Source organism: Tenrec ecaudatus, chromosome 5, assembly GCF_050624435.1.
Source record: "Tenrec ecaudatus isolate mTenEca1 chromosome 5, mTenEca1.hap1, whole genome shotgun sequence".
Classification (NCBI taxonomy): Eukaryota; Metazoa; Chordata; class Mammalia; order Afrosoricida; family Tenrecidae; genus Tenrec; species Tenrec ecaudatus.
This window is the reverse complement of record NC_134534.1, coordinates 68,170,120-68,242,208: the sequence shown is the minus strand read 5'-3', so window position 1 is coordinate 68,242,208 and position 72,089 is coordinate 68,170,120. Positions and strand designations below refer to the sequence as shown.

The 72,089-nt window shown below is 43.9% G+C and overlaps 1 protein-coding gene across 2 annotated transcripts; it reads right to left on the bottom strand.

Annotated features, from left to right (window-relative positions):
• Positions 1 to 44,528: 44,528 nt before the first annotated feature.
• Positions 44,529 to 70,369, bottom strand: TRAM1 (translocation associated membrane protein 1). 2 transcript variants are annotated; one of them, XM_075549586.1, is made up of 11 exons: positions 70,065 to 70,369; positions 64,013 to 64,076; positions 60,207 to 60,328; positions 59,975 to 60,091; positions 59,340 to 59,398; positions 57,490 to 57,574; positions 53,955 to 54,025; positions 53,755 to 53,859; positions 52,820 to 52,963; positions 51,782 to 51,942; positions 44,529 to 46,114 (listed from the first exon to the last, which is right to left on the bottom strand). In XM_075549586.1, exons 1-11 carry the CDS (start codon positions 70,185 to 70,187, stop codon positions 46,041 to 46,043), a joined length of 1,125 nt encoding a protein of 374 aa, XP_075405701.1. In that variant the 5' UTR covers positions 70,188 to 70,369; the 3' UTR covers positions 44,529 to 46,040. The 2 variants fall into 2 exon arrangements, with proteins under 2 accessions (XP_075405701.1, XP_075405702.1); XM_075549587.1 differs by having other exon boundaries at positions 60,207 to 60,325.
• Positions 70,370 to 72,089: the final 1,720 nt, after the last annotated feature.

The window sequence follows — 72,089 nt, the reverse complement described above, 5'->3', positions numbered from 1 at the left end:
TCCTCAGGAGAAGGTCATGCCCAAACACAGGCCTCATTGGTATGACCTGATTGATAGGCTAGACTCTACCCCAGGGGTCCTCAAACTTTTAAAACAGGGGGCCAGTTCACTGTCCCTCAGACCTATTGGAGGGCCGGATTATAGTTTAAAAAAAAACAACAAAAAACTATGAACAAATTCCTATGCACACTGCACATTACCTATTTTGAAGTAAAAAAAACAAAACAGGGCAAAAACACCCAGCGGCCATAATCTCCTCGGCGGGCCGCATTTGGCCCACAGGCCATAGTTTGAGGATGCCTGCTCCACCCCTTCGCAAGTTGACAGGAAGTTATATAACTTCCACAAGCCCCTAACAAAATGATTAAAAATAATAACAAGTTAGAAACAACCTACCTACATGTGCCCTCTATACTGTTGCAATCTGCATTCCATTCTATGTGCTATTAATCCGGACCAGCAAGCAAGCCGTCCACCACTACCGACAGGCAAACTTATCAAGACGCTGTCCCATATCTTGCTTTGACCTAAGTATCTCATATTTGCATTTGTATCACTAGTCAGAATGCCATTCCTTCCAAAGACATCTCAGGTCTATCTATTTCTGGAAGCTATTTCTTTGAATTAATTTAGGGTTGATTGCACTATTCTGACCAATATCCATTAATAGCCACTTAAAAGCCCTATTGATCTCTACTGCATTGCACTTATTAAAGAGCTTTCATAAAATATCTAGAATAAGCAAATGTAAAGAAACCAAAGTTTATTGGTGGCTGCCATTAGTGGTGGGTCGGCGAGGGGAATGAGGAGCTGCATAGAAGGTATTGACTGTCTGATAAGGGTGATGAGGAAACTAGAGAGGACTAATGATGATGGTGTACAACACGGTGAAGGTAATTCATGTCACTGAATTATACACATAAAATATGGCACATATTGAAATAGAAAATGTTTTGTTATATGAACTTTACCACAATGAAGTTCTAGGCTAGAGAGGAAGAGAGAGAGAGAGACTTGCAAAATAAGCTTCCACAAGGTGAACAAGCAGCCATCTAGCTCAGAAGCAACAAAGCCCACATGGAAGAAGCACACCCGCCTGTGCGACAAGGTGTCGAAGGAATCAGGTATAAAGCATCATCAAAAAAAAAAATCTTACCATAGTGAATGAAGGGGAAGTGCAGAGTGGAGATCCAAAGCCCATTTGTCAGCCACTGAAGACCCCCTCACAGAGGGGTCTAGGGGAAATGAGTCAGTCAGGGTGTGATGTAGCACCGATGAAGAATAGAGCTTTCCTCCAGTTCCTGAATGCTTCCTTCCCACCCACCCACCAACTACATGCTCCGAATTCTACCTTGCAAGTCTGGATACAGCAGAGAATGCACACTGGTGCAGATAGGAGCTGGAGGCACAGAGAATCCAGGGTGGGTGATACCTTCAGGACCAGGGCTGTGAGTGGCGATACTGGGAGGGTAGAGGATGAGTGGGTTGGAAAGAGGGAACCGATTACAAGGATCTACATGTGACCTCCTCCCTGGGAGACGGACAACAGAGAAGGGGGTGAGGGGAGATGCCAGATAGGGCAAGATATAACAAAATAATAATTTATAAATTATCAAGGGCTCATCAGGGAGAGGGGAGCAGGGAGGGAGGAGAAAAAGGAGGACTTGATGCAAAGGACTTAAGTGGAGAGCAAATGCTTTGCAAATGAGTAGGGCAAAGAATGTACAGATGCGCTTTATACAATTGATGTATGTACATGTACGGATTGTGATAAGAGTTGTATGAGTCCCTAATAAAATGTTTTAAAAAATAAGCTTCCACAATTGATTACTTTTTAAAAATCACCTTAATGGGAATAGTCTGTTCCAGTTAGATTGGGACATATTGTTACTTTGGTAATGACACAAAACTATCAAATGCTATATGGAATTCACTGTGAACAGTATTTCTCTGTGAGTTCTTTTTCCAGTGTCAGAATAATTAAAAAGGATTTTTTCTTGAAGAACACATTATGAATGACTTCTCTGTGTTTCTCCATATTTCTGAGGAAAATCAGTCTTTAAAAATTGATTCAGGATGGGGGAGGTTCCGCATGCCTTTTTGCTGACGTGTCAAGTCTCAAAATAGTGATCTGCACAGGAGGGAACCCCACGAAGCTGACGGCGGGATTAGAATGGCAAGAATTTTCCGAAAACAATTTCTTTTTCTAATATATAAACTCAGGTTTTTCAATATTTTAAAACAGAGGTATAATTTCCATTAAGAGACTGTGTTGCCTTAGTAAATGTACTGTTAAAAATACATAATATTGCTTTCCAAGTGCATATGAAGCTTAGATTTTCTTAATGCAATCTGGAAGTGTTTATGAAAGAATAAACATTTGAAAAACAACGGGACCGACAGTTCCGGGGGGACTTGGGGTGGGGGGGTAAGAAGTGGTGTTAACAAACCCAGGGACAAGGGAAAAACATGGGACCCCAAATGGTAGAGAAGGGGGAGTGGCAGGCCTGGTGGGAAATGATCAAGGGTAAGGTTGCTTAGAGAAGAGGTATACTCTAGCCCACGTGGCGATGAAGCATGGTAGTAGGGCAGGAGGAAGGTCAAGGGAGATGGAGGAAAGAGCTAGGAGTCAAAGGGCATTCATGGAGGTCTAGACAAAGACATGTACATGCAAATATATATAGGAGGATGGGGAAATAGATCTATGTGTCTATATTTATAGGTCAAGTATTAAGGTGGCGGAAGGACCTTGGGCCTCTACTCAAACACTCCCTCAATGCATGAATACCTTCTTTATTAAATTGGAACTCTATGATGCTCACTCTCCCGACACAACGGCTGGAGCCAAAGTGGGTGAACAAGTAAATGTGGTGAAGAAAGCTGATGGTGCCCAGCTATCAAAAGAGATAGTGACTGGGGTCTTAAAGGCTTGAAGATAAACAAGCGGCCATCTAGCTCAGAAGCAACAAAGTCCACATGGAAGAACACACCAGCCTGTGTGATCGAGTGGTCCCAAAGGGATCAGTTACCAGGCATCAAAGAACAAAAAACCATATCATTGACTGCACACCTCCATGATAGGATCGCTGAAGACAAATGGGTGCATAAGCAAATGTGGTGAAGAAAGCTGATGGTGCCCGCCTATCAAAAGAGATAGTGTCTGGGGTCTTAAAGGCTTGAAGGTGAACAAGCGGCCATCTAGCTCAGAAGCAAATAAGCCCACATGGAAGAAGCACACCGGCCAGTGCGATCACGAGGTGTCCAAGGGACCAGGTATAAGGCATCATGCAAAAAAAAAAAAGATATAAATGTGTGTATGTATGTGTATATATGTGTATATGTATATATATATGTATGTATATATATGTATATATATATCATATTAAATGAAGGGGGAAGTGCAGAATGGAGACCCAAGGCCCAAGTGTCGGCCAATGGAGATCCCCTCATAGAGGGGTTTAGGAGAGGAGATGGGTTAATTAGGGTGTGAGGTAGTATCGATGAAGAACACAGCTTTCCCCCAGATCCTGGATGCTTCCTCCCCCCAACTACCATGACCCGAATTCTACCTTGCAGGGCTGGATAGGACAGAGGCTGTACACTGGTGCATATGAGGGTTGGAGGTACAGGGAATCCAGGGTGGATGATACCTTCAGGACCAAGGGTGTGAGGGACGATGCTGGGAGAGTGGAGGGTGAGTGGGTTGGAAAGGGGGAACTGATTACAAGGATCCACATGTGACCTCTTCCCTGGGAGAGGGACAGCAGAGAAGGGGGGAAGGGAGACTCCGGATAGGGCAAGATATGACAAAATAACGATGTATAAATTACCAAGGGCATATGAGGGAGGGGGGAATGGGGAGGGAGGGGGAAAAAAAAAAGAGGACCTGATGCAAGGGGCTTAAGTGGAGAGCAAATGCCTTGAGAATGATTGGGGCAGGGAATGTATGGATGTGCTTTATACAATTGATGTATGTATATGTATGGATTGTGGTAAGAGTTGTATGAGTCCCTAATAAAATGTAAAAGAAGAAAAGAGAAAAAAAATGATTAGGGCAAAGACTGTACAGTGTGCTTTATACAATTGATGTATGTATATGTATGAACTGTGAAAAGAATTGTATGAGCCCCAATAAATTGTTAAAATAAATTTAAAAAAAAAGAAAGAATAAACATTCTATTAAAATACTCAAAGTTCTTCTATGTATTGCCGTATTTTGCGGGTCTTACCACGTGAGGTAAATCTGTAATGATGTGATCATTGCACTATTGCAGTTAATGCATTTGTGTTTCCTAAATTTCATGAAAATGAAACTTTCATTTTAGGGAAGAATGAGTCCAGAAGGAACATTTTTAAAATTTTTAAATTAATTTTTAATTAATATTTTTATTGAGGGTTTCTTACAAATATTTTAACAATCCATCATTCAATTGTATTAAGCACACTTGTACATATATGTTGCCATCAACATTTCCAAAACACTTTTTCTATTTGTATATGTGAAATACATTCCAATAAAGCTCTTTTTTAAAATCATTTTATTGGGGCTCATACAACTCTTATTACAATCCATACATACATCAGTTGTATATTCGTTACCCTCATTTGTACATTCATTGCCTTCATCATTCTCAAAACATTTGCTCTCCACTTAAGCCCCTGGCATCAGCTCCTCATTTCCCCCTCCCTCACAAACCCTTGATAATTTATAAATTATTATTTTGTCATATCTTGGCCTGTCCGATGTCTCCCTTCACCCACTTTTCTCAATAAAACTCTTAAAATAGTTATATTTATATTTTTAGTCACTTACTCTGTTCAATACATGGTACTAGGTACTTACAGAATCACCTGATTCACAAAGGATTGAGGAAGCTAATATTATTCGTGAAAATTAAATTCAATTGTGAGTAGCAGAAACCTAAAATTAAAGTTATCTTTTAGCTGAAGATTTTCACAGCAAATTAAGTTCCCAGTTAACAAACTCTATGTAAATTGTCCCATGACATTGGTTATAAATGTCACAATGTGTGTGTGTCCTCATGATTTCCCTCTGTTTGTTCTGTTCCCCTTGCTCTAAATTCTGCGCCCATCTCTACTGTCCCAGCTTTGCTCTTGGGTAAATGCTGACCTTTGGGTCTCATACGGCTCATTCACTGCTGATGGGTAATCCTGCTGATTTGATAGGCCCATCTGGTATTTGGCTGAATGATGACTTCAGGAGTGGCTTCAGGTCCCAGTTTAAAAGGTGTCTGAAGGTGATGGTCTTGAGCCGCTGTTCTCAATCTGGGGTCGCCCGAGTCATCACAGGAGCAAAATGACCGTGATGAAGTAGCCACAAAAATAATTTTGTGGTTGGGGGTCACCACAACATGAGGAACTGTATTAAAGGCTCGTGGCTGGTCTCAAGGGTTGCCCTAGTCTCAATCAGCCCAAAAAATCTGGACTTTTTAGGAATTTACATTTTGTTCTTTATTTTTCCCCCATTCTCTCTGGAACCTTGTACTGTGTTCTTCATCAGAACAGTCAGTACTGGTAGCCGGACATCATTTAGTACTTCTTCCTTCTTTTTTTAAAAATGATTTTAAAATTTATTTTGAAATCCATTTCAAAATTGACTTCTGAGTTACGTTTTGTTTAAAACTAAGTGAGACATTTAAAAGTATCAACACCACAACTCATCTGGTTAGGAACATTTTGCATGTGTGGTTGGAGAAACACACTCATTACATTGATTAGTCACCGTGCTCTGGCCAAACACACCAGGAATCAGGGCAGGCTGTGTACTCGGGCAACAGGCGAAGTCAGAACAGGAGTCACAGTTCAGCTGTGCACACGCTCTTCCTGCCACCCTTCCAAAAGCTGCCAGAAAGTCTTAAACCAACATATAAACACGTTGCATATAGCCTAGTTTAAAAACAAAACAAAGAACTCTGCCTGCTTTCTAAACTGCATGGCTAAGGTGAGTCAGATGAATATACATTGGACCCTCACTCTCATTTGTGGTCTTAATATCGATGTCACTGGACCATAGGATAAGTGAGGCAGAATTATGAGATGGCCCTGGTGGTTTCAGAAATCTGGTCTGGGAGGGGGTACATGAGCATATGATTTCACATTTTTGCAAGGGTCTTGGATTGGGGGCCGTGAATATGAATCACAGTAGAAAATTCTTCTCCTGGAAAAGCAACAGGGGCAACGCTTGAAGAACACATATACTACTTTTGAATGCAGATATAAAATGTTAATTGCATAGGAACTCAAACATCAGGCCAAGAAGGACATGAAGTAAAAAGAAGGTCATAGAAAGGGCACCATGGTGTCAAAAGGGAGGACCGCGATCAGCCTAAACGGGTGTCGTTATCAACTGCAGTATGTTGTTCTAACGAGCAGTGAATGTCAACTGTCCCATTCACTCCAACTTGGAAACCACTGTTGTGGCGGCGGTGGCGTGTTGTAGAGTCCATTCTGACTCATAGTCACCCTCTGTTACAGGGGAGAGGTGCCCCAGGGGTTCCCAGGCTGCAATCTTCACAGAAACAAGACTGCTACACTTTCTTCCATCATCTAGTACTTCTAATCTCCGCCTCGAAGAGCCTGTGGTCCATGCGGGTTATTCGTCCGGTGGACTAGGTTTGTTTGTCTCTTTCCCCTTTGAGTCTTTGGTTTCCTTTATTCTTTTTATTTTATTTCAGATGAGTACAGACCAGTAGTTGTATCTTACAAGGCATATCAGAAGCTTTTAATGCCCTACCTGCTACTCACCAAACGGGGCTCTCGAACAGCATCTTTATGAACTGCGTTCGGCCAATTGACTGAGGTTATCCCACAAGACTGTGTCCTAGGCCTTTGAACCCAGGAAACCAATCCGGCAAGGTGTTCGGCTATGTCTAGGAAGGCTCCTTAACTGTGCCCCCTAGATGTTTTAGTATATATATGAATCCATATGCAGCACACACAAATATGTAAAGACATAGACCTACAAATATATCTATGCATCTATATATATACACACACACCTTGCTACACACACATATGCACGCTTACCTACTTAGGCAAACACAGGGATCTTTTTTTTATTGCTATATTGTTGTAAAACTGTTTATGTTACAGTGTTTACTGAGATTATCCCTTACTTTTATATATTGCTTAACACCTTCATTTACCTTGGCCAAGCTGTGTAGACATCTCTCATTTGGGGTATTGCCTTGACCATCACTGAAAACAGTAAGTGTGTACTATCTAGAAAGCCATTCTCCTTCTACCCCTTCCTGTCCCTGCTAATCATAAAAGAAAGTTTCCGTCTCTGTGTGTACCTCGTCTTGGCTTCTTGTAAAAGCGAGACCATACAATATTTGTCCCCTTGGGACCGACTTGTTTCACTCAGCATAGCACCCTCCACATTCATCCACATGATCAGATCTTTATCAGACCTCCTGATTATTCTTTACTGTTGCAGAGTATTCCCTTACATCTATGCACCATGACTTGTTATCCATTTATCTAGTGATGATCCCTTAGATGGTTTACATTTTCTCTATTATAAAAAAGGAAAGAATTTTAGTTTTTCTGGCAAACATCCCAGGGACGAGCAGTCTCGGCGAGTTGAACAGTGCTTCCCAAGGTCCTGAAGCACCAGGCTCCTTCTCTCTTCCCACTGGTCGGCACCTGCAGCCCCGCAGGCAGGAGCGAGCTGTGAGAGCTTCCCTAAAAGGGCTTCTAATCCATAAGACTTCCCTTAGAGCGCGTTTATTTCTCAGAACTTAGCTGGGGCCATGCGGCCTACTAGAAAATTGGGGTTCTAACACATGAAAAATGAGATAACATACTTGGAGAATCTAGAGGCCCTCTGTGCTATAATGTCACCAAGTCTCTTTTATCCACAAGGAACGTCAGCCTTCCCCAAACTAAAGATCCCATTGTCTTTGAATCAAGGCCAACTCGAAGCAACTCTACACGACAGAGCAGAGCTGCCTCATTGGTCTGCCAAGGCTGTAAATCTTAACAGAAACCGGCTGCTCCATCTTTGTGGAGTGGCTGGTGGGTTTGAACCATCAGCTTTTGGTCAGCAACTGGGATAGTTAAGGTTTATTGTGTTAACCTGGCCAATAAACACATGTGGAGTTCATTGAAGGGTGGAGAGATAAATGGTTGGGTGAGCCTTGCCTTTCTCTTGCTCTCTGATGCTTGACCAGGGTTCAGCTGCCTTAGCCAGTTCCCTGCTTCAGCTGGCAAGGCTCACTTCTTGTGAGATATCCCTGAGAAGCCACATGGAACTACCCTGATGCAGCCCTGGGTGCTGGAGCAGCTGCGTGGAGACCCCTGCCAGCACTGAGATGTTTACACGCTCACAGATCCGGCTTTCCTCCTGCAGTTGGCATCATTGCGTGTGCTCTGTGGGATTGAGGAGGACTTTGAAGATCAATGTCAGACATATGGGCTTGGACAGCACTGGGTTGGGATGCTTTCTTAATGTACACTTATTCTTTATATATTCTGTGGATTTGTTTCTCTAATGTACCCAGACGTAACCAACAGGGCTCCTTCACTTTTCAACTCTTGATTAACGTAACCAAAGTCAGCAAGTTAATAAATGTTTGAGAGAGGATTTAAAACTAAACATGTCTTTCCAAAGGATCTGTATTTGGAGACAGGATCAACAAGGGTGGAAGTAATTTTAGAAGCCAAGTTCACTGTCTTGGAGTTGCTGGGTGGTGCAAATGGTTAATGTCAAATGTCAAAGGTTCAAGTCCTCCCAGATATGCCTCGAAGCAAAGCCTCCCTTTCTTCTGAAAGATCAGCCATTGAAACCCTAATGGGTCTCTACTCGGACACACTTAGGATCACCATTGGTTGAAATCCACTCCGGGACAATTGCCTTAAACATTAGATCAGTTATTTCCATTAACAAACCAACCAAAAGTTTTAAAAGCTTCCTTTATTTTGTTCAAGAATCCTAGATTTGGAAGCAGATTCCCCTGATATCTGCTTGGGAGTTGGCTAGAGCTTGGTTGGTCAGGAATGGCCTCAACCGGGACAACACAACACTGTTCCACATGGACTCTCCTCTGCAGCAGACGACCTTGGGTTTGTTCTTGTGGCATGGCTGAGGTCTGCGAGCACACAGAGGCAGGGAAGTTTCTTGCGGCATATGTTCATAGTGGGTGCGACTTTCACAGCATTCTCTTGGTCAAAGTAAATAAGAAGACCAGTCCAGATTCAAAGGACAGAGAAACAGACTTCATTTCTTGACGCACTGTAACGTCACATTGAAAAGCATATAAGTACATGAAGACCACTAACGGAAGCCATCAATAACTTAATTTTCCATCAGGCTTTTTAAAAAAATGTTGATTTGAATTGAAACTAGTAAAGGTGACTGTCAACAAAGCAACCAATGTATGGTTTTATTTAGCCTGCAATCATGTTTTCTCTTTGAGGGGCTCCAGTCCCACAGGAGGCCTATGCCACAGTTGCAGACCCGTCCATGCAGTGCGCCGTAGAAGGCATCCCTTGGGTTTAGAGGAAGTTCTTCTTCTACGTTACCTCTGGCTTCAGTGTAGGGAGGGATACGAGCAGAGAGAATCTGTGCTTCAAGAATTCTTAGTTTTTGTATGAAAAGTTTTTTTTCTAGATTCTATTTTTTTTTCCTGAAATAGAATCAGTCTTTCAGCTAAGTGTTGTGTGGACACTTCAGGCTTGTTCAGGGAAAACAGATAGGAATGTAGTAGCCTTCTCTTTATCGTCTAGACTGGCTTCTTCATTCGTTCCCAGAACGTGAATTCACAGTCTCTACCGTCTGCCAAGCACCATGCTAGATCTTGAGATATGATGAGTAATAAAAACAGACATGGTCCCTTCCCTCCTGAGCTTTATAGAAGGGATGATGGAGGGAAGAGACAGGAGCTAATCACAAAAATAAATGCATCATGAGATAATGTAAAAAGTGATGGCAAAGAAAGGTACATGGTGATATGAGAGTTTCCTAAATAGGCCTGCAGCATCGGGGAAGATTTCCTGAAGAAGCCCTGTTGAAGCTGAGATGGGAATGAAAGGGTCGAGGACAGGCAGGCCATAGCATTTTCAAAGACCCCGAAGGGCAGGGAGCCCACCCCTTAGGAAGGACTGACAAACAATCGCTGCAGCTGGAATAAAATAATAAGTAATGTGGTCTGAAATGAGGCAGAAGGGTCAAATAGCCACTGACCCTTGTCTTAATTCACAGAGCAAAAAAGGATGAAGGGAAAAGACATGAGTCAATGAGCACATGGGGGTGAGGTCCGAGTTTAGATAAATAGAAACCTGTGAGAAAGCTATTACAGGGTCTAGCTAAGATATTGTAGCTCAGACTGTTGAAGAATATGATTCAGGAGATTTCAGTTGCAAGTTCACTGCGGTCAAGTCAATGCCAATTCATAGTGACCCTACAGGAAAGGGTGAGTTTCCGAGACTGTAACTCCTCAGGAGTAGAAAGTCCCATCTTTCTCTCTCAGAGCAATTGGTGGTTTCGGACTAATGACCTTGCAGTTGGCAGCCCAGTGCACAACCACTATGCCACCCAGGCTTCTCTGCCAAAGCAATAGGCCCACATAATGAACAGGTTATGGGGAGAAGTGGCAAAGAAGATATGGCGTATTGAATCCTTCCCACACCCAGCATCTACACCATCAAGGCATCATCAAGGATAGACTCTGGACTTGACTGTCCATGCAGTGATATCAACAGAAATGTTCGGGTGTCTTTCCAAGACTCGGCCTGAAACATGTGGAACAGACTCATCCCCAAGCCCGACAAAACGAAGGTGGCCCGTGCAGCCCACAGCAGGGGTGCTCCAGAGAGCTCTGCCTGCATCAGCCAAAGCAAGTCTAGCGTACAAAGCCATCTTGAAGCAATGCACGTTTATAGTAAAGCATAGGACTATCAGGCATTCGACCACTCAGCTCACAGGTTCTACTGTTCTTTTTATGAGATGGGGCTGTGACAAGGGCCACACCCAGCAGGACCATCCCTCTCCATCCAAAGTCCAACTTGTCTTTGAGGATAGGATGAAACACAATTGAGGTCCAAGTTCACATTGCCTCCCCTCATTTCCTTTCCCTAGGGAGAAGCTTCAAATCGAAGCAGACACAGGTGAACTTCAACAAGCTTGTTACCTGGGCTTTGTTTTCCTTTTCAGTGCTGCGGAGATGCACCACACTGGGTTTAGAGGGAAAAGATGGGGAGGTCACTTTATGAATCTCTTTGTGAGTATCAAAAAAGAGAGAGCGAGATTGCCTAGGATCAACACACAGTGTTGTTAAGGGTCTTGGAGTCTGTTTTAACTCATATCAACCACACGTACAACGGAATGAGACACTGCCCAGTCCCATGCCATCTCACAATTGCTATCTTGTTTGAGCTCACTGTTGCCACCATGCTGTCAATCCATCTGCTTGAGGGGCCTCAGCAGGAAGAGGTCAAAAATCCATGTGCTGACTTTCCCCCCTTCATGTTTATCTTATCTTTGTAGAAAATATGCACAGCAGAGTACACATCCATCAGCGATTTCTGTATGTGCTGCTCCACATAGGTGACGTTCTGCATGCTACCTGGCCATTCTCACTAATACCTGCTGCCTTTTTAAATGAGATTTACACCTATGCTTGTGTGACGATGACATGCGAAGAATACCGTTGGCACATGTCGCTAGCCTTTGTTGCCTATGAGCTCCACAGCATTAAGCAGCCAGCGGTGGCCCAGGGGCAGGATCACTGCCTTCTGAATCGGAGAGCTAAGTTTGATTTTGGGCCCGTTCACCTCATGGACAGCCACCACATGTCGGCCTGTGGCGGCTTTCCTATTTCTGTGCTGCTGAATAGGCTGTAGCAGAGTTTCCAGACTAAGGCAGACGAGGGCAAAAAGAAGCAGTGATCACAACTGGACCAATAGGTAACATCATGATAAATGGAGAGAGCATCGAAGGTTTCATCTTACTTCGATTCCCAATCAATGCTCATGGAAGCAGCAATGAAGAGATCAAAGGATGCCTTGCATAGGGTGGATCTGCTGCCAAGAGCTCTTTAAATACTTTGAGGACTGAGGTGGGCCTGAATCAAGACATGGTTTCACACGCATGTGACAATTGGACATTGAATAAGGAAGACTGAGGAAGAGTCGTGCGTTTGAATTGGGTGCTGGCAAACAGCACTGAACGTGCCAGGGACTGCTGAAAGGACAAACAGAGCTGACTTGGCAAGAGTGTGCTCAGAATGCTCCTTCCAGACACGGAGGGTGAGACATGTCATCACGAGAGACCAGTCACCATCGCACTGGGTGAAGAAGAGGGGCAGCAAACCAGAGAAAGACTTCCAACACATGGCTGCAGAGAACGATTGTGAGGATGGCATGGGACTGGGCAGTGTTTCATTCTGCTGTACGTCATAGGGGTGCTATGCATCCGAACCAAGTCAGTGGCACCGAACAAGAACAGCCACAACAACTTCTGGGAATCCGTTCATGAGAACTCTGTGGATCACAACCACGCAGTCTGTTGCATACATGGTTCCCAATGGTTGGAGGGGTCACGGTTACATAATCTCTTGTCAACTTGTGAGAGGGTGTAGTCTAGCCTGTCAATCAGGTCACAGCCTGATGACCTCATTCGGAGGTGCAATGGAGATAAACAGCTCCCTGGAGGTGAGACAGACCCAATCCCTGTGAGCCATGAGAAGCTATGCTGATAGAGCCAGAGTCCTGGAGCTGGAGGAGCCACATGCAGACCCACCCCAGCTCTGAGATGCTTCCACCACTGGATCCACAAGAATTTCCACCCACTGGCCTGTGACTCTTGCTGCATTCAGTATCGTTGCATGTGTTGTGTGAGTCTGAAGAGGAGTTTATGGACTAGTAGCAGCATATGGACTAATATTGGAATTATGGACTTGATCTGGACTGGGCTGGGATGTTTTCTTAATGTCCAATTGCTCTTTGATGTAAAGTTCTCTCTCACACACATATGAGTGTCACTGGATTTGTTCCTCTAGTCTACCCAGCCTAACACAGAGAGCTAACTCAATGTCAGCTAACAACTGTTGGAAAACTGCATCTTCGTCACATTTTGTGAAATTGCTGTGAGCGGAAGCTGAGGTCAAGTTGAATGGGGGCAGAGGCAGGGAGAGATTGAGACACAACTGAGGAGAGCAGGCAGAGAGCTATGGTGGGGAGTTCCTTGCATAGCTGAGCTGCTGGCGACTCTGGTTTTCGTTTACCGGGGCTTTAGCAGACATTTGACTCTGCTGCCTCTCGAGAATAAGCTCTTTTATAATTTCCTCCCTTCTCCCTGCGTGATTTCTGTCCATCACTGGGTAAAGCGGAATTATTCCTAATGGGTTTTTGATTTGTTCTGTGGAGTCACACTTCAGTCAGCACACAAAACCCCATTCATTCCCATTGCTACCTCACACTAAACGTTCTTTGTTAAGTTAAATTCTACAGGCGGCGCAGCATAAACATTCAAGAAAAAAAAAATCATTGTACCGCCGGTTCTGAGAATCTGGCACCAAACATTTCTCTCGTGTTTGTTTAAACAAGAAATGTATGGAAGAGAGATTGCTTTTAACGGTGATGATGGCTTTGGCCACAGAACCATGTGCTGGAGTCCTGGTCAGTGCAGGCAGCAAGGAGAAGCCAGGCAGGAGCCCAGGGGATTTCTTCACTCTGAACTTTCTGCATCTATTTGTTTCCCTAAGGTCACACTCGGTTATTTTCCAGGTTTGTTGCTGCTAGTTGCCCTTATGAATTAAATTGTGTCATTACACACACACACACACCACCAAATATGTGTTGTAAATCCTATCCTCTAAACAGGAGTCCTGGTGAGGGTGACAGTTAAGCATTGGGCTGCTAACTGAAAAGTCGATGGTTCAAACACACCAGATGCTCAGAGGGAGGAAGATGAGGCTGTCTGCCAAATAAAGATTTGTAGTCTTGAATCCCCTGTATAGATAGGATGAATGTGAAGAGTCGATGACAGTTAGTTTGAGTTTTGGGGTTACATCTATGACAATAATCCCACTGAGGATCCCTGCGGGAGTAACGGTTACACATTGGCCTGCTAGCCAGAAGACTGACAGTTCAAAACCACCAGCTACTCCTCAGGAGTAAGATGAGGCTGTCTACTCCTGTAGACAAAAAAGTTACAGTCTCAGAAACACACTGGGGCAGTCCTACCCTACCCTGCAGGGTATGCGTTGGAATGACTTGGTGGCAGTGAATTATAATGCTGTTTGGGAACGGGTTTTCTTTGGGCTACTGATTAGGCAGTATTTGTGGTGGGCGTGTCTTAAGTCAATCTGGTTGGAGATATAAAAGCACAGCAATCAACGAAGCACCGTTGTAGGAAGAGAGAGACAGTGCTGTGTAAGCGCTCCAAGAAACAGAAACTGACAGGGCACAGGGACCTTCCTCTGGAGTCGACGGAGCAAGAGAACCATTTCTGAGAGCTGGTGCCTCAAATTCAGATGTCCAGCCTCCTGAGCTTTGAGGAGCTAATGTTCTGTTTCAGCAGACTCACAGACCAAACTCACTGCCATGGGTCCAGGCCACCTCATGGCGACCCTATAGGCCAGAGGGGACTGCCCTTCTGGGTTTCTGAGGCTGTACCTCTTTATGGGATTAGAAGCCTCATCTTTCTCCCTCGAGTAGCTGGTGAATTTGAAATGCTGACCTTGTAGTTAGTGCAACACATAACCACTTTGTCACCAGGGCTCCTGGCTAACTGAGACAGCCACCCACAAAGTGCCCTCCCATTCACGGGAGTCTTTGGCACAGTGAAATGAAATACAGCCCACTTGCAGATGAAACCCTTGTGAGCCACAGGGATTCTGTTGGTGGGTTTTCAAAGAAAGATTTCCAGGCCTTTCTTCTTAGCCTGGAAATGAGATGCACCCTGGAAACCTGTTGAGCTCCGTAGCAAACTACAAACCCCCAGCGGTAGATGGGAGGTGCCTATACTTGAGGTATACTGGCTGGGAATTGAACCTGAAGTTCTTGCTTGGAAGACCCCAGCAGTTTCCGTGCCACGGTGAGCTGGGAAGCCTTGTGCTGAGAGGGTTCACATCACCCAGGGTAAACTAAGGATCAGCGTTCCTCTGTTGACCAGTCCAGGAAACATCGTATGACTCCAAAATTAAAAAAAAAAATGAGTGGGTTCAGCCACTGAGATTAGGAATGATCAATTTACAATAGCATTATGTATCACAATCCGAGGTGTGCACTAATGAATTCAAACTGCATGCAAGTAGTTAACCACACAATTCCTAAGGCATTGAAAATGGGGAAGACCCCTTCTTAGGCAAGAGTGGTTCTAGGAAGCAATTCGGGCCCAGTGGACTAAGGGGACATTCACCGGATGGAGTTCAGTAGAAAACAATTCAGGGCTATGAGCCTGGAGCTGAAACATGACCATGTTCGAAGGCAAGGTGCCAGGCGCTCAAAGGCAGTTGGCTGGAAAATGGAAAGTATAGCTTTCGTGGATCGCCAGCTGATCGGGAGGAACAGTCACAAGCCTGTCGTTCTGTTGATTGAAAAAAATGCAAGCAGAGAACTGGGGCAACTGAGAAGCATGTCTGCACCATGAAGTCATCGCTCCACTGCGCCCAGCGTAGACCAGGCTGTCCCTGAGCCGGGCCGGCGCTGGCCTCCCCGGCTCACTGGGATTTAGAGACTGTGGAAAGAGTTCAGAGCAAAAGCAAAAGCGTCCTTCAATGGCCAGTGAAGAACTAAGGGCCTGGGCTTAGTTAGCCTAGAGAAGAGGCCCCTTGGGGGCACCTACGGAGGTGTCAGCACTGGGAATGAACTTGATTCCCGCTGCAAGCCAGAGGACGAATGCTTTCTTCCCTCTGTTGCCAAGGGTGTGTGGGGGGGGGGGGCGGGAATGAACAGGCTTATTAAAGTTAAACAAAGGGATGAACTTCTTGGTCCCTAAGGTTGTTGGGGCACAGCGGTGACTGGGTGGCAGACTTCTCACCTCCCTGTGCCTGTGCCTGTGTGCAGACACCGCCGCCTGTCAGTGAGGCCTGGGCATCGTTAGGAGGCTGAGCTGGTTGCAGTGACGCTTCCGAACTAAGATGGTCTAGGAAGAGTCTGATGGCTCAGCATCAGCCAGTGAAAACCCTGGGGCCACAAAGCCCCATTCACAATGGGTCATGGGAAGGGCAAGGAGCCTGGCAGCGTGGACCTGTGTTGTCCATAGGGTGACTCGAGTTGGGCGCTGCGTGAGGCCGGCTTCTCTAGACAAAGAAATCCAGTGACATTCATCTCGGTATAAGAAAGAGCTTTACAGCAAGACGTGTTTTTGTATCAAGAAGGATTTACATATCAAGAAGACCAAGCCCGACTCCAGTCTATAAGTCTAATATGCAAGTCCATAAACCCCTCCCCAGACTCATGTGGCAAAGGGAAGCAGGAAGCAGGAGATCACAGTCTGGTCGGTGCCGAGTGGCGCGGATCCCAAGTTGGTGGAAGCGTGGCAGGGCGCTGACAGCTCTCAGGATCAGCCGCAGAGTTCCGGAAAACTGGAAGGTGAAGTCACAGGGAGGGAGAGAGAGAAAGAGAGAGAGGGAGAGAGAGAGAGAGATCGTATCGGCTTGTCTTGATCTTCTATAAAAGACCAAGGAGGTAACAGCAGGCTGCCACTGACTTGATGGACAGGTGTGACTCCACACCTAGGCCAGAAGGTCTCATCGACATAATCCATAACTACCATAGGAGCAGGTTCAACGGCAAATGGCAAGAAGATTGTTCGACACCAAATAGAGTTGCACTGTCTCTTGCTGGAAGACTTTCCGGCATGAATGTCCCTCTGACTGTAATGGATGCTGGGTGGTGTCCGTGGTGGACACACTCCTGTAGGTGTTGCTAACACTTTGCAAAAACTCTCAGAGTTCTGCTGTCAGCTGCATTCTTCCTGCTCAAGACAGCGTATCAGGAAGCAACTGTACCAAGGGAACAAGGTTTTTATCTGGATCATCTCAAATCTCCTTTGAATAAAAGGCAAATGTTTTGTAAATGTCATTATTTTAACAATTGCCTGTACAAAATAACTTGTGGTACAATCGTGCTACATTTATTCCATAAATAATTACCGAGGGAGGGGCGTTGGGAGTATCTAAGGATAAGCCAGCGAGCTGTTACCATTCCTAGGATAATGCTCTCGTTGGAAATGTGATATCATGGAAGATGTGGAGAGGGTTGCTTGGCCCCTACTTTAAGGTTTGGGAAAGGCCTCCCAAGTGAAGGCTTCAACTAGCGGAGATGGAGAGAGAGAAGGAGCGGGAGAGAGGGCTCCGCAGAAAAGCAGCAGGAGGGCAGGTGAGATACCTGCATGAGGACCTGGCGGTAAGGACCAAGAAGCGATGCTGTTGCCAGTTGCCAACAAGCTGGTTCGGGCTCGTGATGACCCATGTACCACGGCACGAAACACTGGCCTGCCCCATGGGCACTAATGTTGGTACGAGCAAGTCCATCGCTGCAGCCACTGTGCTTTCTGAGTGTCTGCTAACTTGGCGGGCTCTCCTCACACCGAAGCGAGCCCCGTCTTCCTGTGATCCCTAGTGGCTTCATTGCTCGTTTCAGACGTAGATCCCCAGGTCATTCTTTAGAGTTTGGTTCCACTGGAAGCTCTGCTACAGGACATTCTGCTGGCATTTGAGACACGAGTGGCCTCGCCTTCAGCGTCATAACACCACACACAACGGACGAACTGGTGGAAGGTTGGTGGCCTTAAGGGACTAGAAAAATGGAAAGATACCTTATTACCTGTGGCCAGGGCCCATGGTGGGAATGGCAAGAGAGCAGGGTTGATGCACAGGGGGCAGAGCACCAAGGTGCCACGGACCATGTTCCTAAGGATGGATTTCATCCCAGGAACATAACAGGCTGTGGAGCTGTCTTATGCATGAGAAGGACATGATTCGATTTGTATTTCAGAAAGCTCATCCAGCTACAGAGGGGCTTTGACACAAAACTGACCTGGATTTGAATGAATGATCCATAAAATTAGTTGTAAGAGTTTGTACAAATTAGTTATTCTTGCCACATCTCAGTTTTGTCAACTTATGTAAATGTATCCTCATACTCTTTGAGAAAGCTGCAGTGAGATCAAAGAGTGACTATGAGAATCAACTTACATAAATTGACACAAAACCTTAACTTTCACGACATGTGAAGAGTCCACAGAGGATCTGATAGTCTGATATAGGGACTCAACAGAATAGACTCCCTGCTTTACACATTCACAGTAAATCAGCTTGATAGAGTACGTAACCAAATGCCCCCTTTCCCTTTATGTTGAGATGAATGATTACATGGGCACTCCTACAATCTTCTTTGAACTCTAGTGACGAAATGGGGGTTTCTTTGGCCCTTTAATCACATGTTGGTTCTTTGGAGAACACGCTCTAATTTTTCAAAATCCTACCTAAATGGAGGAGATGACAGCTAATTTGGTCACCATAGAGAGTTCATCATTAGCTCAAGCCTGTACAGTCACTCGGGCTGCTGGCTCTTCCATGTAAATCCCATCAGCTGGTCCCCCTGGACAAATAGGTTGTGTTCCAAGAGTTCATTAGTAAGTTAGTTGTTTGGAACACAGAAAGCTTTTCCCCATAGAAACAGAATTATAGATGGTGGCTTGTTTTCCAGACCAGCGCACAAAAATCTATTTAATGCACATGCAGCTGAACCAGGGCCTGTCAATGACAGTCCCTGAAGTCCTTTGCTTCCAGAAGCCTTAATGTAGCTCTGAGTCACGCAGTCATAAGGACCTCTGAATCACACATGTCCAATTCCAAGATGTCTCAGAGAATGGAGGAGTGGACTGGCAGCTTTTGAGTGTGGACCGTTAGTAGCAGAATGATGATGAACACGTCATTGAAATACCCTTTATTTCCTGGACACTTTCTCTAACTCTACCCAAGTTCTATTTAGTCTTAGCAACAATCCCATCTGGACAATATTCACATTCTTCCTGTTTTGCCAGTGTCCCGCGGAGATGGTGTGTGGCCGAGATGGTGGGTAGCCATGGGACACTCAGGTGGAGGTGGTGAGCTGCCCTGCGAGCCCAAGCTTAACGGTATCCATGATTGAGGTCTTTTCACTGCACAACACTGCCTCCCAGTGGAATGTGCATAACACACACTCTACCATCACAAAACCCGTGAAGTATGCCTCCCAGGGAGTAACAAGTCATTCATTCATCCATTCAACAAAGAATCTTTGAATGCTTCCAATGAACTAAGCCTTGGGAACATAAAATCAAATTAGACTTGGTACTCTCATGAGTAGTTGGGAAACGAAACAAATAAACCAATGGCTGAAATTACAGAGAAAAGAATATGATCAAGTTCAAACAAAATGGATCGCAAAGATGCCATAGCTAGCATCTTGATCAGACTCAAGCGGTAGGAGAAGCGCACAGGAGGGCTTCCAGGAGGAGGTGAGATTCAATAACGTTCTAAGGATAAGCTAGAATATAAACTAGAGTTGGGTTAAAAAAAATACCCTAAATGACAAAGGATCAAATGACATTGTACAGAATAGACACATCCTCCAGAATCTCACTGCCATTGATTCAGTTCTGGCTCACAGTGCCCTGTGTAGTTTCCAAGGTTGTCAGTCTTTACAGCGGCAGACAGTCTCATCTTTCTTCAGAGAAGCGACCGGTGGGCTCAAACTGCTCATCTTTCAGTTAACGACCCAACACTTACCCCACAGGGTAAAAGAAAGAGTATGTTTAAGTGAATAGGGATATGAAACACACTAAAAATATGTTAAGCAATTCTTTGTTCCACCTTCTATCATGATGGGTCATACCATCTTAAAAGAGGGACTTGATCATCACAGGTACGGTAGGTGCAATTATACAGCGATAATAAGTAAAGATCATAGTAAAGTTATAGAGAGCATGAGAGATAGAAGAGAAATATTGAAATAAATGGAGTCAAACACATTTCACAGTAGCATGCTCACCTCAGTCCTGCTTGGTGGTCCTCGAGGGGGTCACCCAGCCACGAGAGCAGGAGAGAGCCTCCGGGTCTGAGAGCAGGAAAGAACCTTCAACTTTATTGCTAACCAAGGGTTAAATCTCCTTGGGGGGGGGGCATGATTACAGGTAACCACACATTACAGGAAGGGGCAGTACAATAGGCATACACATCATAGGAAGGGGATGTATGATAGGCATAGGTGTGATGGGAAGGGGATGAGCTAGGGGTGTACACATGAGAATGGGAAGGTCTAGGGGTATACATGTGACAAGATGGGCGGACCCTAGATTCATGATGGCAGCCTAACCTTGGTCATCCTAGGACATGTTTGACCTCTCTGGGGTCTCCTACAAGGAAACAGACAACTACTATCCTTATCAGAAGGGAGTGGGCCCTATTTATTGTGGGATAAACAGTGGTGTCTGCTTATCTAGATGGCTGATAACCCTTAGGGAGAATAACTCTGACCTACTCCTGATGACCTCCACGTGTGTAGTCATTTGCAAGCAGCTAAGTTTGGCATATATTTGGGGGAGACAACTTGGGAGAAATCCCTGTTTCCCACTGTCCTCCTCCATCTCACAAAATGGACACTATGATATCGACTGAAGGAGGAAAGCCAAGTCAGTGAATGTGTAAGCATCTCAGCGCTGGCAGGGGTCTCCACACGGCTGCTCCAGCACCAGGGCTGCATCGGGGTAGGTCCATGCGGCTTCTCCTCAGGGATGTCTTGCAGGAAGTGAGCCTTGCCAGCTGAAGCAGGGAACTGGCTAAGGCAGCTGCACCCTGGTCCGATCATCAGAAAGCAAGAGACTGGAGAATTAGAAAGGCGAGGTTCACTGAGTCATTTATCCCTCTGCCATTCAATTAACTCCACATGTGTTTATTGGCCAGGTTGGCACAATAAAGTAACTGCCTCAAGGCCAAATGAGTGGAAATACTTCAGCACAGTTTTAATTGACATTTCTTTAATAGTTATGTTTTGAAATTTATTTATATACTTTCAGAAGACTGTTTTTTCTTCTGTGAACTACATGTCTATTTTTGATTTTTCAACTGGGTGTTTGTCCCTTAAAATTTAATTAGTTATATCTCATAATCCAATATAGGATTATTTAACTTTTGAGTTTGTATGTTCTTTGCCAGAACAAAGAATAAAGTTTTATATAGTTTAAAAACAATCTTCCCCCAATAAAAGTATTAAAAAAAAAACAAACCCCAGGATTGATGTTGCTGTAGGGATAGGGAGGAGAATAAAGGTTTCTGGGGGGTCCAGTGGTGGTGGTGGGCAGTAAAAGGGAGCTGATGTCAAGGAGTTCAGGAAGGAAAAGGATGTTTTTTAAATGATTGTGATAACAGTTCTACAATACTGCTTGATGTGATTGAACTATGGAATGATATGGTATCTGTATTAACTCCCAGTAAAATGGTTTTGAGGAAAAACAAAAACAAAAAACAATCTTCCACAACATAAAGGTTATAAATAAAAATCAAAGTCCCTTGTTAGGTTTCAGACTTTGATTGGTTGGAATTTATTTCAATTTTTTATATTATTGTGTGCATTTCCCAGCCTGCCTTGTCACCTCCCATCCTCATAATTGGGAGCCAAAGTCAAGATTCACTGGGTGACACTGGAGCAGAGATGGGGCACCGCAAACTGTGAAAGGAATCTAAAAAGCTGGGACTACACGGATGTCCATTGCAGCACGATTTACTGCAGCTGAAAGGTAGAGACAAGCCAACTGTCTGTTGCTAGGGGAGTGGATAGACAAAAGGTTGTATATGCATATTATGTATATGTATATATGTATATTACTAAGAATAAAAAAAAAGAAGTCCTGATTCAAGTCACAACATGAATGGATTGTGAAAACAGTATGCTAAGTGAAATACGTTAATCACAAAGGAACATACATTACACTCATATGAAATACCTAGAAAAGGCCCATGCGCACAGACGAAGGTGTGGTTACCAAGGACGAGTCGCTGTTCTTAGGTGATAGCATGTCAATTGTGAGTCATAGTGACGTTCTCACTTACATTCAAAATTACAGTTTGTTGAGTCCAGTAGAACTTTTATAATCAGTACTTCTTAAACGAGAAACCAAAGTCATTGCCATCGAATCAATTCCCACTGATAGCGACCGGATAACAAGCAAAACTGCCCCCTGTGAATTTCCCAGACTCTGAACTCCTCACAGGAGTAGGAAGTCTCTGTCTCCGTAGAGCAGCTGGGGGCTTCCAGCTGCTGATCTTGCAGTTAGCAGTCCAGCGCTCAACCACCGCGCCACCAGGGCTCCGAATCCCTGTAGACCAACCAACCAACCAGTCACTGCCATGGAGTCATGGCTGCCTCCTAGCGACCCCCTGTGGGTTTCCGAGACTGTAACTGTTGACGAGAGTAGAAAGTCCAGTCTTTCTCCCACAAGGTACAGTTGGTTTCAAACTGCCCACCATGCGGATCTCAGCCCAACACTAACCACTACATCGCCAAGCCTCTTAATCCCTAGACAGAGCATACTATGTACGTATTTCAATACTTTATTCCAATCCATTTCTTCTTTTATAACCTAAAACATCTTCCTTACATTGTTTGATGGGCTTGACTCAGGGGAAGCTGTGATGCCCAAGGTCAGCCAGTCAGGTTTTTATTCAGAAGTCCCAGGATATAGGATTCCAACCGAGCCAAAAGCTCACCCCCAAGTCTGGCAGGCATCAGCCACTCTGAGAAGGGGTGCAGCCACACCCATGGCAGGGCGTCCTCAATGGGAGGTTACTGAGGGAGGGCTCCGAGCAACCAGAGAAGCACCTTGTTGTCGACTAGGAGTCCTGGTGCAATCATCAAACTACTGTTGGGAACCGAGCTCAGAAAAGAAGTAACACACAAACCTCACAACACAGCCTACTCTTAGTTTTGTCTCTTTCTCGACAGTAAATGTGGTTATTTCAAAGTACACATCAGCAAACTCGCTCTAAAAGCCCCCGGGGGGGTCTGTTTAAATTGTCCTTTGTCTTTGCTGCTGTTGTTGCTGTTGTTGCTATGGACGGTGGTGGTGGTGTTGCTCTTGGTGTTGTCTTCTCACGTGTGATTTTTTAAATTATGTGGCAGGCATTTTATTTACAAAACTGCTTACAGAAATAATGAGAGGCCTTCAATCATGGGCATCTTACTTTTGAAGTGATTTGCGTTTCTCGTGCTGGACGGAGCCCTGGTGGCGCCCTGGTTATGCACTGGGATGCTGACCGAGATCATCCGCTGGGAACCACCAGGCGCTCTGCGGGAGATACACGGGACTTTCTGTCCCCATGAAGAGTTCCACTCTCAGACACCCACGGGGGCATCCCTCCCTTGTCCTTTCCATCGGTCACTATGCGTCGGAATCCACTTGATGGCAGTGAGTTTGGATTTTTGGAAAGTGCCCTGCACTCAGAAAGTCAACGATAGTTCCCTGCTGGGCCTGTGGATTTCAGTTCAGTGACTTTGCGAGGGTGTATTTCTTCAGACACCCAACTCAAAGCGTTCACCAAGACTGACATCTTTAATAGCTCTAAAGGCCAGTCTGTTTCCTTAGATCTAAGAGGCTGTAAAAAACATAGATTGCCACCCCCGCTCCTGAGCAAACAGTACCTGGGTAAGGGCCAGTGGCACCACTTGTGGGGTCCAGGGGTGTGAACAGCCGGTGGATGACACCATCAGAGGAGGTAGCGCCGAATAAATGTCTATAAATTGTGGGTGCCATGTTTCAGAAGAAACGTATTTTTTTATTAAAAAAGATTTCTCTAGTTTTACTTATAACAGCAAAAACATTTTTCGTAAGCCCAGATTACAAGGTTAAAAAGAACTCTATGGTGATATTTGCTTTTTTTAATTTCCTCAACCCTTGGTGGTGTAATGATTAAGCATTGGGCTGTGATCTGCATAATTGGCAGTTCAAAACCACCAGCAGCTCCTTGGGAGACAAGGTGGGCTTTCGACTCCCGTAAACAGTTACCGTCTCGCAAACCCATAGAGGGTCGCTGTGAGCCAGCAGCACTGACTCGGTGGCAGTGGGAACGCCCTGGGCTCAGAGCTGTCATGATTACGATGAGGCTTCCCATCACCTGGTTCTGTGGGCACCGGCTACAATCATAGGCTACTGTTTTTGACACAGCGCTGTGTTTCTTTTCACCAATTTTGTCAAATTTTCTGAAGTTTTAGCTACAGTATCGTGATGATTTGTATTTGTGAAATTCTATTAATAGCTTTTTGGAGATTGAAGTAATAATTAAAGGAAAGAAGGAAAGCAACATAACAGGTTTCTGATCAGTTACAAATAATATAACTAATGTAGTTCCATAAAGATTTTACAAAAATCTTGATGTACTCGGTGCTCTAAGATGTGAATGCAACATGCCGGCGTGGAGTAGGGAACCAGTGGAGAGGTCTGGGAGGTCAGCCCCAACCCCAACTACTAAGTGGACACCTGCCCCTCCCCTCAGAAGAATTTATTTCAAAGAACAGCACTGAATCTACAGCTCTGGAAGAGGGACATATCTGATCGGAGCACATGGGAGCAGATGAAGGGGAAGGAGTAGAGAGTGGAGCACATCATGGCCCACCAGGCCTTGAGGACGATGTTCCCAATTAGAGCAGCCAGTAGACAGAGAGGACCACATGGCTGGCCCCACTATGAGACATGACAGTCCTCACTGACCCATAGCCCGATAGCGGACAACACCAGAGACACAGTGTGGGAATTGCACCCGATCGGATCCTGCCACACCAAGGCAAACCCTTAAGGGACTGCAACAGAACAGCAAGGGAATGGAGCGGCGAGGTCCCCAGGGAATGCTGAAGGTGGACTTTGGAGCCAGGGCATGGTGCCCCAACAGACTGGCCTGGAAAACACTCCTAAAGGACAACAAACAATCCTTGAACTAACTACAAGTTTTTATTTCTTGTTTTGTTGTTGTTGTCATTGGTTTGTTTTTGTAGTTGTTTTGTTGTATATTGTTGCTTGGTTTTACTCTGCCTTGTTTTTGTGCATGTTATTATCTCCGCAGGTCTGTCTAAATAAGATAGGCTAGATGAACAATTGGAGGAGAAAACAATGGGACTGACATTTCCGTGGGGACATGGGAGAGGGGGAGATGGGGGGAAAGGTAGTGGTGTTAACAAACCCAGGGACAAGGAAACAACAAGCGATCCAAATTGGTGGTGAGGAGAGTGTGGGAGGCCTGGTTGGGCATGATCAAGGGTAATGTAACTAAGATGAATTGCTGAAACCCTGGTGGGGACTGAGCATAATAGTGGGACAGGAGGGAAGTAAAAGGAAATAGAGAAAAGAGCTAGGAGGCAAAGGGCATTTACAGAGGTCTAGATAAAGACATGTGCATATGCAAATATACTTACACATGAGGATGGGGAAACAGATCTATGTGAATATATTTATAGATTTAGTGTTAAGGTAGCAGAAGGACATTGGGCCTCCACTCAAGTATTCCCTCAATGCAAGAATACTTTCTTCTATTAAATTGTCATTGTGTGATACACACTTTCCCGACACAACCACTGAAGACAAAGAGGGTGAACAACCAAATGTGGTGAAGAAAGCTAATGGTGCCAGCTATCAAAAGATATAGTGTCTGGGGTCTTAAAAGCTTGAAGGTAAACAAGCAGCCATCTAGCTCAGAAGCAATAAAGCCCACATGGAAGAAGCACACCAGCCTGTGTGATCACAAGGTGCCGAAGGGATCAGTTATCAGGCATCAAAGAACAAAAAATCATATCATTGTGTGCTCACCTCCCTGATACGACCACTGAAGACAAATGAGTGCATAAGCATATGTGGCGAAGAAAACTGATGGTGCCTGGCTATCAAAAGATATAGCATCTGGGGTCTTAAAGGCTTGAAGGTAAACAAGCGGCAATCTAGCTCAGAAGCAACGAAGCCCACATGGAAGAAGCACAGCAGCCTGTGCGATCACAAGGTGTCAAAGGGATCAGGTATCAGGCATCATCAGAACAAAAAAATCTTACCATAGTGAATGAGGGGAGGAGTGCGGAGTGGAGACCCAAAGCCCCTTTACAGGCCACTGGACATCCCCTTACAGAAGGGTCTTGGGGAGGAGATGAGCCAGTCAGGGTGCAATGTAGCAATGATGAAAAATACAACTTCCTCTAGTTTCTAAATGCTTCCTCCCCCTTCCCCCTGCTCCACTGTCATGATGGGAATGCTACCTTGCAAGTCTGGCTAGACCAGAGGATGTACACTGGTACAGATGGGAACTGGAAGCACAGGGAATCCAGGGTGGATGATCCCTTCAGGACTAGTGGTCTGAGTGGCGATACTGGGAGGGCATAAGGAGGGTGGGTTGGAAAGGGGGAACCGATTTCAAGAATCTACATGTGACCTCCTCCCTGGGGGACAGACAACAGAAAAGTGGGTTAAGGGAGAAGTGGGACAGAACAAGATATGACAAAATAATAATTGATAAATTATCAAGGGTTCATGAGGGAGGGGGAGGGGGGAGGAAGGGGGAAAATTTTTTTTTAATGTTGATGTTGGTACTCCTATAACCTAAGACATATTACGTTTCAGCCCTTAACAACAATATTTGTTGCATCTCATTCCATGATTAAACTTGATTGCAAACTCCACGGGAGATGCTGTCTGGTCTGCTCAAGGCAATCAGGAGTGACACCAGAGTTAGCGTCCCATTGCTAGTGATCCCACTGGAAGAGAAGCCCTGGATGCTGGGCTCCACTCCCAGGATCCTTGAACAATAGGCCAGTTGATTTCTAGTCTGCTGCTTCTGAGAATTGATTGGACCCATGTAAAATGAAAGTTTGACAATGTCACTTGTTAATCTGTTTTATCATGATGTTGCTTATTGTGAGGAAGGGTTGGTCGTCTGATTTTCATCACTGCGTGCTTCAAATCTTCTTCCTGTTCAGCAAGCAAGTCTGTGTCATGTGAATATTGCAGGTTGTTGATGAGTCTTTCCCCTCCAGTCCTGAAGCTACGATCTTCTCCAGACAGTCCAGTTTTTCAGATAAATTGATCGGCATACAGATTATTTTGCAGTTGAATTACTTGGTGGGTGCTTTCCCAGCTATGGTCTTTGTAACTCCTTGTGTGTTTTAAAATCAGGAAAGGTGCGGGCAAATTAGGTTTAAGGGACTCTAATATGAGGATTGATCCATTTTGCTATTTCACTGGGTTTAAAACAAGCCATTTGAGAAGTAGGTAGGGGTAATCTCAAGACCATCAAGAAAGAAGAGCCAGAAGCGAAGCATGTCCTTTGGACCCCAAGATCCCTACATTGAACTGCATCAATCCAGGAGACAGAGTTATGACACTAGAGATGGTGAGAGACAGGAGTGGCAAGATAGAAAAGCAGAGGCTGAGACAGAGCAGAGCACTGGACTCCTGGGCCCAGAACAGGTGGAGACAATTGTCTTGCAACAGAAGGCTCCCTTCAGGGTGACTAACACCAAGCCCTTAATCGGGGGAGCTAGGTGGCGGACCCACGGAGCTACAGCTGGGCACCTTCAGGCAGAGACTTATGGAGCAATAGCATGCCCTTTGGGAATTTTTCAGCAGTGCTGAAGGAACTTTGTAGTATGTGCCAGAGCAGGGCAGAGGCCAAGGGGTCACTTAACAAAGAAGCGTAAGTTTAGAAAGAGTACTGACTTGTAAACTGTTAACTTCCCTAATAAGCCCCCAAATAGTGAGTAGTATATGTGGAGTATTGTATTCTGTGTGGCAGAAATCATTGCAATGAGTGTATTGAATCATTGCAATGGGGATGGAACCCCAAAGAGAAGTAGAGTGTCATGGCAGGGATGGTTGATGTCAGGATAGGAGAAAGAAAGTTGAAGGGTTAGAGGCATGTCTGACCTGGAACTCATAGGAATTGGCTTTGAGCTGAGGTAGAGTTGGATTCTCCTTCCTGCCAGAGGAGGTCCAAGGCAGCCCCCATACACTTTCTGCACTGAGTGAAGTAAGCATCGTGGAAGGATACAGTCTTGACATACATCTTTTCTGATTTTGAATAGTAATTTAGTGAGTCTTGGTATATGTGGTACTTGCTCAGATATGCTTTTTAGTTACTTCAAGCAACACTGGCCTCACACACACTTCAAGTAGAATAGGAGGTACTGCTTAGTTCTGGCTTATATTTAACTTGATTTTCAGTGAGGGATAACAAAGCATAAGATACAGTCAGTGACCAGACAAACCACAGCCCATCATAAATTAGGTTAAAGATGCAATTAGAGAACATAAAAATAAATCACTTCAGTGCTGTTTTGTGAACAGTAGTTATTCAAAGGTACCACTCTGCAGAAACATAATATGACACGTAATAAGGGTTTGATTTCTTGGTAAAGAGCACCTCTTCAATGACAAGGAAATAACCCAAGAATGCCTATGTGTGGTTAATGCCACATTTCTTGATAGTATGATGATGATGGCAGACTTCACCTCTGTGTTAGACAAGGTTCTCTAGAGGGACAAAACCAGATTGCTACTACTTTTATATGTATATTTATACAGATAGATAGATATACAACACAAGAAATAAACAGTTAAATTATAAAGCAGTACGAATGGCTCAGTGCAACTCACTCCCGTTGAGACAGTTGTGAGACACTGGCAGTCCTTCAAGTCTTGAGGGCCGCCAGGTAGTCCTCTGTACAGCAATTCAGGCTATCCAGGCACAGGCAGCAAACAGCAAGGCAGGTCACCAACAGTCAGCCAAATGACAGGGTCTGACAGTCCCCAGCTCAAGAGATGTAAATTCCAATTGTATGGTGAAGCAGGTCTTGAAGGAACTTCAAATTACAGTGACACAGCCCATGTGTTAGGTGTCCCACAGGTAGTGTGGCTTGCAAATTGAGGCAGAGAACAAGCAAGGCAGCCGCACACTGGTGCGATGATCAAAGAGCAAGAGACCCGAGAACTAGAAAGGTGAGGCTAATCGAGCCATTTATCCCTCCGTCATTCAATTAACCCCACATGTTTTATTGGCCAGGTTGGCACAATAAACTAACTCAATCTTGATGGTGGACAACACACAATGGAATCTCACACAAAAGGAGACCTACCCTGGGCTCCACTCTGACCCTCTTCTGACCACACCTGGCTCATGATGCATAGAACTCATTTGACCAAAGGGAAGCCCATTCACAGCCTGTCCTACTGTTCTCTACCACTAGGGCTTCCTAAAGTTTTCCCACCTGTGATCTCTTTTTGCCCAGTAGCTTTTCTCCAAGGATGATTACGGGGGCATATTGGGAAGAAGTTTTAAGAAAATTCCAAACTGGGTTAGTAAGGAAAAGGGACAGGAAAGTTGCATAGAATAATTTTTTCCCATCACAAAAAAGCATCTGCTCATTCTTTGAGGGTTTGTTGTTCAAACAGACAAACAAAAAACTCACTGCCGTAGGGACAATTCTGACTCATGGTGACCCTATAGGAGAGGGTTGAACTGCCACTGAAGGTTTCCGAGACTACAACTTGGTAGGGGGGTAGAAAGACTCATCTTTCCCCCTTGGAGTGATGGGTGGTTTGGGACTGCTAACCTTGCATTCAACAGCCAATGCTTAACCACTACACCACCAGGGGACCTGTTGTTGTTGTTATTGTTGTTAGGCGTCATCACTTCAGTGCTGACTCACAGCGACCTGATGCACCATAGCGAGAAACACTGGCTGTTCCTGTGCTATCCCCACAATCACGCTTAGTCTGAGCCCCTTGCTGCAGCCACTGTGTCAATGCATCTTGTTGAGGACTTTCCTCCTTTCACTGCCCCCAGCTTCCCCAAGCAGGATGTCCTTCTCCAAGGACGGGCCTTTCCTGACAATACGTCCAAAGTACATGAGATGAATTTCACCATCCTTGCCTGTAAGGAACATCCTGAAGAAAAATGTAAGCCTAGAGTTGTAATACTGAATGATCCTATGGGCAAAATATTAAGCGAATGAAGACGGAAGTCACCATAACAAAAATAAGTCATTGATGCTCAAGCATTTCAGGAGAAAGCATAGAGTTAGACCCATTAGTCTCGAAGGAAAAGGTCCAAGCTCTGCTACAGGCATTGGAGATAAACAAGGCTCTGAGAATTTATGGAATACCAATCGAGATGCTTCAACAAATAGATGCAGCACTGGAAGTGCTAACTATATCAAGACGTTTGGAACCTGATCAATCAACTGGAAGAAATCCAGGTATACGCCCATTTCAAAGAAAGGTAATTCTATGGACTGCTAAAATCATACAGCATCATTAAGTATAACACATACGTAAGATTTTGCTGAAGATAATTTTAAAATGGTTGATTCAACAGATTCAGAAGAGACCATGAACTAGGCTAAGGGAAATCTGATACTAAATGTTTATTGACTGAATTCCAATGTGTTTTATTGGCTATACAAAGGCATTTGACTATGTGGATCATAACAAACTATGGACAACATTGTAAAGAGTGGGAATTCCAGAACACTGAGCTCATGAAGAATCTGTACTTAGACCAATGGTTCTCAACCTTCCTAATGTCACGACCCTTTAATACAGTTCCTCATGTTGTGGTGACTTACCAACTATAAGATTATTTTCGTTGCTACTACTGCTACTGTTATGAATCAGGTGACCCCTGTGAAAGGGTCCTTTGACCCCCAAAGGGGTCCCACCCACAGGTTGAGAGCTGCTGACCTAGATGGAAACAGAGGCTGTCTTTAGAACTGAACCAGAGGTATACTATAGAGTTGACAATCAGGAAAAGTGTGCATCAAGGGTGTATTCTTTCTTTTTTTAAAAAGATCATTTTATTGAGGGCTCGTACAACTCATCACAATCCATACATACATCCATTGTGTCAAGCACATTTGTACATTTGTTGCCGTCATCATTCTCAACATATTTGCTTTCTACTTGAGCCCTTCTTATCAGCTCCTCATTTTAAAAATTTTAATAAATCATTTTATTGTGGCCTCTTACAGCTCTTATAACAATCCATACATCAATTGTATCAAACACACTTGTCCCTATGTTGCCATCATCATTTCCAAAACATTTTCTTTCTACGTGAGCCCTTGACACCAGCTCCTCTTTTTAACACTCCCTCCCACAGCCTTCCACCCTTATGAACCCTTGATAATTTAAAAAAATCATTTTATTAGGGACTCATACAATTCTTATCAAAATCCATATGTCCATCCATTGTGTCAAGTACATTTGTTGCCATCATTATTCTAAAAACATTTGCTTTCCACTTGAGTCCTTGGTATCAGCTCCTTATTTCCCCCGCATCCCGCTCCCCCCTCCCTTATGAATCCTTGATCATTTATAAATTATTTTTATTTTGTCATGTCTTGCACTGTCTGACATCTCCCTTCACCCACTTTTCTATTGTCCGTCCCCCAGGGAGGGGGTTACATACAGATCCTTGCCCTCTGTTCCCCCTTTCCACTCCACCCTCCCTCCACCCTCCAGGTATCAGCTCCTCATTTTTCCCCTCCCCCCCTACCCCCTTCCCTCATGAACCCTTGATAATTTATAAATTATTATTATTTTGTCATGTCTTACCCTGTCTGATGTCTCCCCTCACCCACTTTTCTGTTGTCTGTCCCCCAAGGGTGTATCCTTCACCATGCGTATTCAGTGTGAAGGATGAGCAAACAATCTGAGAAGCTGGACCAGCCGGAGAAGAATGTGGAATCAGGGCTGGAGGTAGTTTCCGTTACGCAGCTATGACGTATGCCGATGATGGAACCTTGCTTGTTTAAAGTGAAGAAGACTTGAAGCAATCCCTGATGAACAATCAGATTGCAGGCTTCGTTATACTTCACGTCTTCAGCTAGAGAAAGCAGAACTTCTCACGAGTGGATCTAAAAGCAACATCATGATAAACCGAGACAACCACAGTTGACAAGAATTTCATTTCATTGGATTCACAATCAATGCCCACCCATGCGAGCCCCAGTCAAGAAGCCCCATGACGTCTTGCATTGATAAAATCTGCTGTAAAATGTCTCTTTACAGATGTCTTTTTGAAGAATCAGGTGTGCCTGACCCGAGCCGTGCGTGGTCTTTTCTATGGCCTCACGTTGTTGTGGGGAGGTGCCATCAAACCGGTGCTGACCCAAGCGACCCTCTGCACAACAGCATGAACCACTGCCCGGTCCTGCAGCACCTGACAGCTGTCCCTATGACTGATCCATGATTGCACCACCATGTCGGTCCGTCTCCCGGAGGACTGCCGCAGAGGGACGAGGAATCCGAAAGTGAGAAACAATGGCTGACTTTGATCATGTCCAGATGAAGATTACTGAAGGAACCACAGGAACAAGCATCTGTGTTGGAAGGACAGTCGATGTGCCTCTGATGCAAGGACGGCCAGAATTCATCTCCTGAACTTTGCACTCATTATCGGGAGGGGGCAGTCTCTGGGAAATGATATTGCTCTTGGTAAACCAGAGGGTCAGCCAGAAAGAGAAAGACTCCAAATGAGATGGATGGACACACTGACACAGCAACGGACTCAAACATACTGCTGAGTTGAGGGGAGCACAGGACCATGCCAGGTTGTGCATAAGGTCACTTTGAGTCAAAACACGCTTGACAGTACCTAACAGCAACAACAAAAAATTGACTAGGTACAGGTATATGCTTAATTCCATGGGACCCTGATTAACTAAATCTTGTATTATTATTATTTTTTAATTTCCAAAAATTTAAATCAAAACCAGCTTTGAATAAAACCAGGAAAAATAAACACATTTCAGAAGGGGTAAAGGGAGACCTGCTGCTTGATGTTATTCTTCTATCAATAAGTTAGTCAACATTTACTAAGAACTCACTGGGTACAGAATGTAATAAACATGTGGGAAAATTACCAAAAATAGAGGAATATTTTTTTCTTTGTTTTTCTTTATTTTTGTAGAGGAATATTTTTTCCCCGCAAAAAAAAAAAACAACTAATGTAATCTCCTGGACGAGTGTACGAAGAAAGGCCAAAGAGTACTGTTATGCTGCAAATAACGGCACATTCAGCTCAATCCCTCACGAGTGCCGAGGGATTGGCTAAACGTGGGTGTACTCAGACCCTGGAAACTGTCCATGCTGAGCTGAAGCGGTCGTGTGGCATCTTCCTGACACAAAGCAAGTAGCACCCTTGAGCTGTTTGTCACTACACGGAGAGTGAGGCTGGGAGGACAAAGAGGACCTCGAAGGGGTGGTTTTCTATCAAAAATACCTGATCGAATTTAACTAAAGGACCAATGATGAGCCTTGGTAGTGTAGTGGTTAAAGCGCTGGGATGCTAACCGAAAGTTTGGCAATTTGAATCCACCATCAGCTCCTTGGGGAGAAAACACGTGCCCACCTGCTTCCATCAATATTCCAGTTTGGGAAATTCTATGGGCTATTCCATTCTGTCATATGGAGCCATGGTCAGTTGACACACAACAACAAAGATATAATTGTGTCATTGGGTAAAATGTCACAGGGCCAGTGACTAAATAAGCTGCATCCTTTCCCCTTCAAGATGAATGGACACGGTGGCTACAACCAGAGTGTAACCCTTTATCTTGAGCAAATTGGATTGGACAGATCAGAATCAAAAAGGAACTCATTTTTCTTTATTTATCATTTATCATACAGCTCTTCTCACAATCCATACATACATCCACTGTGTCGAGCCACTATCGTGTTCAAAACATTTTCTGTCTACTAGAGCACTTGGTATCAGCTCATTTTTTTCTCTCCCTCTCTCTCCCTCCCTCCCTCATGAGCCCTTGATAATTTACAAATTATTATTATTTTTTCATGTCTTACACTGACCGATGTCTCCCTTCATCCACTTTCCTGTTGTCCATCCCCCTGGGAGGGGGTTATATGTAGATCATTGTGATAGGTTCGCCCTTTCTCTCCGCACCTTCCCCTTCCCCTCCTCTTATCACTACTCTCATTACTGATCCTGAGGGGTTTATCTGTGCTGGATTCCCTGTGTTTTCAGTTCTTATCTGTACTCATTTACAAAGCAACTCATTTGCCTTTGTTCCCTGTCCCTTCAAATCCGCTACCTCTTTTCTTGTCAGTGGGAAAAAGTCAGAGTCAGGTCCCACACCATCGTGTGATCAGGTCAGTCTTAGGTCAAACAAAGTCACTTTCAGCCAAAAGATCTGGCTCACATGAGACATTAAATCATGTCCAATGGGATAGTAATAGCCGTGTGCTGTCATCTGACTTCTAGTGTCTCCTGTCCCAGAGAGTGGTGCTGACAGTGTCTCTGGCTGCCACCCCAGGACTCCTCCCTCTCCGGGACTGCCTTGTTTGGCAGGGTGAGCAGAAAAGGGCATTCTCCTGCAGGGGCACAGGCAGCTGGAGGCGATTCTCATGCCAGGGAACCTCTCCACGTCCACTGTTGGTTGGAGTCCTATCATCCCCACCCCAACCCTTGGGTAAGCCCAGTGCATCCTGGCATGCTCAGGGACTGTGCATGAGCTGCATCCCTGGAGGGCTTCTTGTCACACTGGGGTGGGAGGAATGTGCCGTTAGACTCCCCACCATCGCTGACCAAGCTGAGGTCAAGGTCTCCGTTCACATGGTTGGAGTGGTCAGCATTTACTTTTCAAGTGGGAGACAGGACTGGATAAAGATCCCGCCAGGCATTCTCTGCTTTAGATCTCCAAATTCACGTGAGCCAGAAAGGGTCTCTGGGTGACACTCCTCTGACTACTAAGGGCCAGGAGACACAGGTAACAAACTCAGTCTTCATGGGTTTCCCCTGCCGCTTTCAATATTGTGACCACTCCCTCCTTAGAGGCCTCTTTTCACTTCGTTCGTGTGTCCTCCAGGATTTCTTCGCTCTCCTATCGCTTTTCATTCTTTCTCGGGATCCCTCAAAGATAGGTCTTCCACTGACAGCTCCTAACAGGTGTGTTCCCTGAGCTGTGAGCTGATCCCTTCCTTTGTTGATTGATTGATTCATCAGATTTATTGTGCGGTGGTAAAGCAAATTTCTTGGGCTTGCAACTCAACATCAAAGTCATTTCCTCAAGGAATGAATCTATCGCCAAGCTCCCAGACAGAGTTTAACTCAAAATTAGCTTCATTCATGATACCTGAGATGCCTGGTGTTCTCTAAACCTTCCCACATTATTTACATTGTTGTCTGAAACGTCTGACTCCTCTAGTTAACTGTGTGCCCTAACTAGTTATTTTTGAATCGGCATACTGTCTAGAGTAAGAATCTATTTGTGCTTTTTAAAATAAAGTATTCTGTAAGCTATTTTCCTGTGCCTTCGTATTCTATAAAAAACTCGGCCATTGAGTCGATTGCGACTCATAGCGACTCTATAAGAAGGGTAGAACTGGCCCTGTGATTCCCAGGTCCTGTAAATGTGCTGATCCCTGCACATCGTTCTAAGAGCTGACGGCTTCCTCTCTGCCTCACAGAGCAACTGGTGGGTTCTAACCACTGACCATAGTTAGCAGCCCAGTGCGTAACCCACCACACCACCGCTGGACCAAGGAAGAATCGATGCATTTGAGTCATGGTGCTGGTGTAGAATATTGACAGCACAACGGACTGCCAAAGGAACACAGCTCTGTCTGAGAAGAAGTACAGCCAGAATGCTCCTTACAAGCAAGGCCAATGAGACTTGGTCTTCTCTACATGGGACATGCCATCATCTTTCTTGGTCAAGTAGAAGGCCAGTGAAAAAGAGAAACATACTTGGCAAGATGGATTGACACAGTGGCTGTACCAATTGGCTTGAAGAAAAAAAAAAGAGGAAAGAGGGACCAGACTTCAACCCAGTGCCGAAAGGTGTGAATGCAACATTCCAGAGTGGAGTAGGGAACCAGTGGAGAGGTCTGGGAGGCTGGCCCCAGTACCAAAATTTAAGTGGATGCCTGCTCCTCCCCTCAGAATTTGTTTCAAAGGACAACATTGATTCTGCAGCTCCGGGAGAGGGACATATCTGATCAGAGCACACGGGAGCAGATGAAGGGGCAGGAGGAGAGAGTGGAGCACATCCTGACCCACCAGGCTGTGAGGATGATGTTCCTGAGGAGAGCAGCCAGTCCACAGAGAGAATAACATGACTGGCCCCACTATGAGACATGATGCCCCTCAGTGACTAAGGGCGATACAGGGGACAGCACCGGAGACACAGTGTGGGAATTGCACCTGACCTGATCCCACCACACCGAGGCAAAGCACGGGGGGAGTGCAGCGGAACAGCAAGGGAATGGAGTGGCAAGGTCCCCAGGGAATGCTGAAAGTGGACTTTGGGGCCAGGGCGTGGTGCCCCAACAGACTGGACTGGAAAACGCTCCTAAGGGCCAGCAAACGATCCCTGAACGAACTACAAGCTTTTCTTTCTTGGAAAAAAAAAAAGAACAATTGTGGGGATGGTGTAGAACTGGGTGGTGTTGCTTTCTGTTGCACACAGTCAGAACCAACTCAACAGCGCTTAACACCAGGTATTCTACCATTAGAGACCGCTTCATCTATAAATGAGCAGAGCCCTGGAAAGAAAGAGCATTGAGGCAAACGACCGACCCTCTGCTGAGAACATGCATACATCACAGATGCTACAGACCACTGCAAAAGAGTGAACAGCACAATAAAATGAGTTACAATGATCTTTGGTTTTCCAGTGCATATCATAAGTTATGTTTAAACGACACTGTAGCTTATTGTGTATTGTGAAAAGTTTGACATGTTGTGCGAATTATCAAAGCATGACACAGAGACCTGAAGTGAGCTCAAGAAGTTGAAAAAATTGGCGCCAAGACACTAGCTGTCTGCCACGTTGCCACGTACCTTCTATCTGCAAAATCCTCGCTCGGTGTTTGAACGCACTATCTGCCGAATGAATGCAATGCAATACACAGCACAAGAACGAACAAGTGCTCTACAAACAGATGTGTGTTCAAAGCCTCTCTGTCCCTTAAGAGGCAAATTGTTTCATTCCTCTGAGAGTCAGTTGCCACATCTGTAAAATGGGTTTATAAAGACGACCCTTCCCTATTCATGGAGCTCTTGTGGGAGCAAAAATGAGGGAGGAAAAAAACGCTATGAATAAAATCCGGGAGTTCAGCCCTCAATAACTGTCAGCTGTTATACCGATTCTCAGAATGAGCTTTACAAGGGATCATTGTGTGCGTCCTCGACAAGGCTGCCAATTAGATTGTGGCACGGCATTGATTCTGACCTCAGGGAAGGTAAACTATGGAGAGGGCATTTTAGGATCGATAAAATGCAGAACTATTGTGCTGTGTGGAAAAGAAAGATGGGGAGGGTCAAGAATGGGCAGTGCGAGGATGCTTGGGAGGCCGTAGCATAAAAAGTTTGGCTTTCTGCAGAGATGAAAATGGCAAATGTCTTTCTCCTTTTTCTGACATATCGAATGCAAGGTGTTTCATGTTGAAACTGCTTCACGAACTCCGCCCCAAACGAGCAGGACACAGTAGAGCTGAAGTCGACGGTCGTCTCAGGAACAGACGTCTTCCAAGCCTAAGGATGGTCCCTGGACTGCCGAGGCGCCCCGCTTGCAGGAAAGAGTCTCTGAAGTTTGAATCACTGAGTCATAACACACTTGCAAGACTGATCACGGAGGTCCTTTTGGTAACTGGAAACATTAAGAAGAAGTGGATTCTCTAATTTCCACGTGGTCTCTCATACGGGCCACTCTCATGCAATGCAGCAATGCAGGGTTGTGTGCATCCTTGCACCTCCGCCTGCGAAATCTAAGAGCACTGTCAGAAGAGCAGAGGTGAAGTCACAAAGTTGTAATAAACCATCCAAAAAAACAAACAGTTTACTAGGCAATTTGTGACATTCGTTGGGGGGTGGGGGTGGGGGAGGAATTGGCTAGTGGGTTCCTATTTCTTGAGAGTAGAGCCTTGCTGGGGTGGATCCTTCCCAGGAAATCAGTGGGGCGATCCCCGCAGTCCGCACAGGTGCCGAGTCTCCATGAGGAACCAAGGCGTGTGACTGGTACTGCACGCTGCCGGGGAGACGCTGCGCTGCTGGTGCGCCTCAAGGTACAGCGCCGCAAGGAGAGTGATGGCCACTTGAACCTGCAGGGACCTTCCCTGCGACAGCTTCGCTTTAAAATACTGCATTCTGTTTCCGGAGGCACAGCCACAGGCTCTGCAAGACTATGATGCTATTAGAACAAATGGGATGAACCCTAACTTTTTATAGGCTGGTCAATAGTTAGCGATGGGGTCTACAAATTTCAATGAAAACTCCCGCAGTGTATTTTTCTCCTTCTTACATGAGAGGATGTCTTTTTCGCACATGGTTCCTTCCCCCACCTCATGGCTCTCTGAAGCATGGTTTCCACGCTGAGACAGCAATAGCAGAGGAGCCATACCGTAATATCACAAGAGAAATGGGGAGTTCAAGAACGAAGAAAACGCTCTAAAAGTAATCGCGATGATGATTGTACAACTCTTCTTGATTCGACTGAACTATTGACTTGTAGGATGGGTGAATTATCGGGGCATTGGGGTGCAATCCACATGATCAGCAGTTCAAAACCCCAAGAAGCTCCAAGTGAGAAAAGCTGCGTTTTCTACATTGTACACAGTTACAGTCTCAGAAACCCATAGTGGGGTACTATGAGTCAGCACTGACTCGATGGCAGTGAGTTTGATATTCTTGGTTTGGTGAATTATATGCCAAAAAAACTGGAAGGTGGGGGGGGAGCGGGGAGGGAGGGGAAAAAAATGGACCTGATGCAGAGGGCTTACGTGGAGAGCAAATGCTTTGAGAGTGATTAGGGCAAAGAATGTACGGATGTGCTTTATACAATTGATGTATGTATATGTGTGGATTGTGATAAGAGTTGTATGAGCCCCTAATAAAATGTAAAAAATGAAAAGAAAAAAAACTGGGAGAGAGAGATCAAGAAGGAGAGAGGGAGATTATATATATAATAATATAATATATATATGGAGAGAGAGCACTAGGTTTGAAGCGGATCTTTCTATTCACTAAGAATGATTGCTGACTGGGAAGTTATGAATGTTTCTGTTTTCATAAACGTTTCTTTGAAGATGCAGTTGCACAAAGCTTCACATGTTCAAGACGTTCAGTGACTCCCCAGGGTTCCTAACTCATCATATTGCTGGTGGTCGTCTAAGCCTTAACCCTACAGAACTGAATCCACTAATTTAAAAACACATTTTATTTGATGTTTAATAGTATATTGTTGTTTGTGTCGAGTGCTGTAGAGTCAGTTCTGACCCATAGCAACCTATGTACAGACTCAGAGACTTCTTGCCTCTGTCCCTTCCTCACAAGTGTTTTCAGGATAAAAAGATTTTCCTCTCCTGAACTAAGTTAAAAAAAACCACTCAGTTAGGATGGAGTGGAAAGGGGGAACCGATTACAAGGCTCTACATCTCACTTCCTCCCTGGGGGACGGACAACAGAAAACCAAACTCATGGCCATGGAGTGGTTTCTGATTCATGGTGACCCTATAGGACAGGGTAGAACTGCTCCTATGGGTTTCCAAGACTGTATGTAACTCTTCACAGGACTAGAAATTCTGCTCTTTCTCCTGAGGAGCAGGTGGTTTTGAACTGCTGACCTTGGGGTTAGCAGCCTAACGACTAACCACTAGCCTACCAAGGCTCCTTAGGAGGTCACTAATGATATAAATTAATTTGGTTAAGTATCTTTATAAACATTTTATTAATCCCTAACTCATTATTCTCATAAGGAATCTTATATGGTTTCCCATAAATATGTTTTTAACTTCCTTTCACGTATTTTTTTAAATGAGAATATTTTCCCTCTCAAAAAACAAAACTCATTGCCATAGAGACAATTCTGATGCTTTAGGGCAGAGTAGGGCTGCCCTTGAATTTGTGAGACCTCAATTCTTTACGGGAGTAGAAAGCCTCATTTTTCTCCCTTGGAGCAGCTGATGATTTTGAACTGCCCTTACAGTTAGCAGCTCAATGCATAACCACCAAGCTCCCAACGCCCCCACCCACCAACTCACCTCTACTGGCAGCTAGCTAATTTAAATAAAGCTCGGGTTACAAATTGTTTCAATTTAGAATGATGATTCCAAGCATTTTGAAAAATCTGATTGGCTTGTTTACAGGACACCCAAATGGTTAGATTTCAGCTTCGTACAAAACCATTTTAATCTCCTAACCCAAATAATTAGCCTGGACAAATGGGCTTAGCATTTTCCCGTTAAATGGTATGGAATATTATGGTCTGCCCCATTATGACACAGGACATCCCTCACTGACCCATAGCCCTACAGGAGACAACATTGGAGACAGTGTGGGAATTGCGCCCAATCTGACCCCACCAAATGGAGGCAGAACACTAAGGACGTGCAACAGAACAGCAAGGGGAGCAGAAAAAGGAAGTCTGAAGGGAGTAACAAAAATAGACTTTGGGTCAGGGTGTGGCGCCCTATCAAACTTGAGTGGAAAACACTCCTAAAGATCAACAGACCTTGAACTACTTATTTAGGCTTTTCTCTTTTTATTATTTTGTTTTCTTTTGTTGCTTTGTTTTGCTCTGCCTTATTTTTGTGCATATTATTATCTCTGCAGAAAAGATAGGCTGGATGAACAATCTGGAGGAGAAAACAAAGGGACAGACCATTGCGGGGACATGGGAGAGAGGGAGGTGGGAAGTGGTGTTAACAAACCCAGGGATCAGTGGCAAGGAGGGTGTAAGAGGCCTGGTAGGGCTTGATCTAGGGCAGAGAGAAATTACTGAAACCCAAATGAAGGCTGTCCCATGATGGTGGAACAAGAGGAAAGTACAAGGAAATAGAGGAAAGAACTAAGAGGCAAAGGGCATTGTGTAATATATAGGCATGTAAATATCATGTAATATATAGGCATGTACATATGTAAATATATTTACATATATGGGGAAATAGATGTGCATATATATATTTATAAATCATTTTATTGGGGCTCATATAACTCTTATCACAATCCATACATACATCAATTGAGTAAAGCACCTTTATACATTCATTGCCCTCATCATTCTCAAAATTCGCCTTCCACTTGGGTTCCTGGAATCAGCTCATTTTTCTTTTCCCCCCCTCCCCCTCCCTCCCTACTCCCCCCTGCACCCTTAATAGTTTATAAATAATTACTCTATCCTATCTTACACTGCCCAGCGTCTCCGCTCACCCACTTTCCTATTGCCCATCCCCCAGAGATGAGGATACGCGTAGATCCCCAAGATCGGTTCCCCCTTTCTACAACCCCTTCCCTCCCAGTGTCGCCACTCTCACCACTGGTCCTGAGGGGTTCATCCGTCTTAGATTCCCTGTGTTTTCAGATCCCTACTGCACCGCTGTGCATCATCTGGTCTAACCAGGTCTGCAAGGTAGAATTGGGATCATGATAATTGGGGGTGGGGGGAGGAAGTGTTCAAGAACTAGAGGAAGGTTTTGAGTTTCATTGTTGCTACACTGAATCCTGAGTGACTCATCTCCCCACTACCCCTCTGCAAGGGATGTCCAGCTGTCTACAGGTGGGCATTGGGTCTCCATCACGCACTCCCCTCATTCACGATATGATTCCGCCCACCCCTCGCCTTTGTTTGAAACCTGGTCCCCTTGACCCTTCATGATCACACGTCGGTGTGCTGCTTCCATGTGGGCTTTGTTGCTTCTGGGCTAGATGGCTGCTGGTTTACTTTCAAGCCTTTAAGTCCCCAGACACTCTATCTCTCAATAGCTGGGCACCTTCAGCCTTCTTCACCACACTTACTTATGCACACATTTATCTTCAGCGTTTATGTGGGGAAGGTGATCACACAATGATGTTTTTTGTCCTTTGGTGTCTGCTACCTGATCCCTTCAACACCTCGTGTTCACTTAGGCTTGTGTGCTTCTTCTCTGTGGGCTTTGTTGCTTATGAACTAGATGGCCGCTTGTTTTCCTTCAAGCCTTTAAGACCCCAGACACTATATCTTTTTGATAGCCGGGCACTATCAGCTTTCTTCACCACGTTTGCTTATGCACACATCTATCTTCAGTGATCATGTCGGGAAGGTGGGTATCATGGAATGACCGTTTAGCTGAGCAAGGTGCTATTGTATTGCGGGAGTGTGCGCGAGGATGCCCAATGTTCACCTACCACCGAACCTATAAATATATGCACATAGGTCTATTTCCTCCATAATCATAAATATATTTACATATGTACATGTCTGTATTTAGGCTTCCGTGTATGCCCTTTGCCTCCTACTCCTTTCCTCTATTTCCTTACGCTTTCCTCCTATCCCACTACCATGTTCAGCCTTCATTCTGGTTTCAGTAATTCCTGTTACCTTGCCCTTGGTCACTCCCTACCAGTCCTCTCATCCCCTCCCTCCACTGGTTTTGAACCACTCGTTTTTCCCTTGTCCCTGGGTTGGCCAACACCTCCTCCCTGCCCCTACCTACCACACTCGCATGTCCCTCCGGGACCCTTGGTCCCGTTATTTTCTTCTCACATTGTTTGTTCAGCCTATCTTATTTAGGTGGACCTGAAGATATAGTATATGTACATATGTAACATATTTATGATGGGGAAATAGATGTGCATATGTTTATAGGTTTAGTATTAAGGTAGCAGGACCTTGGGCCTCCATTCAAGTACTCCCTCAATGCAAGAACACTTTGTTCTATTAAGCTAGCATTCCATGATGCTCATTTTACTGACATGATTGAAGACAAAGTGGGTGCATAAGCAAATGTGAAGAAAGCTAATGGTGCTCGGCTATCAAAAGATAGTGTCTAGGGTCTCAAAAGCTTGAAGGTAAACAAGCGGCCATCTAGCTCAGAAGCAACAAAACCCACATGGAAGAAGCACACCAGCCTGTGTGATCACGAGGTGTTGAAGGGATTAGGAATAAGGCATCAGCGAACAAAACATTATATCATTGTGAATGAGGGGGAGTGGGGACCCAAAGTCCATCTGTAGGCAACTGGACATCCCCTTATAGAAGGGTCTCGGGGAGCAGACTAGCCAGTCAGAGTGCGGTGTAGCAATGATGAAATATACAACTTTCCTCTAGTTCCTAAATGCTTCCTCCTTCCCCACTATCATGATCCCAATTCTACCTTACAAATCTGGCTAGACCAGAGGATGCACACTGGTAGAGATAGTAACTGGAAACACAGGGAATCCAGGACAGATGAACCCTTCAGGACCAGTGGTGAGAGTGGCATTACTGGGAGGGTGAAGAGGTGAGGGAGAAAGGGAGAACCGATTACAAGGATCTACATGTGACTTCCTCCCTGGGGGACGGACAACAGAAAAGTTGGTGAAGGGAGATGTCGGACAGTGTAAGGTATGACCAAATAATAATTCTTTATAAATTATCAAGTATGTAACAGCCAAGCAGACTACCCCCAATAACAATACAGAAAAGCCCCAGTTGGGAAGAAAACAATAATGTGGGTAGCCTGCTTGGCTGTTACATACTTCTCTGGTTTTCCCGGGATGGTGACCTCTAGAGACGGTAACTGAGGGATCCTGGTGGGTAGAGTGTGGGAGGGCGGTGTTAAACGGGGAGCTAAGACACATGAAGCCCAAGACAACGTTCTAAAAGCGACTGTCGTGGCGACTATACAACACTTCTTGATATGACTGAACTATATGGTCTGGATTGTGTCCTGAGGAAACTACACACATACACACACGCATGTGGAATATACAAAGTATTTTTTTAAAGTACTTCTTTTCCATCTTCTAATCCACACAAGCTTTGTCTCAGGATTACTTCAGAACTTAAAGACTTCTGCAATATTGCTTTATTTTAGAAAAGTGCAGTTTAATAACTTTCAGAATAGCTCATTTAGACTACTTTATCATATATGGGGGGGGGGAGTATGGAGGGGGTGGGCGGAGAGTGAGCGAGAACAACAAAGCACTCAACCCCAGAGCAGCAGCACTAGTCAGTCCAAGGTCACACAATGCATCTAAGACCAGATAACAGTTGCCTTGGTTCAAAAACGTAAGAGGTTCCCAGAAGGCTTAGCAATCTGACACGACCTCCACAGGGTCAGTAAAGCAAGGATCTTCCTCAGGGCACCTTGGTCAGCAGGGTGTGCAGCTTACAAATTAGGGTAATGCGTGTTTTGGTTCTAATTCCATATTATAATTTTAAATAGATTTTTGTCTCTACACCCAGAGTTCGTGTTGCCGATGGGCTCTTATCAATCGTAACGAGTGCACATTATAGCTCTGTTGCCAATACTCTTGGTGTGCATCAGGAGATTAGGACAGTCTTACAGTAGAGAAACACCTTTAACTTCAACCCCGTGGTCCCAAAATTTATCTGGTCAGGAGTCGCTTTTTCCCCCTTTCAGTTTCCCTTCTGAATTATTCTATGTAACCGATCATTTTTTTAGTGCTACACACTTTTGGGGAAAGGTTGATCAAGGATATATTCTTTAAGCACGGTAATTTTAGAAATGAAATACTAAACAGCATAAAAGATGGCCAGAATACAGCTACTGAAAGTAAAAATTTTTATTTGGACTGATTTCTCAATGTATAATAAGTTCAATATACCAGTTTTTAATGGCAAAAATTTGGTTCCACGGAAATTCTGTAATGTTACCAGAGAACGACTACTTTTTTCAGAAAATGACTGGTTGGAAAGAGAAAGCACAACTACCCTGCAGTATGACAACTTCGCCTGCAGGCCTGACAACAGGTCCACTCGGGTACAGGAGAAACGGCCCCTCCGTAGGTGGTGACCAAGCGAGAAATGGGGACAACGTGTGAGCACTAAAAGGCGCATACTACCTGTACTGTAACGACAAAGGAAACACCAAATAGAGCGAAAAGGACCTTAAAAGGTAACGATAGAAAAGGGAACCAAATATTTTACTCAAATGCTTTTTAGAGCCTTTCTGTAGTAGAGATACAAATATATATATATATACTTATCCAAAAATATGTTTTTATATAGATAAATGTTTTTCAATTAAAGATGGGACCAAAGCTATAGTTATAACATAAAGCACTGTCTTTCATATATTTTTTCCACCTGAACTTTAAATTTCTTTAAGGTTAGTACATTAAATATTTTCTACATATAATTCCTTGACATTCTTTTTGTAGCTGTAAATCACGTAGGCATTAATATAAAAATGGTTTTGCGGGTTAAACAACATTTTTCTAAGATGTTGTGCATTTCGAATTTATGCCAAGCCCCACGAAGGATCTTTATTAATATACATGACCAAAAGGGCTATGTTTAAGTTGGATTTCCCTGTTTACAGTAAATGGTTTTCTGATTTTCAGTTTACAAGTGTTTAAAATGTACAAGAAAAATTTTACTTCCTCAGGAGTACTTTTATGTTACTATAGCTTGAGTCAGTATAGACGGCACCACATGTCCACGTGTTGTAACCATTAGTATATATCTTCTGTTAGAACAAAGAAAAAAGGTTGGGGCCATTACACTAACAACCACTACCTATAAAATAAAAGCACATAATTATTCTGGTGATTTTACAAAACTTTTTTCTCCAAGCGCAAACGCTACAAAAATTTCTAAAAATTAGAGAAGACCGAAAACATACTAAAGCCTGACTTCCAACATTAAAGTTCCATGTTACCCTGAAAGACAACTTAAAAACATGACCTAGCTGGAACAGGCCACCTTGCTAATATAAAAAACTGGTGAGAGCAAGAAATGATATCATTGATGTGGAATTCCTGTAAATAGTTATCTCTCCAGATCATTAGAAAAACCGTTCAAAGATTTTTAAAAAATAAGAAAGAAAAGTGGTCCCTAAACTATTGTGCAGGCAGGTAGCTTATCCGAAGCTAAAACATCTTATCTTCATTCATTGCAGTCGTCCTCCCTTCAAATGCCCTTTAAGAATGCAGGAAAAAGTACAACAGCAAGAGTCAGAGAGCACAGACTGTATTTTCAAGAACAGAAAGTTTCTAGAGCTGAAAGAATAGCGAGAAGCAGATGTCTTTGGGGATGTTAATCAATTGGATCGTATCTCATTATGAAGATTTATCTTTTCTATTACGGGGAGAGTCCGCTCCGTTTGAAGTTACTGTTCCGTTAACACCATTTTCTGGAAAGAGAAAAGAATCAGTGTTACTCTATTTCATAAATACATGTAAAATATTATAATAGCTATACATGAAAGTGCCTCCGAAAACATAACACCCACTACATATTCTTAGGTATGTTCCAAGCAACAGCCACAGAAAGCTACAGAGAAAACGCAAAGTTAAGGAGGAAATTGAAAGTCTCATATTGCTAAGGAGTCAAAAGTTTGAATTTATAACCAGCCAAACAAGAAGGCCACAGAGAGTCTGACATCAGTCCCCGGAAGGAGGGACAACAGAAAGCAGACCAGCTTTAAGTAGACAGAGTGGTCACATTCAATCTGCTCGTCTTGACATGTCATCCAGCTTCTCTAAAATTGTGTAAACACAATGGTCAGCAGTCAATGAAATAGCAGGCATACCATAAAGCAAGATCAAAGGAGAGTCGTCAATGGATCTAGATCTGGAGCTATCAGAGAGGAAGGAATCGGATAATCTCACGCGAGAAACTAAAATCTTCTATCCCAGAAGTAAAAACGATGGCACGTGACCAAGAGTATGTATCTAATAGGTGAGCTTAACGGCAGACTAGGCACAGCAGAGGAGACTGGCACACTGCAGAAGCATTCAGCGCGAAGTTCAAAAGGGCGGCAAATACAGAAAAGCTACAACAGTAAAAGGGCTTCGCACACGAACGAGAGAGAATGGAGGCAGCAGACACCATACACGAAGGACACTAGCCAAGAATTTACCAAAACTCATACACCAAGCCACAAACTCACGAACTTCCACGCCACACAAAACAGGATAAATTAAAAGGCAATCATACTAGGCGTGCAGTAGAACAACTGCCCCATGCCCCAATGAACACGCGCATGCGCGCGCTGGACTGCTAACTTCCAGGCAGGTGGCTGGAAACCAGGAGAAGAGAAAGCTACCTGTTCCCATACCCTACATTCTGATTATGAGGCGGAATTACCCAATGGCAGTGGGTTTGGTTTTCAGGTCTCTATAAATAGATGTGATAAGGAGAAGTAGGAAGTAAAAAAGTATGCCAAGAACATTACAGCAAATTCAGACACAATAAAGACATTTCATAAAGAAAATAGAATAAATTCAATTGAAAGATGGAAAAACTATTCTAAGTGTTTATGTACTTAACAACATAGCTCAAAGTATGTAAAACAAACACAAAAACCAAAGAACAACTTTACAATTCTACTGTGTAAAATTTTACCACACTCCCCAGAGAAACTGACAGAAGAGGCAGGCCAATTTTTTCCATCTTTTGTATTAAAGAAAGACACACAAGACGGGAAGATCATAAATAAACCTGATCTGACACCCACAGAACAAAATGCCCAGTGAATGTAGCATGCATATCCTTTTGAAATGCAAACGTGAACAGATGCTGAGCAGTAATCAAAGTATCAAAAAAATTCCAAAGAACTGAAAATATTGAAGATATTCTTTAATCACAGTGTAAGTAAGCTAGAAATCAATAATAAAAATAGAAAATCTTCAAATGTTGTAAGAGTCAGCAATGTACAAAACACATGGGTCAAAGAGGAAATCACAATAAATTATTTTTAAATGAATTATAGTGGAAAAGATATTAAGCCTTGCGACATACAATTAAAGCTGTGCTGAGGGGAAAAAAAAAGGATTTAATTGCATGTATTTCACCAGCAGAATGGGTGAAAATTATGGATCTATAGATCCTTGTCAAGGACATAAGCAGCCACCAAGAAAACAGCAAATTAAACCAAGAGAAAGTATGATTCAGAAAACATACTGAGAAGAACAACAACAAAATGTCATGTGCTGCTCTAGATTGATCAAAGAGAAAAGGCAAAAATTATCTAAAAAATGAAAAAACCATTTTTATCTATAGGCGTTAGTAACATAACGAGGATATTTTGGATAATTTTACATCAAATACATTTGCAAACTTAGATAAAGTAAAATGTTTCTTGAAAATCACAATTTACCAAAACAGAAAGCATCAGAAATGGAAAACCACAATACCATTTGCTATTCAACAAAGTACATCTGTAGATAAAATCTCCCCATAAAAAGACTCCAATTCCAAGGGCTTCACTGCTGACCTCATCCAAACATTAAATCAGACTCAATGGTACACACAGCACAGACCTGCCCGACACGTGTTCAAGAAGTCAGTCTAACCTCCATATCAACACTTGAAACTAAAATTTAAAAGTTTTTAAAAAAGGAAGTTTAGAGTAAGAGCCTCAATAAAAGTATTTAATTTTAAAAAAAGGCACTTTAGATCCATCTTCTGCATGAAGAGAGATACAAGCCTTTAACAAGACATTGAAAAATCCCATCCCCACAAACTTGGGTTATTACTCTAAGGATGAGACTGGTTTTACACTTGAAAAATCAATATACTAAAGAAATACTGTAAGATTATCTAAAGAACCCCAGAAAAGCATTTCCTTCTACATTCACTTGGGAGGGGGGTGGGAGTGACAAAAACAAACAAATACCCCACACATAAAAACATTGGCAAGTGAAGCATGCAAGAGAACTATAATACAATTAATGGGCACCTACACAATTTTCCTTTTAGCTCCTTCTATACCAAGCAAGAGAAGGAGGTCTGGTCTCCTATTTTCTACTCAATATTATGCTATGGCCCTAGCAAGCACAACACGTACGAGAAAGAAAACACACAGTATTTGCAGTTGGCATAAGTGTACATTTTAGTGTAAGCTATTAAATGAATTAAGAATGTTTATCAATTCAAGGTTAGTACTAAAATATATGAATGACATTTACATAAAACAATTAAAGCCTAAGTTTAAAAAATTACCATGTATTATACTAAAATATAAAACACAAGTATATAAAAAGGTTGAAATAATGATGGCAACATATGTACAAATATGTTTGATACAACTGATGTGTGGATTGTTGTAAGTGCTGTAAGAGCCCCCAATAAATGATCTTTTAAAGAAAATGCTTGAGATTGCTACAGAAAAACCTGTACTATTTAAAACATTACCGGCACAATTCTTTCAAAAAATTAGCAAAGGAAACATTTTTTCAAGTCATCCTGAGATATTATACATCTGGGCATTATAAATATACAGAAAAACAAACTCACTGCTATTGAGTCAATTCTAACTCTTAGTGATCATATACATATATACATAGTCATCCTATGAAATACATCATGATACCAAACCAGTTTAGATACTACACATTCAGAAAACATCTACAAATCCCTATGATTATATATCTAAAAATAAAAATACTCAAAACATTAGCAAACCAAGTCCAGCAGTACTGATCTCAGCACCAGGACTAAATGTGACTCGCTCCGGGAACGCAAGGTGGGTTAACATTGAGCACCAACGAAATTCCCTGTCATCAACAAAGAACAAAAACCACACAATCCTTTACAGACACAGAAAAGGGTGTTTGAGAAAGTCCAATACCTTCATTTCATGATAAGAACACAAAACACATTAGGAAAAGTAAAGAACTTCCTCAACAAAGACCATCTATGTGAAACCCACCCTTAATGGTGAAAGACTGAGTGCGGTTTAAGAATGTTTACTTTAGGCACTTTTTATTCAACATTGTCAGGTGCCCAGTGGCACAGTGGTAAAGTACTTGGCACTGTAAGGCTGGTGCCTTGAAAAAAACCAGTGGCTCCACAGGAACAAGACCTGGCAGTCTTTTGTAAATACCTGTGAAAGTCATAGCCCGGAAAACCCTGTAAGGCAGTTACTCTGAGTGGGGAGTCCCTGAAACAACACACCAGGATGGCTCTCAAGCAAAAACCCAAACTCACTGCCCTCGAGTTGATCCTGACTTACAGGAACCCTACAGGACAGAGCGGGCCTTTGAGACTAAATCTCTATCCTACAGAGCAACTGGTGGTTTTGAACAGCTAACCTTGCAGTCAAACAGCCCAACATGAGATCCACTACGCCACCAGGGGTCCTTCCTGGAGGTTCTAGCCAGGGTATTAAAGGCTGAATCGTCTCTATCAAAATTATGATAAAAATGATTCCAAATCCTAACCCTATGCCTGCGGTTATAATTCTACTGGAGAACAGGTTGTCGTTGACACCAAGAACCATTAGGGCAAGCAAGAAAGCAGAGACAGGAAAGAAGGATGTGTGTAAAATGGTGCAGCCCTGATGGAAAACAGAAGATACATGAGAACTGCTCGGGGACAGAAGTTCAGAGACAGGACCCTCCCCCAGACCTGACAGAAAGCCTTCCCCTAACGTCAACACCCTGAATTTGGACGTCTCCCCTCCCCACCTGTGGTTACTTCTTGAGCCGCCCTAAGGAACTGTGAACATGACCATTCGAGAGAAGAGGGGAAGAAATTTCAACATCTCAGTTTGCATGTGCCATGATCTTACAGAATGAAAACCCAAAGAAGTCACACAAAGCTGCTGGAAGAAGTAAAAGACGGGTTCAGCAAGCACAGGCTCTGCTCAGTTTGGGAACCATGATGTACTTCATGGTAATATTAAAAAAATAAAACACACAGAAAAAAATGATGTAACACTCAAGAGATGCACAATATAGGAGATTGGAATACTGCTGCCTCTGTTGTATGGGATACTTTTTAGATCGAAAATAGAATACAGTGTATCTCAGTCATGTAAGCATTTATCAGGACTTTCAGGGCAGATGTTTATCATAGGTTCTAAAGTACTGTACCATGCACCTCTGGCAGCGCAATCACTTCCTGCACAAGATGGGCTACCTCTGTGCGTTCACTGTGTCCTCTTCTCCATTTGGGATTTGTAACTGCCTTACAGCCTCAGACTGTTTGTGGCTGGACAACGCCTGAGTGGGCGTTACGCAGCGTGTTAACTGCATTGAAAATGGCCCCCAGGTGAGAGGCTGCCAAAGGGAACTGGGAGAAGAAGAGAGTGGGAGTGACTGCTAGTGGGTATATTGATTTTCATTGTGGCTATGAAAATTTTCTGAAAGCTAAATAGTGGTGGTTATACCACTTTGAAATTATACTATAAACCACTAAGATGTACTTTGTAAAAAGGTGAATCTAACTCTAAATAAAGCCCAAAAAAGCTGCCATTCAAAAAACCAACTAAGAGAAATGAAAGGCGATCTAAATAAATGGAAGTGTACCCCCTGTTCATGGGCTGAGATAGTCAATTCTCCCTAAAAATGATCTTTACAGTTAACAGAATTTCAATTAAAAATCCCAGTTAACTTTATTTGGTGACAGAAATTGAACATGGTTGGGCAATAATATGTATATGAAAATGTAAAAGGTCAAGACTGCCAAAGCAAATTTGAAAATCGAGAAGGCTGGAGAACATCGACTATCAGAGATTAAAATGTAACAAGAAAAGAAACCATTAAATTAAAAAATTCACTCTAATTATTCACCGAAACTCTTTCTGCACACGCACATGCACATGCACACACGCACGCACGCAGAGAGGCTCACGATAACTAGGCAGAGAAAGAAAAACTGGAAGAGAAACGTAATGGACAGCTATTATTACGGGACTCACCCAACAAGAACATGGAATAAGGTTACTTTGGCTCAGATTTTGTTGAAAAGTAGGAAAGGACAGTCTTTCTGAGATTTAAAAACAAGGAAGACCCCATACTTCTTTAAAACACATTGTTACTTCCACAAGTTTTCCAGTATACTGGATACAAACCTGTTCCTTTCCTAGAGGACCTGCCTTTAGTCACTGCTGGTTTCTTCTTCACAGTTGGTGCCTGTGAAGTGGAATGTTCCCTCCACCGCCTAAGCTGGAAATTAATGAACTTCCACATCATGAATGCTTGAGTAATGCAAATGGAGGCCAGGACCGCAATTCTGAGATGCAAAAATAAACAAATATTAGATTGCACCCAAACCATGTCACTTAATAAAGCGCTCTATTAACAAATGAACAACGTATAGGTTTAGCCATAATAAATCTTCTGACAAAAGTTTCTTTTTTCCAGCCCTTTTTGGTGCCTTTTACTTAGGGGCCAATACCTTATCCTCCTTGTTTACACACGGTAGATGACTGGCTCAGGCCTCTATTTTAAATCAAAGTTTAGGCTGAGGTTTCTCTCTCTCTCTTTTTAAGACTGAGGTTTCTAAGACAAATCTGAAACATGTACTCTCGCCCTCTGCTGACCTTGCACAGCACAGTTTGAACTGTGCAGGCCCATTTATGTGCAGGGCGTTTCCCTCGCTGCTACTGCGGTAAGCTCAAGGGTTGTGAACATCTGATCTGCCCTGGTCCTGCTGGTGCAGCCACCACCCCAGCTCGTGTCAATGTGCTCATGAGCATGCCAGGCCCAGCACCCATGCACCAGTTCATTTGTGGTCCAGAGCAGTGCTTCCGTGGTCTCAGCAGGAACACAGGGGCCATGGACACACTGCTCTGTACCAGAATCACCTCTGGGATGGGGGTGGGGAAGTGGAGAAGAGGAGCTGAGGGGATTCGGAAGCATGCTGGAGTTCTGTTGCTCAGTCACTGTGGGGACTGAGGTCTTTAAAACTCTTAAGAAATGATAAAAAGTACAAAAAAGCTTTCCCTTAAAAACAAACAAAAGACAACCTTATGGGGTGCTCGCTTCGGCAGCACATATACTAAAAAACCTTATGGGATCAGACAGGTGATCAGATATTGATAGAACAGACATTGAGTGGCATACACATGTCTTGAGATTAAGTGTTTAAAGAAAAAAGTGCTCTGTACCTAACAGCCAATACATTGAAGTTTCCAGAACTGAAGTCAAACTTCTGATTCTCTGCTCTTGCAAGGCCAAAGCCAACAGTGAGTACTGACAGGATCAAAGTGAGAAGTCTTCCCAAAACAAACAGAACCGCCCAGAGAGAAAACCTGTACGAAAAGCATCACAAGTCAAACAACCACAAAAGGATCCTGTGTACATTACATTCTTGCTAGGGAAACGTGGGCTAAAATCATATTTAGAAATGTCCTTCGAAAAGGATTTTGCAGTCAGATATTTCACTAATGGTATATATGATATCACACTCCTGAAACATATACTTGTACAACACATATCTCAAGTCCTAAGGAGTCCAGTGAAGAAACCTACTTCATTTCTTCTTACAGAATACTGATCTATACAGTAATATTTTAAAATGCTGGATGGGAAAGAGAGAAACAGCTATAAAGAATAAGTCACCCCCGGTCCTGTCCTGTTTAAGAGTCCTGGTTTTCCCTCCTTCCTTTTCTTTTTAAGGTTTTATGCAACTTCCTTGTATGTCTTAGCTCTCAATTGTTTCAGTCCAATTTGTACATTAAAAATCTTTTAGTATCTTTACCCTAAGGCTATGTATTCTATATATCTAATTTTCTTCTGAAAACTCATTTCACTATTGTTCCATCTCCCAAAGAAAAGCACATAATATGTAAGGTAAGAGAAGTTATAAGTCACCCCAATAGAGTAGTTATCTATTTAAGTAGACTCCATTCAAAACAACAAAACACAACTTTGAGCTCTCTGCGTACATCAACTGCTAACACCAGTTTTATACTCAGCAATCGATGGACTCCATTTCAGAGAGAGTCCAGTAGCAATCGTGGAATAGTTTCACTTTGTTTTGGCAACCTGGGCCTCGACTTAAATAGCCGCTAGACAAGAAAGAAGATGGATGATAACTTACCCTTTCTGATACTTTTCATCACTAAAATAAAACAGGCGGGAAATGTGGAAAAGAAATTCAACAAAATAATGCAGCACCAAAAGAACAAGTCCTAGATGATTCAAGCTGTTGAGAGACAAATTGACAATGGAAAGAAAGATTAGTGACCCACCAAGATGGCTAGCATACTAACTACACACCCAAGGAAAACCCCAACTCACTTCAGAAGATAAGCCCCAGCAATGTGGAAGAGGTAAAGACCGATGTAGACAAGCTGGCGAGGAATATCTTCCTGTTGAGGCAGAAACAAACAAGAAGCCATGTGATTACAACATGCTGACATCAGGGAACTGCTCCGCTCTGAGGGCAGTATGGTGCCGTGGTCAATGTCCTCGTACTGAAATCAAAGGAGAAGATCCCGTGTGCTCGCTCAGCTACATGGCTTGAGCAATGCATTTGGTCTTTACTCTGGCTCTCTCTGTAAAACGTAACTACTACTCAGCTTTGCTTAAATCAAATGAATCTTTCGGCATTAAGGTCTACCATTCTTTTTATTTATTTATTTTTCAAGTTGGGATTTAATACACTGATCATTCCATAATTTCAATCACATCAAGTAGAATTGTACAACTGCTACCACATTCTGTTTTCAACCATTCTTTCTGTACAAGGACTCCTTGACATTGTCTCCCTTTTACACCCTCCTACCACCACTAAATCACCTTCCTCTCCGAACCCCTTATTTTACTTGCTGTTCATCAATCCTGGGTTTCATATGCCAAAAACCAGAAAAGCATATAATGCAGCTTCAAGAGGGTGACCTCCGTTGACTCAACACCTCTGAGATACACTCTACTATGAACAAACAAAACAATACCAAAATAAATTACAAAAAAATTTGGAAATCAGGCTAGCCTGAATCTACTGACTCCCTTACATTTTATTTTTCTTGTTGTTGAGATCAGCACATTGCTATACTTATTTCTTCCGTTGTCTGTAGGGTTTATTCAAAGTAATCACGGTACTAGTTTCTTCCAGTAAAAAGTTCTACCAAAAATAATTTTCATAGAGTAAATTTTAAGATACTGTTTAACACATATGCAGCTGTTACTTTCAAATCATGTTAATTACTTGAAACAGTTACTTTTGACTGTCATATGTAGGTGTTAAAAATAGTGCCAGCTAAGTTCTAAGTTATGCAGAGTATTTTTAAAAATTAGGATATATTTCTGGAGTAATGGCATCTGCCTGGAACGGTTAATAGCTTCGGGAACTAAAATGAACAACTACTTTGAAATATCCCCTCACCATAGTCTCCAAAGAAGATACAGACATAAATTAAAAAGGAAATCAAGGGGGTGTACTAATATCTGAAAAAAGCTTCAGCGTATGTGAACCACAGTACTAATGTACTGGGGGAAGAAGTGGTGGTTCAGTGACAACATGGCTTTCTACTCTCCTTATACAGTCTTGGAAACTCACAGGGGCAGTTCTACCTCATCCAACAGAGTTGCTATGAGTCGGCCTCGACTCAATGGCAGTGAGTTTAAGCAGGAGACCTGGGCTCGATTCTTAGCTAGTGTATCACGTATACAGCCACTCAGAGGAAATGTGCATCTTACTATAATGAACAGGCTTCAAGAGAACCTCCATTTTCCTTCTCAGACTTGGAAGAATGGCCTGGCTAGCTACCTCTGACCAATTATCCAGTGAAAACCTTATGGATCACAAGGGTCTAATCTCATTGCGCCCAGAGTCACTGAGAGCCAGGGGCTCACTCATACAGCTGGTATAGCAAGAAACTTTAACATTCTTAGCAGCATTACCCAACAGAACTTTCTGCAATGATAGATGATTTGTATCTGCACTGTCCAGTCTCTGGAGAAGAACATTATGCTTGGTAACGTAGCAGGGCAACAAAGTAGAGGAAGACCCTTGACGAGATGGATTGACACAGTGGCTGCCATGAGCTCAAACGTAACAATTCTGAGGTGGCGCAGGACCCTGGCAGTGCAGTGTTTCCATGGCACTGAACAACAGCAAGCCACCTGTGGCTAATGAGCACTCAAAATGTGGCTTGAAAAACAAATATTAAAAAAAAAAGGAAATAAAAGAAAAACAAAATTTCCTTTAATTTTAATTAATCTAAATAGCCATCTGAAGTGAATGCCAATGGTTTTGGGACAGTGTAGCTCTAGGACATCCATGGTTTACATTAGGTTCTTACCAAACACAAATGGGCGACTAGACTACAGGAGTCCCTGACTGGTTAACATGCTTGGCTAACCAAAAGGTTGGAGGTTCAGGTCCAGCTGGCGGGACCAAAACCCTATGGAGCACAGTGAGTCAGTTGATGGCAACTAGTACTATTTCTAGAAACTGTGGGCCTAATAATTTTATCTTATAAGTTGAAAAAAATAAGATCTTCATAAAAATCCTTACTGTCAACTTAATTGGGGGATGAGGGGAGGGGAAACACAATTTATACAAGAAATCAGCATGGCCTTTAAATTGGGTGCTATTATCAAGTGCTAGTGGGTAATACAGAAGGAACCCTGTGGTGTAGTGGCTACAGATTGGGCTGCAATTCTCAAGATTGGCAGTTTGAAACCACCAGCTGCTCCTCACAAGAGAGACGGGGTTTTTTACTCCTATAAAGTTATAGTCTCAGAAGCTCAGAGGACAATTCTCTACCCTGTCACTATGAGCCAGAAAAAACTCAATGCCCATGAGTTCAGTTTTGGTCTGAGTAGGTAATATCAACCATGACACATAAAACAGACAGACTACAGCAAATCATGTGCCAATAGCCATAAAATAACTCTGCTCAGTAAACACTCAATTCATAATTCTATGTTTGTAGCAATGGGAAGACAAAGGAGGTTAAACTGACCACATCAGCAGGTTGTCACATTTCTACCTTTCCAAGTAGGGGGATTTAAAACTCTAACTAAACATAAAATACGAAGCATAAAGGCTTTTACAGTGTGTCCATACACTGGCTTCAATGGTCAGTAATACATGGCAAAACCTGCCTCATCTATAGCCCCATTCACTTTCTCTACGTCACATTAGTTTGCAGGTAAATGCAATTACAAATGTCATGTATGGGGATTTTTTAAAACCTCCAGGAAAAAGTAACACAAATACTTGATTACCAAGGGGAAAAGCAGCCCAGGAAGAAGCCACCGACGATTTGGAATTGCAAACCAGAGCACAGGGATGCAGTTTAGGGAGTGAGGCAGGAAAGGGGTGGGGGGCTGTGAGGGCAAAGTTAGTGCAGATGGGGGAAACCTTTGTTTTACTCTGAAGCAACAAGGAGGCAGCTAGTACGACTTTACAAGAGAGAGCGTTAAGTCAGGGAAATAAAGCGGCCTCTGGTGACATCATGAAGGGCTGACTTCTGAAGGAGAGGTAAAACGCAGAAAGGAGGGCCCCGCAGGGTTCTGCAGCTGACATACTTATTCATATAAACCAACACCTTCCCACACGCTAAAAAGGGAATGCTCCACCCATGGCAGGAAAGACTATTTTCTGGCACGTATTTCACTGTGATTTACTTTGTTCAGTGCTGAATTTTCTGTAGGACTTGCAGAATTATTACTTCTAGAGCACACTGACACATCTGTCTTGTGAAATAAAATGCTACAAATAATAATAAATAATACTCTGAACACAGTTTTCCATTTTTTAAAGTCACTTAAAAAAATAATAATAAAAGTCACTTAAATTTACGTTTAAAAGAAGCAATCTTACTTTTTTGGTTTTCTGGAAGTAGAGTTCGGGAAAAGCGTGGAACCAGTACGCCAACTGTGATATGTAGAAAAACTTCATTTGAAATCTGCACGGCAGGAGAAGGGAAAACACCTTTTAAAGCATAATATTAAAATCAATCAAGTAAAACAAACAAACAGCCCTGGAAATCAGGATATACGGCATAGCTACCCTGGCGCTACAACTTCCAATCACCATGCAATACTTTGCATCTCGTGAAACAACTTGGCCACAGTGCCTTCCTCTTTCTCCATCCTGTGTGCCCCACTGAAGATGCTCTTGGCTTAAACGACAGAAGTCATGCCATGGTTGATGTTAAACATGTAAACCATGTGGGAAGAACCAGACTCCTTTCTATTGGTTAATTAATTAATACTGATTAGTATGTCATGTTAGCTACTGAAAGCATAAGGAACAAGAGAAAAATCAAACCCCAAATCTACTGGGCTCCGAAGAGAAGGTTCACAGAGCACCAGCACCTGAAACAACCCATTTCAAATGTCCCCCAGACTCTAGCGTGGGAGACCTGTGACCATTTCGCCTGGTGGGCACACACAGAAATCAGCAGAGGGAGTAAACAGCAGGGATCGGCTTAGAAGCGTTCTCTAGGAGACACGGGGGGGGCTTCAAAACGCTCCTGGAGGAACCGATGACAAGAATCTACATGTGACCTCCTCCTTGGGGGACGGACAACAGACAAGTAGGTGAAGGGAGACATCGGACAGTGTAAGACATGACAAAATAATAATTTATAAATTATCAAGGGCTCATCATGACGGACTGGGGAGTGGGGAAGGAGGGGGAAAAAATGAGGATCTGATGCCAGGGGCTTAAGTGAAGAGCAAATGTTTTGAGAATGATGAGGGCAAAGAATGTACAGATGTGCTTTACACAATTGATATATGTGTGGATTGTGATAAGAGTTGTATGAGTCCCTAATAAGACGATTAAAAACAAACAAACAAAGCTCCTGGAAAAATTCCATTATCTTTTAATTCCACTTTTCAACAAACTTTCTAGCTCATTTATCTATCTTAATCAGCCTAAAAGCTAGAGAAGACCTCTATCTCTTTTACGTTAGAATTTTTCAGCCCTTTTGTGTTCTCTCTATCTTCCTCTCTCCATCTTCCAAAAGATTTACAAAGGCAGTCTGAAGCAATTTCAGTGGGAAAAATCCAGCTCCAAATAAATATGTTTAATATTTAATATTCATAGAATATTTTGAAATCAGGGAATAACAGTAGAGTGGACACGGTATTAGACATGAAGCCAAGATAGGCATGGTCATGCTATCCTTTTCTTTCCTTCATATCCATTGCTCTGAGTCTCACAGCATGAGAGATGTACCAAGTGCTTGCTGAGTGATAGCCATCTATAATCTTCCGGGCACAAAGTAGGTAAAATAAAACAAGATAGTTCCTACGTCTGTCAAGGCAGCTTAGTCTTGGTAGGCAGTGGCACAATATTGTAAGACTTACACCAATGACACAATCATAGGACAGTGAAAACAATACACAGACACTACACACAGTGTTCTCCTCTAAAACGAAGGGTTCAGCAATGTCGACTACACTAGCAACAAACAAAGGAACCTAAGAGGTAGAGTAGAGTTGGGTTCACAGGATGAGCAACTGAATAAATGTTTATGCATCCACGGTGGTCCTTGCAACCATTTACCGACACACTGGGAACGTGCTCAAAGGATCATATACATGAAAAGAGTACAGACGTCTTTTTCTTATGGTAATGGAATTGCTAAAGATACACTTTCACCTATTTAGGGAGTTTGCTGAAGGTCTAAATAGATCTAGGACCTGCTAAGAATGACTTACGTCATCCGGTTATGGGGATATGCCCGCCACAAGATAGTTGGGTCTGTGATGTAGTTTTCCTAAGTGGGTGGAAGAAAGGACAAAGATTAGTCTGTGAGCATAATGCAAGCTTCCGGAGAAAACCCGACACTCTTTTCACTCGTTGCATTTACAGATTCCAAAAGAGCCCAGAGTCACCTGTCATCGTTTTCAGCTTGTATTGTTTACTTTGGCTGAATGAAAATCAATGCGAGAGGTGTAAAGTCAAATAGGACATCGACTCAACCTTCAAGAAACCTTTTAATCTCAGAGAGTACAAAATATGTGTGTGCAAACAGGTTAAGACCATCAAAAGTGCACAACAAAGGTGTAAGAGCTATGGGGTAACCTCATTTTGTCTCTAGTAATGAGAGAGCAAGGGGCTGTGAGGAAGATGCAGCGCCGGTTCAGGGAGGCCGGGGATGCTGCCGCACGCAGAAGAATTATGTCCACAGGCTAACCGTATTCCGACGAGGCTACCTACCCAGTGGAAAGTCATGCCTCTGCTTAATTATTGTACCCTGGAAAATTCCGTTTAGAATTTGCTTAAGCTCACTGACAGCAGGATACCATGTAATACTTTGGGAGATGACAACTTAAGCATATGCCATACTTACAGAGATCAGAATGAATGTGCCCCAAATACAAGAAAAAAGGTAGAAGGCACTAAGCTGACCAGATTCATTAAACTTGCTGTGTTTCGTTTTGGAGAAGTGCATTCGCCTGTTAATTTTCTAAAAGTAAAAACAGCCATTAGTACTTAAGAACATTATTAAAAAATATATTTGACTACTAGAGTATAAAAGCTAACAGTTTACAAAGTATGAATTTCTAAGGCTGTATACTTACATCCAACACATACTCCTGAATTATGGCGTGAATGATTACTGCCACGAGCGTGTAGAAGAAAACTGTAGCCAAGTCTTTAATACCATAGTAGTAATGGGACGCTGACTCGGTAGCTTGTTCTTCTGAAGACCAAAAAGGACACACACACACACACACACACACACACAAAATGCATTTATGATTATAAAAACAGTACTAAGCACAACATAGTTAAAAACCCAACAAAATTAGACATAATTAAGTTCTACATGGGTAGGTGGGAGGGCGCGGGGGAGGCAGCAATGGACAATGAGGCAGCTAGGCAGAGACCTAAAGCTTCCAATATTACTTCCAAAGACTCGACACTCGACACAAGCTAGTTACAGTCACCAAAGACCCCTCCTTCCAAAAAAAGGGGGGGGGGGCGAGGCCACACCCAGATAGCCAGCAAGGCAATATAATTGGAAACTTTCTACCTTAAAAAGTCACTTATTAAAAAAAAAAAGTCACTTATTTTTAAAATTTAAACATCTACAGCAAGACACACCCAACGGACCAGTTGTTCGCCGTGATTCTGAGCGCGTTCTCCGAGTGTGAGTGCCGCACATTCCCATCTTCCTTTTCTGAGAAGTTCCCTCTTCCCTTAACATGACTTCAGTGCAGCTGTAAGATTCCTACCTAACTTCCAAATCCACTGTTCTCAAAGAGCACAATGCTCAAGGCAGGCCTTTGCTGAACTACTGTTTGGTTTAAGATTTAAGGGGCTATGTTTAGCTTAAGGTCTCAAGATGATCTCAGGGCAAGTTTCAGGCTCCCAGGAAGTATGGAGTCCATGAGAATATGACCTTTTGTTCTGGACTCTCGCTGCCCAATGCTGGGGCCAACCAGCCTTCGATCAGGACTCTTCTAGGGAATCTGGGATCAAAGTGTTCCGTGGAGGCAGCCGGACACCGGCTCAGCTCTTCTGGGCTTGTGGCAAAGGAAACAGCTGTTCACGGAGGCAACTGACGGCACATTTCACATCTTCCTCTATTTCTATTCCTGCCTCCTTTTCTCCCTTTTGTTGCTCCAGAGACCAACGTTGCCTTGAGTGGCTACTCTTAAGCTCTTATGCCCCTACACTACCCAATGAACTGGCGGTAAAACAAAAGCACTAAACAGGTGATTAGGCCAATTAACTGACGTGTCCCATGAAACCGTGCCTCTTACGCTCCGATCCAAGGAACCAAATCGCACGAGGAGTGTGGTCACACGGAAGCAGTCTTGGCAGTGGCTTTTTTTTCAAAGTGTGTCAATTTTTTTTTAATTCTTCAGCCAAAACAGGCGAAGAGATGACTTATTGTGCACATTACATCGAGCCGCACTGCGGGCAGAGCGAGTGCAGAGTCTTAGGCCCGGGGCAAAGGCCCAGAGCCGGCCTGGTTAGGGTGAGCAGGGGCCGGGTCTCTGGGCGATGCGGAGCCGGAGGGTAGCGCGCGTCAACACCTTGTCTCAGTGTCCGGCCTCGGGCCCTCCCTAGTCCTGCAGCTGTGGCTTCGCAGGGGCGCCTAGTTGCTTCACTTGGGCCTCTGCCTCATCTTTCTTCTCCTACTTGCCTCTCATGGCTCGGAGGTTTCTAACAAGGTGGTGCTAAAGCCCACGGAGCGCCACTTCAGTAATTTTACAGGCGTACAACTGACTGACATGAACCGGCTGTGCAGACCTACTTCACTCAGTGCGATATCCCGCTCTGGCCCAGTCTCTGACCAGGAATACACCTTGGTTTCTACACATTTGCTTTTTCTCATCTTTGGATGCAGGAAGCTGCTGAGGCATGATGGTGACACAGAGGCTGCTGACCACGGGCCGGCGGTTCAAAGGCTTTCTTTCGACTCCTGTAAAGATCTGCGGTCTCGGAAAGGCACGGAGGCAGCAGTGTCCTGTTCCACAGGGTCACTATGCTGAAGTCAGAATCGCCTCAATGGCAGAGAGCTTGGTTTTCGCTTTTCGCTCATATACCATTTGTCCTTTTGTGGTTGCTTGGTTTCATTCAGCATAATGCCTCCCAGCTCCATGTACATTATAGCAGGTATCAAGATTTCTTTTCTCCCACTGGCTAAGTAGTATTCCATCGTCTAGATGTACCGCATTGGGTGTATCCATTCATCTCTTGATGGGCTATTGGTAATAAACAGTGCTACAAAAGCCGTTAGAGAGCCAGTTTCTTTTTGAGTCTCTGCTTTCAAGTATTTTGGGTCTAGAGACCTAGGAGTGCAATTGCTGGCTCGTATGGGAGCTCTATTTTCAATTTTTTGAGGAAGCACCAGTTTCCCACAAACAGCTATACCTCTTTTACATCCCCACCACAAATGAGTAAGAATTCCAATTTCCCCACATCCTTTCTAACACCACTTCGACTTGCTCCTGACTCACAGCACACACACAGAAGGGCACTGACCCACAGGGGTTCCAAGGCTGTCATCTTACAGAAGCTGAGTTCCACAACTTTCCCCCAAACCCTTCAATCCGGCGCTCCCTGTGCCGTTCAGTGGAAGTAGAATGGGTTGATATGCCTGGTGGCTTTGACTGGTGTCTCTCTGATGGCTAATGATGCTGAGCAGATTGTTAATATATTTGGTGGCCATTTGAATGTGCTCTTTGGTGAAATGTTTATTCATGTTCGTTGCCCATTTTATGAGAAACTTTCTACTTTCTATCTCTACTGTCAAACTAGAAACTACTTTTTTTTTATTCTGATGTAAAAGTGATTTCACTCATGTTGAATTAATTTTAATCTAGAAACAGAATTAGTAAAAACTACCATTTATAGTTTCTTTTAATCACTTACAATAAATTTTAATCAAGTTCTTTTGAATTGGTATCATTTGTTCTCAAGCTCATGTATTTGGGTATGATTTGGATAAAAGTTTTATTCTTCTCTGGGTTATTTAAACTATAATTTTGTAGTTTTGAGCAGCATGATAACTAAGTCACTGAACCAAACATTTACAAAACTATTTAACTGAACAAAACCCCAATTCAACATTGTACATCAGTTTGCAATCTAAAGAGAGCATCTCAGGACACTGAATGCACTATTATTTTATTATCCAAGCACCCTACCCGTCAGCCATTTTTATTCTAGTCCTGCATTTAACAATAATCAAATTTCAATAAAACTGGCTTTCTCTCTCTCTCTCCCCTCCCCCCCCCGGATTAAAAACCCACTTGGATCACAAAAACAAACAAACAAACAACAATAAAAAACTGGCTTTCATGTAACATAACTTAGAAATGAAATGTTTTGAAATGTGGCTAAGAAAGAATTTGGGTGTTACTACTGGAAAATCTTAAAATTTACTGACATCTTCTCTAATCAAAATCACTTCTAGATGTTGGACAAAGAAAAGCAGCTTAGAATAATTATTAAAGAGCAAAAATATTAACTCCTAAGTTAGAAAAAAATAAACCGGATCCTTGTGCCTTTAGAATTTCTGATTGAACAAAGGCATTTGAATAAAACTTAATATCTATTCTTAGAATTTTCTGATGGAAAGATATGAGGGCAAAGGTGCCCCCCCAAAAAGGTCATCCATGAAATTTCAAGCTCATTCACAATAAATAAAAAGCATTATACTCCTTTAAAAATCATGTTTTGAATGTAAGGTATCGGGTGGAGATACCACAAATGTGAGCTCTTACGGTCGAACATCATCAAAACAGTCTTGGGTAAGGCCTCCGAGGATGAGTGCCGGGCTCAATATTCATGGGAATGACCATGCATTTTGACAAACGTTTACACAGTGAGCTCTTCTACGTCATAGAAAATCCTAAATGGAAGCACTTACCTGTTGCAGACACGGTAACATTATACTGAAGAGTAACAAAAATGATAGATGCTTTTGCTGTTATCTACAAGAAAAAAAAAAGCATTCAAGTCAGTATGTGGCTCTCTTCCAAGTGTACATCAGGGGAATCATTGCAAAGTTGTCTGCAAATCTAACCCAGGGAACCCTAGCTTTGCGGTAGGAATCATGGGAATTCCTGATCAACAATGAGTGGCAGTCTGCCATTTAGAGGAGGCTGTGTGATTCACCTTAGCTTTAGGATTGTTACAGAGATATGCCGGAGCTCCAGTAAACAGTCCTTTGACATATCATGATTCCCGCTCTAAATCTGTGCAGTGAACACCAATAAACTAAATGCAAACTGACAAAATAAAAGGAAGCAGAGTTAACATGACAGGGAGTGTGTGTGTGCGTGAAGTACCACACACTTGGCAAAGTTAAGCGTTCAATTGCTGTTTAACCAATTACGGGTAAAAATGGACAGAACAGGAAAATAGGATGCTTATTCAATATTTACAGGCACCAGTCACCTCTGTAATAGACAAGAAAGAATAACAAAGATAAATGATATGATTCTAATAACCCAGTAAGAAAAAAAACCGGAGGGAGGGGAGAAAAAAAAAAAAAGAGGACCTGATGCAAGGGGCTTAAGTGGAGAGCAAATGCCTTGAGAATGATTGGGGCAGGGAATGTATGGATGTGCTTTATACAATGGATGTATGTATATGTATGGATTGTGGTAAGAGCTGTTTGAGTCCCTAATAAAATGTAAAAGAAGAAAAGAGAAAAAAATGATTAGGGCAAAGACTGTACAGATGTGCTTTATACAATTGATGTATGTATAGGTATGAACTGTGAAAAGAATTTTATCAGCCCCAATAAATTGTTAAAATAAATAAATTAATAAATTTAAAAAAAAGAAAAAAAACCAAGTTAAAACAAAAAACAATTGCCTATTTTTCAACATGGTTAGGTTCCTAAGACAAGGTCGCTGCATAAAAAAATCGGTTATGAGAAAGTGGGGCATAACCACATCAGATTACAAAATGGAAGACGGCTACATCATGACATAACTGCCAAATGACATCATTAATAACTGCTGAGCCATGGTGAATCATGGCCCATTCAAGCTGGTACATAACTGGAACCACTGGACCCAGTGTGATTTTCACATCGGTATTTATTATGGCCAGACACCTCACATTAACGGGCACCATAGTCAAGTAGCACATTTTATTACTATTGGTGTGAAAGGACATTGGATCATGAGTAGCAGTTGTACAATACAGTACTGTGAAAATCAATTGTTCAGGAAAAGCTGGGGTTGTGTCTTGTTAAAAAGCTCTCTGAGGAAGGAAATGAGAAAGAAGGAACGGAGGATGCATGGGTAAGAGAGACAGAAAATAAAAGGTCACACAGCAGTAGATACGAGGCTAGGCATAAAGCACATATCATGACTTGGTAAAGGAGTCTAGAAAGATTATCAATTGCTCAAAAGAAACTTGTTATTTTTTTAATCACCTTTTACCATTCCTCCCCCTTCTGCTTAAAATCCTACACTGGACTCCCAATTTTCTTAAACAAAGAACAAAACCCCATGGTCAGACTGCGCCCTCTCCTTCTCCAGCCTCGTCAGGTCACTCCCTCCTGCTTCTTTGTCCTGTGCCAGTCCTTGCACTACAGGGTCTGTGCCCGAGCTGTTCTTCTAAAACACTGTTGCAAAATCTCCCTCCTTCAGATCTTGGCTGGAACACAGCTATTTAAAAAGGTCTACTACGTCTTCCTACAATACCACGACTCTCTCACTGTGCAGAACCTTCACTGTGCAGAACCTACACAGGAAACGGACATGTGAAAGAGACGCACGAGTGTACGAAGAGCTGTGTATCACGTGCACTGTTTGCTTAAAAACACGGTAGGTCATTTCCTTTCACGACCTCAGAGAACTGTTTGTGCCTCTTTTCTTGAAAACGCACGCTCCTTTAGGCACAGCTCAGTTAGTTCTGACTAAAGCAATCCTACGCACATCAGAACGAAACACTGCCTCATCTGGTGTCATGCTCACACCCGTTGCTACGTCTGAGTCCGTTGTCAGTCACTGTGCCAATCCATCCTGTTTGTGGGCCTTCCTTTTTGCCCACGACCCGCTATCAAAGCACACACTCTCCTGTAACTATGTCAATAATTTCCCTCTTGCCCATTAGTAGAAATTAAGTGCCGGGACCATGCCTGCTTCTGTTCATCACTACATGCTCAGAGCATGCATGGTTTCTGGCATTCTAGCAGGTGACCAATCAGTATTACTGAATAAGTACCAGATCAAATCTAAGTTGGCGTAAGCAGGGATGCCAAGTACAAGACTCCTACAATCACTTTTGAGAAATAAAAGAACAGATTAGGCACAGGAGCCAGCAAGCACAAGTGGGGAAGAAGACTGATACCACATGGAGTTTGCCAAGGAAATGAAGAAGCAAGAACCCACGACAGCCAAGGATCCTCCCACTGAGCAGATAGAGAGCTCTCCCCTAGAGCCAAAGCCTTGAATTTGGACTTGCTAACTTTCCAAATTGTGACAAATACATTTCTGTTGGTTCGAGCTGCCCGTGGTGCTCCCGCTCTAGCAACACTTAAGAAACGAAGACATACACACTGAGAGCGAAAATTCAAGTTTATAACTGAGGCGTAACATTCATACGACTGCTTTACAAGGGGGAGAGAAAAAGGTGAGGAATTCTGAGCCACTGTTGGAAAACCTCCCTCTTAGATCTGTCTGGGTTCAATCACGACTGCTCGAGGACCTTTAAGACAAGCTACCACGAAACTCTAATGAATGAGCCAGTTCTGCACTGCACAGAGCACAACTGCTCTCATTTCGTTAATTCAGTGGTGACCAGGTGCGAGTTGATACTCATTTTGTACTTGGTTAGAGGAAGGTGTGACTACTGCATGGGCTAGATGCCTGACAGGTGAAGACAATTTTTTAATATCTAACTCGATCCCCCTACCAGCTAATATAAAATTAAGTTATTAACAAGACTTTAAAACACAACACCCCCCCCTCCCCAAACCGACCTAAGAGAGTCAGCATTGTAAATGCTCCTCAGCCTCAGACACCAAAGCCCACACCGAGGGTTTTAACAGCTAGCAAGTCAAAGTAGATGTTCTCCTGGGGAGCCCTGGCTTCTCTCTCTTCAACATCCTCACTTTAAAAGACGTCCCTCTCGTCTTTATTTTTTTCAACTGTGCAAATGTCTTAACACAAATATGGGACTACCACAGAGCATGATTTACAACATGTGGTCTGTAATAAAACCTGATTTTTAAATGCACAATTTTCTATTAATTTTCCTGAAAATTATTATATTAACATGTTTCCTCAAAAGCCAGTAATTCTTCCCCTACCTTTTTAGTATCCACATATAACTTCTTTAGATGCTAACAGTTGGAACCTCACTGAAGTAAATATGTGTTGTTTTCCTAATGTGAAAAAATTCCAAGGAATAATAACTACCCATTTATTATCTCCTATAAGCCAAGCACTGAACTACATACAAGTCTTTAAAAAATTCATAGAAAAATGGAATGAAAAGACAATGGAATTTTTCCATGAAATTTTTGAAGCCCCTCTTGTACTGGTTAATTTACTTCTTGGAGTAACCTACTGAGTCCCATTTTACAGATACCATCTGTACATTTAATTTCTCAGAACTGAAATGATATGCATTAAATATGCACTAGGCCCCCTAGTTGTCAAGCTGCTGAACTGTAACTTGAATACAGGTGCTAAAGACATTGCTGCTTCTTTTTGGCTAGTACTAAGTATCTGTTTTGCTCTGTCAATGTCACCTTAAATCCTCTGACAGCTCAACATATTTATACAAAAAGCTTCACAGCTCTACTGGAAGAACATCAACTTCTCTATTATTCTGTCACAATTACTGTAATTCTATAATTATGTTAACTGTGAGTTTCAGCAGCAATCATTTCAAAAGTCAAAATAGCAAAACTAGTGCAGTCCATTTTTCTCCATATGTAAATAGTATACTTTCAAATCCTAAAACTTCAACAGATGGTAACCAAAAAAACCCATAACCTACACAATCAATTCTCTGCTAATCACTTGAATATTCCCTTTTGACTTAAAACAAAATGTGGATTTGGATTTATAAAATTTAAAACAACAGAGTTTCATAGAAGAGAAAAATCCACTCACTGTTAGGGGAAAAAAAATCATTAACATCTGAGGCCTGGTGTTAAGAGGTGAAATCCTTTACATAAGAACAGTTATATCATCAGTTCTAAACACCATCATTTCAGAGTTACATTGCATTCGTTCAAACACTGCATTTGCAGGCACTATCACTCAACATAGGTTTTTAAAATCAGGTGTGCTCGCCACGTGAGATGGTTAACAGCAAGACATAAAAAATTGTTGGCCATACTGCATACCCAGAAGTCAGGATAGAAGGGCCCCTCTCGCCAGGGCTGCACACTTCACAGAGGTACCAAGCCCCTCTTTCTCAGGTGAGGCAGCTGGCAATTTCGAACTGTTGACCACAGGAAACAGCCCAATTTGTAACCATTAAGCCACCAGAGCTCCTGTGCCAGAAGTGATGTAATTTTCATTTGGCTTGGGTCACCTCGTGAGTGCTAAAACCCTAAAACCATGACAATGGAGGCTCACCATTTCAGGTATTTTTTTTTACCCCCCCTTCCGCTATATCTGCAGCAAACTCCGTCAGCAATGTTTTCAAACATACACACAACTACCAGAAGATAGATAGATACATAGATATCTTGAATCGAAGCAAACACAAATTAAAATATTAAATTATCTAATCACAAAAATGGATTCGGCTTTTAAAGTTTACCCTTTTGGGGGGGGGGGGGGCGGGATACACTGGTAGTTTTAGTCCATATGTTTTCATGGAGAATTCTTAACTGATTCACCAAGTATTTTAAGCAACTATCACACAGACCAGACACTGGACATATACTAATTAAAAACAAATGAAAACTGCCCGCATGGACGTACATTCCAGAGAGGGGGCGGTCAAACAATAAATAAAATAATTAGCGTAGTGGATGGGACCACGCTGCTACGGGGGAAAAGTGAACACGAAAAGCTAGGGGAGGCGGGGGCTGGGGGGGGGGTTGGGCTGGAGGTGAGGAAAGAATGCGAAAGCCAGCACGTTCCCTTCACCTTTCAAAGTTTATTTTCCACAATCAACAGCTGTTAAGTCTTCAAACGGCTAGATATTTCCATCCTCTTGCCTCGAGAGACAAAAAGACCAGTTACTGGAGCCCCGGGGCAGTGCCCATCCGAGTCTCTATCAGACCATTCCTTCCGCGAACCAGCCAAGCGCCAGCACAGAAAGTTGAGTGACGGATGAATGACTTTCCAGGGACCACTACCAACGATCGGGGTGCCTCCGGCGTGCCGGGCCCGGGCCACCCCTCGATGCCACGCGGCCAGGGCCCCTCGAGGCGGCAGCAGACCCACGGCCCGTGATTTCCCGTCCCCCCCAAACTGGCTCCGCAACCGCCCCCTCCCCCAGGTTGCCTGGGGGCCCGGGGGGTCTCGGGCCGGCGCTGCCCGGTCCCCGGAGGCCTGAGGCCAGTGTCCCCTCGCTGCCCGCAGGCGCTGCGCCGCCCCGCCGGCCGCGGCCACCCCCGGGGCCCGCCCCCGCCCCCCGCCAGCTCCGCACGCAGCCCGGGGGCCGCCCCCGCCCGCCGGCCCCTCGCCGGCTGCCACGTAACCCTTCGCGGGAACCAGGAACTGCGCGGCCGGCGGGCGGGCGGGAGGGCCGGCACCGGGGGCCAGGGAGCCCCCCACCCCTCGGGGGCGCCCCCCACGCCCCCGGCCCGGCCGTGGGCGCCCGGCGGCTCCCGGCGCGGAGCAGGGGAGGGCGGGCCCGCACCTCGGGGCGAGGGGAGCGGCGCGGCGCGGCCAAGCCCCCCGCCGCAGCGGGCGGCGGGGTCGGGGGGCCGGCAGCCCCGGCCCGGGGGAGGGGGCGGCGGGGCGGGCGGTTGCGGGGCCCGGCAGGCTCACCTCGAACATGAGCCCCAGCAGGAAGACCATGGCCACACAGGAGACGATGTCCGCGTGATTCTGCAGGATGAACTCGTGGCTCAGGACCGGGGGGCTCTTGGTGTTCTTCTTGCGGATCGCCATGGTGCGGCCGCCGCCCGTGCCTGCTGCAGGTGCTTCGCTCTGGCTCCGCGCTGCCCGCACGCTCACCGGCAAGCCGCCGCCGCCGCCGCCGCCGCCCCGGGGCTGCTCCTCACAGCACCGCCGCAGCCGCTCGCCCGAGCTCCACTTCCCATCCCACGGCCAGTACGCAGCCGCCGGGGCCGCCTGGAAAAAAAAAAAAAAGCTAGAGCGCAGCGGGGGCGAGCATGCGCACCAGGGAGGTGGCGCTGCAGGGCCGCGGCCGGCGTGCGCGCCCACAGCGTTATCTACCGGCCGGAGGCCGCCAGGCGGGAGGGAAGCGCTGCGGCGTGGGCCGCTCCGCGCCAGGCCGGGGGTTGGGAGTCGTTTGGAGCGCGAGCTCCCCGTCCGCGTCCGGCGCGAGCGCCGAGGCCGGAGCCGGAGCCGGGGCCGCGCGCGAGCGCGCGCAGGGTCTGCACGGCTCCAAGCAACACTGGCACCCCAGGGTCTGGGTGTGCAGGCGCTCTTGCGTGGTGACTGCCACTTGCAGACAGCCACTGCTATGGGACAGTTTGACGGCTGCGTGACTGCGCCTGGGCACGGCGCATTCTTGAGCTTTTAAATCTGCTTTAAAATATAACCTAACAAATAAATAAATAATACTGTCTGGGGGAAAAAATTAACCTCGACGCTATTTGTACCACTGCTGGGAACTTTTCTTGATTCTTTGTAGACTTGGGCTGGCTTCAAACCCAAACAAACAAAACCCCGAAAAAGCACTTTCTAGCTCCACATCAGCACCAGATGGCCTGCAGTTTGCACCAGAGATGGTGCCATCAGTTTGGGTTTATACTTGTTTCGTTGACGGCGTAGACTCGCACCGGTGGGATTCCAAGGCCGTCAGTCTTCGTGGGAGCAGAAATCCTCATCTTTGCCCCGCTGCTGTGGTTATGCGTTGAATTTGACGGAAAGCACCGGCAGCTCCGTAAAGAATTAGTCTCAGAAACTCGCAGGGACTTGTCTTCCCTGTCCTATAGGGTCACTATAAGTCACCGTTGACTCGATGGCAGTGAATTTTGTTTGGGTTTTGGCCTCCTGCAGAGAGCAGCTGGTGATTTTGAACTGCTGACCTTGTGGTCACATAACCTATTACATCAGGGCTCCCAGGAGTCAGTTTTCACTCGAATCTAGAAACTAGTCAGCTTCGTTTCTTGAAAGACTTCCCTTCAAGGTCTTTCCACAGCCGGTCTACTACCAAGCCCAGGCACCTCTATCCGCAGATGGTTCCAGAGGAAGACGTTGCTCTTGGCTACAGCAGTACAACTTGGAGGGAATCTTGGAGTGGTTTACGGACATGGGCTTGTGCATCAGAATTCTGCCACTTACTGCCTTCATAAATATGGACAAGTTACTTAACCTATGAAACTTGATATCCTCATTTATTTATTTATGCAACAAATAATTATTGGATGTGGCCTATGTGTTAGGCACTGGATGTGTAGAACTAAATGAACAAGATAAACAAAGCTGGTCTTAAGAGTTGCCACTGTCATAGGGTTGTAGGAGAGAAAAGAAATCCTAAACCATAGAAAAGCCTACACAACGGCCACGAAGAGTCAGAATCCACTGAGGCAATGGGTTTGGCTTGGTCTGACTCGGCTTGGCTTAGCAATGAGATGATTCCAGCGATGGGCTTAGCAGTTGGTGCTTCTAGCTCACAGCAACATCAGGAGAGGTTGCAGAGGGAAGAAAGGATGAGGACAGGAACGATGCAAGAGGAGAGGAAAGATAGGAGAGCGAAGTCAAATCACCAACCAAGTGCGAGCCTTCCCTGATGGAAGCGGCCTGATGTAATCACTGTACCGCCACTTAGCTAGCTGATCCCCCTGGGCAGGGTGTCTTGGGATTGGATGGCTTTCCTGCTGA

Excerpts from the sequence above, each read along its gene's own strand:
- TRAM1 (XM_075549586.1), bottom strand. The coding sequence starts at position 70,187 with ATGGCGATCCGCAAGAAGAACACCAAGAGCCCCCCGGTCCTGAGCCAC. Across the intron at positions 60,092-60,206 it reads TTCAGGAGTATGTGTTGGAT|AAAATTAACAGGCGAATGCA; the intron begins GTAAGTATACAG and ends TTTTACTTTTAG. Across the intron at positions 51,943-52,819 it reads TTCAATGTATTGGCTGTTAG|AATTGCGGTCCTGGCCTCCA; the intron begins GTACAGAGCACT and ends TTTGCATCTCAG.